We start from the raw sequence: 60,455 nt of genomic DNA on the forward strand, positions 1-60,455 counted from the left end.
CATACCACTGATATACTTCCTCTTTTCTTTCATAACTGAACTGCAACAGCTTCTATTTTTGGTCTTTTATTATTCCAAAGCAACATAAGTGAAATCATGTCATTTCACGATCTGTTGTGCTTGCAGTTCTATAGCTGAAAACTGGAATAAAATATTTATCTTTGGTAACAAGGCCATTTTAATTGCAGGAGTTCTCCCATAAGTTTTCTACATTTGTTTTATTTCATTTTAAGGAGGGTAAAAAAAAACACCACACATTAATACCCTTGAGAGAAGAGAAACTCTGTACATGCTCAGAGGTAAAGTACTCAAACGGTGGCAATCCTATGCAGACGGAAAAAATCTGCATTTTGGTTCGCCTTCCAGACCATTAACGTGCAATGTTTGCAAATGGGAATTACTCGCTTAAGAAAAACAGAACTCAATTAGCTTTGAGCTATATAACACCATCTCCCGCAATTCCGTTCGGCAGTATGCCTCTCCCCACTCCCCTCCTACTCCGCCATATTAGTTGTAGTCCAGGCATTCTCCTTGAGGACCTAGAAGCAAACGATAAAGGCACTGAGAAATACCCAGGCACGGGCCTGGAGGATAGAACTACATTCCCATGATGCCTTTCGCCTCAGCGGCCATCTTAAATGGAGTCCAAACACCTTTCGGAGAACTTGGCTTACACAGGCCTGATCCGATGAGTGAGCAAAACTACTCTTCCCATGAGGCATTGGGGACGAAGCCGCCGCAAGCTGCCATCTTAGCTGTAGTCCAAACACCTCTTCGGGGGCTATAGCGACCAACGGAGCCAAGGAGTCGAGGCGGGGAATAAAACTACAATCCCCACCCGGCATTGCGCGGAGGCATTGGCCGCCATCCCCATTGTAGTCCAAACTTCCCCCAGGTGCCCATAGAGGCGGATGCGTCTGAGGTGGCAGAGAAAACTACTTCTCCCATGAGCCCCCGCGCGTCGAGTGTTCCCTTTTGGCCTTCCCGAGACCGCCATGACGGTTTTGTGTGTGTGTGTTATGCGTTGAGTGAGGTGTGTGTATCAGTATGTGTGAGTGAGTGAATGTGAAAGGGAAGGAGGAAGAGGAGAGGATGAGAGAGGCTGGGGGAGGAGGAGGAGGAGGCGGCTCCACCAGCACCGTGGGGCCTAGCTCTGTCCCTTCCGAGGAGCTGTGGGGGCGAGTGAACCCCACTCCCCGACCTGCCCCTTTGGAGGGGGGTGGGTGGGTTTAAAGGCCCTCCCTTATGTGGGGGGAGGGACAGCTGGGCAGCGCAGAGCCCCCTTGAGGAAAAGGGTGGGGTGGGGGGCACCAGGTTCCCACTCCCCCCTTGGATTGCAGGGCGGGGGGGCTGGCAGTGGGGAGCGCCTAGAGGGCCCCACCCCGTTGCAGGAGCAAGGGTTTTGCAAGGTTAACAACCCCCCCTTCATTGCTTAGGAGGGGGGCAGAAGGCTGCGAGATCGCCAAGGCAGGCACTGGGCCTTTTCCATCTGGGCTCTGTGTGTGAGAGTGAGGCCAGAGCTATGTCCCTGATTTAAAGGGAAAGGCTGATCATCATCATCATCATCAATATCATTTGGGGACTGTTTTCACCTAGCCCCCACCCCCTTTTGATTCCCCCCTCCCCACTGCTCTCCAAAGTGCATGGAGATGTTGTTGGAGTAACAAGCTAAGGGGCAAGTCCCCCTTCTCCTCCTCCTCTTCTCCCACCTCCAGTAAGCCCAAGGAGTGGGGAGTGGGCTTAGAGAGGGGAGTGGTCTGCCTACATTTGAAAAGGGGAGGGTGGGTGTTCTGGCAACTAAGGAAAATCTCAGTGGTGGGCAGAAGAGGAGGAGGAGTCAGGAGGAAGCAAGGAGGGTTGGAGGGGGGGTTACTGGAGGTTGCACCGCGCATAGGCAATGCCCAAGGCTCCATCCAAAATTAGGGGTGCAGGGGGTCCCTGAGTAGATGTGTGCTACAGAGGGAGCTTTCCTTGTTATTTTTTAGATGTTCGGGGGGAAGGGAAGCCTCCTCACACATCATCCCCTTGTTTTCTCCCAAGGGCAAGGAAGGAAACCGTGGAGGGTAGAATAGGAGAGAGGGGGTGAGAGGACTGGGGGAAACTGCTGCTATGAATCTGTAATCGCCTCTTTGGGGAGATCGACCCGCCCCTCCGACTCTTCTCCACCCCCCTATTTTTGTGGGGGGGACTGAGGGAGAGACGCACGCACACACAAATCCTTCAACAACTGGCTGGATCTCTTCTCTCTCCCCCCCCCCTCCACTGCCCACCATGACAACAAACCCAGCATTAGAATCGCCATCCGCCCCATGGCCACACAGCAGGTGAGTAGCCCATCTCTCCTTCGCTCTCCGCTCCCAAACCCTTCATGGATTTTAAAGGGGGGGTCTGCTCCCCATCTCCAATCTCCTCCCATCCTAAGGCACATTTGGCTGGTGCCTGTCTGTGATATGTGAGTGTTTGTGTAGATATGTGTGTGTGTGGTGTGTGTAGCGATTGTAAGACGTACAGCATCTTTTCTCTTTCGGAGGCTGCTGATGGATGAGGAAGAATCTTTGGTGCCTGGATGCGCTTCCCAAAGGTAAGTCCCTCCGCCGCCCCCCATCTCTCTTGGCTTTGCGAAAGAATGCTTTTCCAGGAATAGAGACCCTTGTCCCTTTTTTCCAGAAGCCAACACTTTCTCCCTCCCCCCTCCCCATTCAAAATTTATTCGCTCTCCCTCTCCGACCTCCAACGTGATGCTTTTGAGGAGGACCCTCAGTCGCTTTGCAAAATAACCCCTTTCCCCCCAAATTAGCTGTATATGCAGGGCAGGTCGTGTGAACGCACACAGCATGTGAAAACATCACAACAACTCATATGCAGGGAAGGAGGATTGGGGAGGGGGGGAGTGCTGTTAAGCTACCAGGCGGGTTGCATGAATGTATCTGTTGGAGGTGGGATCTGGAGCTTCTAAGCCTCCCCCTCCCCCGGCCTCCCCTCAAATGCAAGGTACACTATTGTGCTTTCCTCAGTTTCCCCATTCCTTTCGGGATCTCCTTTGTTGTTTTTGTTTTCTTGGGCATTCTCCCTCTTTCCCACCCTTACGTGCTGTCACCTTGGGCTGGATTGTTTTGAGTGGGGGCGGGGGGCGTCGCTATTTATTTATTTATTTAGTACCCAAAAGGAAAGCAAGCGAGCCAGCGAGCCAGCGAGCGGATACTGGGGTGCATCTCTTTTTTTTGGCCGGCTTGCTTTTTTTTTAACTGGGAAGAGGGGGTCCTCTCCTGGGTGGGCAGCAGCATCTGACGGGCACCAGGGGGAAGCGGAGGAGAGGAGCGGAGTGGCTCCGGGGCGCGCGCGCATGTCCTGCGCCTGTGTGTGTGGATGTGTGTGCGCGGGGGCAAGCGTGGAACCAAAGTTTCTCCTCTCCGATTTCCAGGGGAAGGAATTGCCGGTCGTAAAGCGCTCCTGCCTCCCTCTCTCTCTCTCTCTGTGTTTCTCATGTTTTAAGCCCTGGGGGAGGGAGGGGAGGGGAAGGGAAGCGGAGGAGAGGAGGGGATGGGCCGTGTCTGCCGATTTCAGGGGGCCCTGGATCCGGGATGGCTCCGCTCTCCCACCTCGAGGAGCTGCGGGATCCGGAGGGATCTGCCGGAGGAGGCTCGCCCCCGAGAGCTGCCTGGACTTAGAGGCTTTTAAAGGGGCGGCGAGAGCGGAGATGTGTCAAGCAGGTTGCAGATGGCGGAGAGGAGCCGAGGGGAGCCAGCAGCCGGCACCGTGCAGGGCCGGGCTGAGGTGTTCGGGATCCCTTGCCAGGACCGGGCCTGTCAGCTCTGAGGCCATGCTGGGGCGTGATGAGGTATCGCAGCCAAGTTCCCATAGACACCACGGCCCTCTCGACTGCCTGCCTGCCTGCCTCCCTCCCACCTGATCCCACATGCAGGGGGCGGCTGGCGGGCGGGCGGCCTTAGGAAGTCGGGGGTGCTGCTTGTGGGATGTGTTTGGTGACCATTTGCAAGCGGGGGCACTGTGGTATGTGTGTGTGGGGGGGGGAGATGAGTGCAGCAAGATCAAGTGGCTTATTCAGGTTCACCGAGGCCTTCTGCCACCTAACCTGTTCCTCCCCCTTTACCAGCTCATCCCTAATGGCACCCCCTGCCCTAATTTACAAAATATATATCTATCAAAAGATGAAGTGATGGTGTTTTGCAGCAAAGAACATCAAAAGGTTATGGGCATGCCCAGGTCTGTCCCTCCCCCTCCGGTTTGGGGAACTGAAGTGTTCTGCTGTCTATACCGTAAGTTCATTGCAGGCAGAGGCCATTCTGTGTGGTGCCACCACTTTCTCTTCTCTAATTCCTCCTTGGATCTTTTGGTTTGATGCTTTAGGCCTTGCTCCCCAACTGGGACAGATCCTTTCTCTGAAATATGTGTTAACTCCCCTTGATTGTATTTGTCCCCTGTTTCCTTTGCTTTTCCCCGCCATGGGAATTTAGGGCAAAATTGGATGTTACTCGCAAAACAGCACTTGCTCAGAAAACACCAGTTCTGCTTCTGCTTCCCTTCCCCCTCCTCTATGTAATGCCTGGAAGAACTTGCCTCCGCTCTAACAACTCAGTGGCTCTGTCACATCATTCACTGCCAATGGAGGGATGTGGTGACGTCATGGCGCAAGGGAAGTTCAACTGGACATCATGTAGAAAGAGCAGAGAAGTATATCTGAACCAGCTGTGGTTTTGTGGTTTTTAAAACTTTTCTCAGAGGCCTTGGGATCTAAGTAGTGATGGTGGAGGAGACAATGGGGCCTCTGAGTTTGGTCCTTCAGTTGCAAGCACCTCAGGTCAAGGACCTGCTGTTTTTTTGGTTGCATTACTGTGCCATGTACCTGTTGATGGTGTTATATTAACGATTGTCATCTGCAACAGTTGCTAATGATGCAAATGTAGCCCTTTCCTTTTTGGCTTTCCTTTTCTGCTCCTGATATGAAATCTGTTCTCTGAGTTTCCAACCTCCTCTAGCCAACATCCTCCTCCTTTGCCTTCTTTCTCCTGTTCCATCTTTCCCTGCTTCAAGAAAGGCCCTGTGGAAATGGTTGCTCTTAGATTAAGCATGTAGTTTTATTTCAATGGGACTAATAATGTTTTGGGAAGTGCTACCCATAGAAAAGCTTTTTACAGCCTTGCTTTCATTTTCTGTTTATTACTGTGCGATTTCTCTCCTTCTCTGTATCCTACCCCCCCAAAAAAAACTCCACTTCCAATCCATATTGATAAGCAGCTCCTTGTACATTACAGTAGTTCTTCCCTTTGTTTGATGAAGGTAGAACTCAAATATCCTAAGCCCTTGTATCAATTCCACATCTGAGCCGCCAGCTTGGCAAGCAGGCCTCCAGACAGAACTGGGAAATTTCTTTTGAGATACCATGTTGGTTCCCAAGAATTTGACTTGTTCCCCCACCCGCAATCAGTGACTTGTTGGCGTTTCCTTCTTTTCTCTTTTTTTCTAAACCAGATACTGGCTTCTAGAAGCATGAAATATTTTTCATGCCCTGCCTGCAGTATTTCCTCGTGAAGGCTCACCTTTCAGGATAGCGACATGAAACCTGCAAATGCCTCATTCTAAACCAGAGGTGGGCAACCTGTGGCCTTCCAGATGTTGTTGGATTCCAACTTGGCCAATGGCCAGGGATGATGGGAGTTGTAGTCCAGCAGCATCTGGAGGGCCACAGGTCCCCCTTCCTTGTTGTAAACCGCATTAAAGCAGTGCAACCTTGGCAGCCACATGTTAACAAGCAACACAGAGAATCACTCTTTCTTTTTCTTTTTTTTAAAGGTGCTGCCCATAGCTAGGGTGCTTCTGCAGTCCTTCTCATTGCTGATATCCCTGTCTCTTTAGGAGGGGAAACTCACCTGTTTTCTTTCAGCCCTTTCTATAAAACAGTAGTTGGGGGAGAACCTTCACCCCAGCACCATGGGCACCTGTAATTAAAGCAGCTATAAATCACAGTGTCTTTTTTGACTTTGGTGTAAGCAGGCAGAAGAGTGAGAGCAGTGAAGTCCATCCCTTGATTTAACCTAAAAGGTCCCCATTGAGCCACATTATTAGAATCTAGCTTCTTTTTATTCCGCTGCAGCTTTGTCATTAATATTGGGCTTGTAACCTGCACAGAGTTTTTGTGAGGTGGTTCAGTGTTGCTCTTATTTTAGAGAGAGACAGGCCCGTGGTTGAGCCGAAGTGATGCGTCAAAGGATATATGATGAATCTCTGACAGAGGTAGGATCTGAGTCCATCTTTCTTGCCATTGCAGTAGCTCGATCAGCAAGGCATTTCCTTGGATGCCCCTTACTCCTCTGTTGACAGAATAAACTAAGTAGATTTTATCAGCTGGGGACAAGTACATTTTTTCAAGCATTTCAGAAGAGTTACCCTTTTTAAAAAACACACCGTCCAACCGCTGTAAAAAAATAATTAATTGGGCGCTTTTCTTTCAATAACAAAAAGAAACCCACTGCAAAGGTTCTTAGATTTGTTCTTCTTTATTGGCTATTGCTGTATAATTGCATCCAGAGCCATGCGTATTCTTCTGTGATTGTATTGGGCATGTGCAAAAGTTGATGTTTAGACAGTGCAGTCAGCATCAGGACTGCGTTTCTAGGTTTGAAAGCTTGCGACTCAGTGGGGATGAGGGAGCTGTGCTGGATTTTCAGTGATGGGGTGGAGGGGTAGAGAGAGAATCTTAGGGAAATATTTGCTGCCTGTCATGAGCATAAACAGAAGAAATCATGTGGAGAGGGGGGAAACTGCTCAACTTTGCATCATTTACTCTGTTGTCATGCACTTCAGTTTTTATTGGGGATGAAAATGGAAACTTTGGTGCTGGACCTTTTTGTTTTGGAGCACAAATATGCTCAAGGTTGCTTCTTGCAATTTTTGCCCTCCCTGCTGGGTATTTTCCCCTTCCAAACATTGTTGTGGGTTTCTGATATTTTGACTCCCAACCCATTTTTGTGTGATAACTGTTACAGGGGAGGGAAGTTTGTTTGCCTTGAGAACTCTCCGGAGGCAAACCAGAAGACTCTGTTGGATAGGGACCTCTTTTATCACTTAAATTTACTGCCCATATATCCTGCCTTTCTCCCATGGTGGACCTTAAGACAGCTTATAAAAAGGTGTTGCTGCACAGCCTGCTTAGTGTTAGCAAGGTTGCTGCTTCATTGGCCTGAAGATCATGTCTTGGAATAAGTAACCTAGGGAAGGAAATAAATAAACTAGAGCCCTAGCTTTCTTTCTGTATTTATTCATATAGATCAGGGTGCAAACAGACAGAAACAGCAGACCTCTCCCATAGCACCAGCTGCTTTTGAAAGAAAGATAAAGAGGATTCAAAAGTGGCTCCTCTGTGGGATTGGGAGCTTTGTCCAGAAATGCAGGTGTCCCAAAGCCCTTTTAAGCACGTAGAATTATTTGTGTGAAAAGGATCGGGCTTGTTGGCTTTGTTTGTTTTTGGATCCTAGTTGTAGTTTTGCAACTATCAATATTGGGTTTTATTAAGCTTGGTCAGGATGGTAGAAGATTTAAGACTTTTCAAATGCTGGGAAGCAGAGGTTCTAAAATCGTCAATGAATTTATTTTCTCTTTTTAAAACTTCTGTTTCTGAACTTTGCCGCGCAGTTATATTCAGCAAAGGCTGATTTGCTCTGCATTCTTGGTGCTGATATTGTAATCTCGCTTGGTTCCTTACTCCGCTGTGCAATGTTTCTGAGAGAGCTGTAGGGTGTTGTGTCTGTGTGTATGTGCAGTTTGTTCAACAGCAGAGCATTTTTAAAACCTTAGTTTTTGTGGCAGTTGGGGCCTGCAGACACATATACCTTTTCCCCCCTGCTCCAGTAAAGTGGTTTGCTCCTAAGGGGTGTGAAGTGTTCCCCCCCTTCCAGTTCTGTTTCGGACAAAATCTAAAGCCATGGCCATATACACAGGCTTCCTGTTTATAAGAAGAAGCATGTCAAGAGCTCTCTGTCGCGTGTCCGGAGCATTTCCCTGATCTTGGAGAAGAATGAAAATCCTGTGTGTGTGTGTGTGTGTGTGTGTGTGTCACACGCACACACACACACACACACACACACACACACAGCGATAGCAAGGAACGGGCTGCTGTAGGTGAAGTTGAGCAATGCAGTCTGTGGCAAAACGAGAGCTGCAAAATGAGTCTCTTGATTCCTTGCACCAAAGAACCAGGCCTGACTGGAAAGTTCTGCAAGATGTCCGGGTTTGTCGCGTGACCTGTCCTAGCCTAGGCGGCAATGGGATGCACTGCTTTGTGGTTCCACCCTCTGTGGGGCACTAAGGTTCTTCACAGGCTCAGAGTTGTGGGCCCACTGCAGACCCCAAGTTCCCTGAATCTGCCAAACTGCAGGTGCATATTGACGCTGGACCCCTTGTCCCTTCACCCTTCCCAAAACTGGGAGTGGCACCAAGGCGTCCTGATGTAGTGGGTTGCCCCAATTTCACCCCCAATGGGTGCAATATTTCTTGACCTGAACTGTTCATTCCATGATGCCTTGATGATGGGGATGTCTGCTCTCTGCATCTGCCCTGTTGCGCAGGGCTGATCAGCTGTGTCTGCACCCTCCTTTTCATCTGAGCCACATCTTTGCTTGGCCCTTACATGACATCAGTTGTAGGGCAGGTGGCCTTGGTGCGTCCATCATGACCTTGCAGGCCGCATTGGAAATCTTGGCAGTCTTAGCCAGGCCTGTGAGCAAAGGGTTTCCACCGCTCCAGTTTCTTCTTCCAGCGCATTGCCTGTTTAACAGTTTCCTCCCCTTGACGATTATGCCAGGATCTCGGTTCACTTGTTTTTGCGTTTCAGTTTGCCTCTCTCCTCTTCATCTTGGCGGCTGCCACTTTCCTTGCCCACCTGCCTGCCCGCCTTGGAAAGCGGTGGCTCGCTCATCGCTTGCGCGCCTCTCTCTCTCTTTCTCTCCCCTTGCAGCCCAGAGAGTAGCTGAAGCGGGACGTAGCCAATGTCGTCCAGCAAAGGGGCGGGGGCTGGAGCTCGCCGGCGGCGGACGCGGTGCCGGAAGTGCAAAGCTTGCCTGCGGTCGGAGTGTGGGGAGTGCCACTTCTGCAAGGACATGAAGAAGTTTGGGGGGCCTGGGCGCATGAAGCAGTCCTGCCTCCAGCGGCAGTGCACGGCGGTGAGTGGGGAAGCGGCAGGGAGGGTGGTTTGCAGGGTGGGTTTCTGTCCAGGGTTTGGGGCTGCTGGTCCCCTGACTCCAGCACAGCAAATAGAGGGGCAGGTTGGCGCAGATTGGTAAGGGAGGCGTAAAAAAAAACCCCATTGATTTTATTAAAGTTTTCACAGAAAAACTAATAAGCCCAACGGCAAAGTGGTAAGGCACTGGATATCCAATAGGGGCATTCAAAGTGTGTGTCACTAATTGCTCCAAAATGAACTGGACTGCCATGCTGTATGAGAGTCTAGAGTCACCTCTGTTAGCTTATAGGAGAGGACACTAAAGTTCAGTAAAGGTATCCTCTTAGATCAGTGATGGCCAAACTTGGCCCTCCAGCTGTTTTGGGACTACAACTCCCATCATGCCTAGCTAACAGGACCAGTGGTCAGGGATGATGAGAATTGTAGTCCCAAAACACCTGGAGGCCAAGTTTGGCCATCACTGCTCTTAGATGATTCCTCAACAACATCTCTTTTGTTGTGTCAATTTCCCTAAAAGAGCCAAAGACCATACCTTTCATCGCAAACCATCCAACGTGGAATATGAACTGTGTTTCCAATTATGTCCATTTTCTAACTTGCCTGCCCATGAAAGAAACATGACAAGTGATTTCTGGGTTAATTGCTTGAGATGTGCTGTGATTTTAAATTAGCAAAGAAAATTTGAACATGATTTTAAATGCGGCATAAGTTTCTGATCCTTAGGATTGTGAAGGTAAATGCTGTCAAGCCTGCATTGAGGGAGTCTTCATAAACTCTCATGTGTTCCTAGTTCTCTCAAGGGTTGAGGCAGATCATTAAAAATGCCGGCCGCATCTCTTTTCAAAGTCCTCATTCTTGCCGCATGTTCCTGTCTCTTCTGACTTTGCGTGTGACTCTCAGATATGTCAGACGTGTAGAAAAAAAGTGTGGGGTACAGTTCTAACCGGGGTTTAATAATTCAGGATGCAGGTGGGGGGCTTGGCATGGAGGAATTCTCCATGTTTACAAATATATCTGCATCTGTGCAAGACCACACTGCTCCCTACATATAGAAAGCTAGTATGTTAGGAAGGGAGACTTTTGAAAAGTGAAAGTGTCCTGCTTGACATGCTGGCTTAATTACTTTCTGCATGCAGGATTATTATTATTATTATTTCTACATGGGAGGGCTTTCACATATTCAGTTTGCCTCACGTGCTCTGATGTGTCAGCACTGTCCCTCGAGCTATTTTACTGCATGTTGGAACCAGCTGAGCGTTGCATGTAAAACCAGATCACATCATGTGAGCGAGTGAGGAACTTTGCAAAGGAACTCTCTGCATCTAAACAGCTGCCATGTCAGGCAGAAGAGCTGCAGGTTCTTCTTGCAAGCCGGCTTTTGCTTGCAGGGATGGAATATGTTTGTTTGTATATTTGAGCATTCAAAGATGCCTCCGTCTCCCAGTCCTGGAATTGTGCAGCCCAGGAACTGAGTTTATCGCATGATTTGGGTTCCTTTTCTTGTTTCACATGTTTTGGATCTGCTTTCTATCGGCTGCAGGAGACTTGTTTGATTCGAAGCAAAATTAATCTTTGATCTGTTTAGATGCTGCAAGCTGCAGTTATTCTAGGAGCCTCCCATCCGATCATTTCTCCCCAGTCTCATAGAAGGTCCCATAGCAATTGCTGAGTGCTATTGTTTCCCTGAAATATCTGTAGAGTGGCTTGTCTTGTCTTTCAAAGTGTTACATCAGTGATTGCCCCCTTATGAAAGCTCAGGAACCGAGCGCTCTGTGTATGTGTGTGGGGTGTGTGTTCCTTGTGAAAGAATTATAGAATCATAGAATTGCCAAGTTGGAAGGGACCACGAGGGAGCCAACGTGGGGCTTGAATGCTCTACGAACCTCATGCTCTACGAACTGAGCTACCCCAGTTCGCATAGAACACGTTTTAACCAATAGTTCTGATGCAAAGTTTAGAACCGGGCATTGCATTCAGTGGCGGAAAAATGCAGTGCGTTCCCACGAGCAATGGCGCAATGGATTGGGAAATTGCCGAAGATGGGCTTCTTCAGGGATCTCAGTTAGCTGCACAGGAGAGCCGCTGCACGCATCTAATGTACTGTCGATTCGTTGACTTTTCCCGCAGTTCCTCGTTGTAACCTGTTTCTGCGGGGTGGGAAGGAGCCTCACACGAGTGAACCCCCATCCCTGCCCCCGACCCTCCACCCCTGCCCCTCACTTCCCACCCCTCTCTCGTTGCAGCCAGTTCTACCTCACACGGCCGTGTGCCTGGTGTGTGGGGAGGCCGGGAAAGAGGACACAGTGGAGGGCGAAGAGGAGAAGTTCAACCTGTCGCTCATGGAGTGCACCATTTGCAACGAGATTGTGCATCCGGGCTGCTTGAAGGTGAGCTGGAGGGAGTGAACGAGAAAGAGAGAGAGAGAGAGAGAGAGAGAGAGAGAGAGAGAGAAACTGGCCCTTGCAAACAACAACACCACCACCACTCTTTGGGCCTAACAGATGCTGTCACCCCTTTTCTCTTTTGCAGATGGGGAAAGCCGAAGGGGTCATCAACAACGAGATTCCAAACTGTTGGGAATGCCCTAAGTGCAAGAGAGAAGGCAAATCGATGAAAGTACGTCGATGGGTCTGCTGGGCAGTGCGGTGGGGTGATGGAAGACCTTTGCACGGCCAGCCCAGTGTGGGCTGGGGGGCCATCCGTGCCCTGCCAGGCCAGTCTTGCTTTGGGAGGCTCTGTGTGTATGTGCTGGGGAGGGTGGGCGTAATGGAGCCAGGTTTGGGTGTGCATCCTTTCAGTTTGATTTTGCCCTTTGGGCACCTTGCCCTAATTAGCTGCTTCAACATCCAGGTTAGGCTCCCAGCTTCTGTGCTTTTCCCTCACCCCCTCCCAGCCAGCACTGGGGGGGGGGGAGTGATGGATGGTTGTGGGCTCTGGACGCAGGGAATACGCGGCCTGAAATTCCGCACGCCCATTCCTCGGCTAATCCGCTCCTGCTCAGTATTTCCTGTTGTCATGTGGAAATAAACTCTCCTCGAGGCCTGCTGGCCCACCATCCTCAAAGAGAGCGGAGCTGCTTGTTGCCTTGGTAGTCATGCTTCCAGACCTCATGAGGCAAAGCGGGTGCTGAACCACTGGGATTTCTCCCCAGTAAATTGTCACCTGTTTGCAACTGGATCTCTCCTCCCCAACCAGGGTCTTCTCTATCTAGATATGTATTTATAAAATGGCATTCTCCCCAAATGGGGTCCTAACAGCTTGTCTGAAGCTTAAAGTGGAGAGATCCACTCAGATCTCCTGAGGAGGAAGTTACGTACAGCAAAGGCCATGTCCCATTTCGGAGCAAGTTTTATTTTTTCAGCTTCCAAATTCCAAAAATGCTAAAAAGTTGCAACATGACTTGGGAATTCAAAAGTTGTTCTGGTTTAATTATTGTATTTACTCAAAGGTAAGGGTCAAATTACAAATTACAAATGGTCAAATTACATCTTGAAAATTAGGGTGTGCATTAGATTTGATGGCACATTTACACTCACCAGCAAATACTTTTTTGGCTCCAAAGTTTTGAAAATTGAGGTGCGCATTAGATTTGATGGCATGTTAGATTTGCGTAAATATGGCAATATTTATTTTACTTACCAAACAAAACTAAATTGTGTGTAAAATACATAGAAATCATATACTGCAAATGTATTATATATTAATGTTTTATATATTAGTATTGTATATCAATACTATTATTATTATTTATTTTTGTTTTTATTTAGCATTAGCTGACATGTTCAGAAGATAAAATTGAAATTATTTGATTCTCGGAAAGCAACTTATATGCTTCTTCACCAAACATAGACTCCGCAAGCTAAATGTTATCCAGTCACAAAATTAAATAGCAGATTTGAATTCCTCACGCTCAGAAATGTATTAAGACCCCTCACTGAAGAAATCTGCAAAAATTAAGTTTTGTCCCCTAAATTGACACTCCCCTGCGTGTCCCAGCCAACTGTGTACCTCCAGGAGGCAAAAGAATGTTGTGGTTGACGTTTTGCTAATGATAAATATAAAAGGGCACATTTCCCATTTTGGAAACTGCCCATGAGGAGCAACATTTTGAAAAGGCTGTCATGCTTTTCAGGGGAGAATCTGTGTGTGACAGTGGTGATGTCTCCCCTGCCTGCCTTCCACCAGTTCTTTTCTCAGCACAAAAAGATTACAAGAAATCAGGGTGGATTTGATTTAAATCACGATTTAAATCATTAGTAAGACTTGATTTAAATCATTTTCTTACAGAAAGACTCATTCTTGCTGGTATAATCTTAATATTTACAACCAGATGGAGGTTTCGTTTTTGGAATAATAAATTTTCAGAGTACTTTTTACAGTTATATCAAAAATTACTGATTTGGTTATACTATTAGAAACACTTATACAGATAATTATGAAATTATTTTGAGGTTTAATAAGTTAACTGTTTATATTTGGACAGTGTTTTCTGCTGTACTTTATTGGAAGGAGAAAAACAATCATTTTCTTAATAATAATTTAAACAATTTATTTAACTAAAGCAATAACATTATAGCATATGTATACATGTTTGTTAACTGATGCAACTAAACAATTAAAAAAAAAACTTAGACCGAGTTTTAGCACACACGAAAAACTTAAAACAAATGACTATAATGTAATTTAAATAGAAAACTATCTTTAGAAAGATTTTTCCTCCAAAAGCATTTTATTTTTAAAATCCGATTTAAATTTTTAAAAATCTGATTTTAAAAAAACTTTTAAATAAAAAAATCATTGATTTTTATCCACCCTCCAAGAAATGCAAGAACCTTATTCTTCCCGCCTTCCTTTTTTATCCTCCTTTGGAGTCCCTGAGCAAAACCAGTGTCTGGCTCTTTGTCTGCCATCTGGAAAACATGTTTACGTTTGTCCACGCTCAAGGACAACTTGCCGTGTTTAAAATAAAACTTCCCACATGTGTTGAGCCATCTGCAAGTGGCCGCATCCTGCTGCTGTCGGGTCTGTGCCCAGTGCAGGTGATCCCTGTCCTGCTGCTCTTGAGAGTCCTCTCGCTTTTGCCAAAGCCCATCCCACCGTCCCCCTGTTCTCTTCGGGTAGCAGGAAGCGGCTGGCAGGCTGCTTGCCCTCCTTCTTTCCCTTCCCTTGCTCCATCTTGCACTCAGGTGAATTGTGGCTGCCCACTAATTGCCCCTGCCCCTCTCCCCTCCTTGCGCCCGCAGGACTCGGGCGACGGCACGGGGAAGCGGCGTTCCGACAACGGCGAGGACGGCGTCCGGTGGAAGCTGACGGACGAGCCTGCTCAGAACAAGAAGAAGTTGGCGCCGGCACCGCCTTTGCCCCCGCCACCCACGGAGGAAAGCCCGGTTCAGGCCGGGACCCACAAGCGGAAGAAGGAGAAGGAGCTGCCACCCCCAGACACAGGGCCCAAGAAAAAGGTCAGAGGCTGCCGCTCTGTCTGATGGATGTTGCGTGCCTGGCCAGGGACCCAGGGTCCTCTCCTGGGGTCTCCAGTGTGGTTCTGGGCACCACAGCATCCCCTGAGACCCTTCTTCAGTGCCAGCCAATCCCCTCTATCTTCCTGCCCCTTTTTCTTTTTACAATGCCTTTCAGGATCTTTCCCCCCCCCTTTTGGTGGGGGATGGTTTGATTTCAAATCAAGGTGATTTAAATTGGCAAGGTGTCAAAGCGTGCTTTAAATCATGGAGCCGGTTCCTCAGATTTCCAAATGTGTCTCTGAGCCCACTAAATGTGGAGGACCCCTGGCCTCCTAGGATCACCCCGCTAGAAGACTCCAGCTGGATCATACCAATGGTCCACTTTGGCCAAGCATCCCATTTCCTCACAGTGGCAGACAGCTGCTTCCAGAAAGGCCGTGAGCAATGTGCAAAGGCAAAACGCCCTTTTCCCGTTTTGTCTCAGAGCAGCTGAGATTCTGTGCCATACTGCCTCCGAGCGGGGAGGTTCTTTCTAACACGCCTTCTTTCTTTTGACCCAATGGGGTGGTGGCCAGAGGAGGGACAAACGGCTGTTCCCAGTGATCTGAACTGATGGCTTGCAGAGGCTTTTTGAACTTAGGCCTGAGATTGCTTAACATGAGGTTGAGCTCTGTTATTCTTTCCTACTGAGAGTGAGATCAAGGAGCTCCAGTTCCCTCCTGGCACATTGGAGCAGGAATGGAGCACGTGTTTCAGCTCCAGAGCCAGATCAAGAACTGGCCTGCCCTCAGCACCCTGCTTGGGGCAGGTATATGGGGCTGCCCACCTATCAGTCACTGGGCATCGGGTGGCAGCTTCTCAGACCCAATGATTGGTGCTGACAGTCGGCCCTGCTTTGTCCATTTGCAAGTGTGGTTTACATTGGACCCCGCAAATGGGCATTTTTACTCCTCCTTCCTGAGTTGTTGATCAGGCTTATGGTTTTGGTCTTCTGCGCTGACCACACTAAGAGGGATGGGCAGAGGGGAGAGCTAACTCCTTCCTCCAGAACATCCCATTGCACCTTTTTTCTTTGTTTCTTTACACCCAGTAACTTGCTGCACCTGATGGGACAGCCTCCCAGCTTGCCCTCATTCCCAAAGGCTTTCCTTTGCCCTCAAAATCCTTATTGGGTCTTCTGAATTAGAGACACTGCATCCCAGAATTCCAACAGTCTTCTCTTCTCTCTTGCAGTTAAAAGGCACGCGGGAAAAGCATTTGAAGAAGGTGAGTGCTTGTGAGTTTTCTCGCCCAGCTTGATTTTATGGAGCAAGGCCAGGATAAGATAACAGGGGGATAGCGGGGGAACCAGGACACGGAGGCTGTGCGGAGAGAAGTGGAAAGGGAGTGACCTGCTTACCAGCATGTGAGTGCACCTTGTATTTCTCTAGCACATTTGAGCAAGACGTGCGCCTGTTCTGTCCACCAGCATAGCTTTTGCACAACATCAGGTTGCAGAACCTCCATTCCATGCTCCTCCGTACAGTATCAACCCAGGAAGCTGCCTCATGCCAACTCAGACCATTGGCCTGCCTAGTTCAGTCTTAATCTGCACTAACTGGCAGCGGTGCTTTCTAGGATTCGACAAAGGGAGTCTCTCCCAGTCTTACTAGGAGAAGCTGGGACTTTCTGCATGCTAAGCAGATGTCTGACTGCTCAGCTTTAGCTCATCCGCTACCTGGTCTCAAAAACGCCCCCAAGCGAGGAAGAGTCCACCCCCCACCTCCTGGGGCAGTTGTCTTTCTGCTGTCAAACAGCTTGTGCCGTTGAGGAAGTTTCTCCTAACATTTAGCTACAATCAGCTTCCCTGACGTTTCCTTCTCCGTCCTCTAGAGTGGCAGAGGCCGAGCCTGCTGCATTTTGACTGGGCAGAATGCCATCTCCCAGGCCCTGATCCTGTTCATATAAACCCAGGGGGCTGCTGTTGTCAGATTCCAAATGGAGGTTCACACAATTCAGTGCACGTTTTTCTCAAGTCACTTGCATGTCCTAAGACGCATCTCTCTCTCTCTAGCTCACTTGAACTTCTCTCTCTCTCTCTCCCTCTCCCTCTCCCTCTCCTCTGCCCGCACCTTTCCTTTCCAGGCCGCTGAGCAGCAGCCCGATGGGAACAAGTTGCAATCCATGCAGACCTGGAGCCGCATGGGCAGTGGGGACTTTGAGGTGAAGGGCACCATCTCCCACCCCTCCATCCACTTGAATCAGATCACCGCCAGCGACTTAGAGGTGAGAGGTGGGGTTTAGCTGGGGCGTCTGTGTGTGGCTGGCAGCCTTCAGGCACGTAGGAAGAGCCTTGCCCAGTTAGACATAGGGGAGGCCTTTTGGGAGGCCCGAAAAACATGGATGTGAAGACAGTGGGTTTCTGCAATGCCTGGTACCGAGAGAGGCATCTGGCAGAAGCAGTTTCATATGGTGAAAGGAGAAGAACAAGTCCTTGGTTCTGGCTGAGGCAGTAGATAGGAGGTAGCTGGGCAGCAGCAGCCTTCTCCTGTTTCAAGGCTGAATTTTATTTGTTTATTCTATCCCACCTTTTCCCATGGAAACAGATGGCAGCAATACATGGCTCGTCTCCGTTTTTGATCCCCGCAGCAGCCCTTTGACGTAGATTAGGCTGAGAGACGACACCATTCCCAAGGTCATCCAGTGAGCTTCAGGGCTGAGCAGAGACCCTTTTCTCTTTTTTTTCATACAAAATATGTTCTCACTGAGCTACAGTCCCGCAAAGAAAAAAAAATCTGCCTTCAGGAAAAATGGGCTGGGATTCTCTGCTAAGCACATTCTCAGTTTATTCATTGCCTTCATTGGTCTCTCATCCAGGCACTGGCCAGAGCAGGACATGCTGAGCTTCCCAGGTGCCTTCACACTGTAGTCTGATGCTGTCACTAAGTGGCCACTCCACCCCCCCCCCAAATTCTTGCCGGTCCAGCTGGCTTCATGGGCTCCCCAAGTGGGGCATCCTTTTCATGTGTGTCGACAGCAGTCCCACAGACTGCTGCAACGGCTGCCAACTTGGGAGGCTTTAAAAGGGGTTTCGTGGAATGGGTGGAGGATAAGGCTCCGGAATCGGAGGCAGTACGCCTTTGAATACCAGTCGCTGGGGATCAGGAATGAGAGAGTTGCCCTGCTCAGAGAGTCATTTGGTTGGTCAATGTGAGAACAGAACACTCTGGTGTGATTGATCTGATCCAGAAGGACTGCGCTCGTGTTCCCTTTGGCCACTAGGTGGGGCTGCAATCACATGACAGGGAATATTATCCCACCTGACCATTTGGGGAGGGGGGGTATCCTGCGAACGGACAGCTCCCCAAGCTGACACCGGCACCCTCCTAGCAGGATGTCAAATACTCACAAGCGAAGGGTACTGAGATACAGCTGCGAATACAGGCATTTTCGATTTTCACAAACACAACCTGGTTTCTTGATCCTTTACAACTATTTGATTTATAGCCTGTCCATCTCAAAGCCACAAGGCAGGTAACGTCATATTGAAAACACCAAAATGCTCCTTTAAAAAATTACTAACCCTTAACGTCTCTGGCTATTGGTTTTTCCAAACTTGCCCGCTTTGTCCAGAAGACTTGGGCTTTGGTGAGTCTCCAGGCAACTTTGTTGATTAAAAAACAACAACCACGTTTCTGTCTTGTCTTCCAACAACAACGTTCGCCAAAGTGCCCTGCAAGCAACTGTTTGAAACAGTTTTGTTACAGAAACATTCCAAAGCAGGGCATGGCAGAAAAGCAGCGTCCAGTCAAAAACTGCTAAATGCTTGGTCAGAGATGCTGCTATGGCAGCAAAGTAGATTCTTTGCCCATCCCCATGGTTAGATTTGCGGAGAAAGTGGTATCAGCCTCCTGTCTGAAGGGGGGAGCAGCTGGACCTGGAGTTTTCTCTAGAGACCTTAACTATAATCACTCACCTTTGTGGGTGCATTCCCCATCATCTAATCTGGACGTTGCGAAAGCAGCCAGATGACGTAGAGGCCAGACTTAAAGGGCTTGCTCTCCATTGATCTTGGGAGGTAGTTGGGGAGATGGTGGAATGCTTTATTCAGTCCACTTGCATCCCGCCTTGTCTTCTGTTGTGGAATTCCAAGCAGACTGTATGTGGGAGCCCTGAGCCCAGGCTGTGTCTCTTGAGTGTTGAGAGTTGCATTTCATATATATCTAGGGTAGCAGGATGCTGGGATCTTCCCTCCTGGCAAGAATCCCATGTTTTGAAATGAATATGTCAACCCTACCATTGGTCAGCGCCAGGTCTGGATTGACCGTAAAGCAAAATAAGCACATGCTTAGGACATTAAGGGAAGGGGGGGCACCACAGAAATTTTCCATTGCTGGATTTACCATGGGCCAGCAACTTCACTTTTCAGTTCACAAATACTGAGACAAAATCTATCTACATTAATTCAGCTGTAAGATAGTAATTATGGGACGCAGGTGGCGCTGTGGGTTAAAGCCTCAGCGCCTAGGACTTGCCGATCGAAAGGTCGGCGGTTCGAATCCCTGCGGCGGGGTGCGCTCTCGCTGCTCGGTCCCAGCGCCTGCCAACCTAGCAGTTCGAAAGCACCTCCGGGTGCAAGTAAATAAATAGGGACCGCTTACCAGCGGGAAGGTAAACGGCGTTTTCGTGTGCGGCTCTGGCTCGCCAGATGCAGCTTTGTCACGCTGGCCACGTGACCCGGAAGTGTCTCCGGACAGCGCTGGCCCCTGGCCTCTTAAGTGAGATGGGCGCACAACCCCAGAGTCTGTCAAGACTGGCCCGTACGGGCAGGGGTACCTTTACCTTTAAGATAGTAATTAAATTGTGTGTTTCATGGAATAAAGTGGAAGTGTACAAAAAAATAGACATTTCCCATCTTACTGTATGTTTTATTTCATTTCAAACAATAACAATTTAGTACACGGTTTCTATTTTGAGTTAGATATATGTGGGGGTACCAAAATCTTTTAAAGTGCTTAGCTTTAGGGCCTCTAAAGGTCTTAATCCAGTCCTGGTAAATACCCTCTGGAAGGGAGATCCTAGAATCATAGAATTGGGAGGGACCACCAGCGTCATTTAGTCCAATCCCCTGCAATGTAGGAATCTTTTGCCCAACATGGGACTTGAACCCCTAATCCTGTGATTAAGAGTCTCATACCAGCTGAGCTACCCCAGCTTATTTTCAAGACAACATGTGATGAAAAGGTCCAGGCAGGGTGGGATCGTGGTGCCCTCCAGAGAGTGGATTCCCAAAACACATCCACCCCTAGCCAGCATTACCAATGGTCAGGGATGATGGGAGTTGTAGTCCTGCAAGCAGGGAGGTCATCCGGATGAAAGCCAAACCGAGCTAGCAACCCAGGGCACAAACTCTCTTGACTGCCGGTCTTTCCTTTCCCGCCAGAAGCCGAAGGGTCCTCCGGGCCCCCTGGAGCCCTCCACGCAATCGGACAAGTCCCACCAGCGGGAAAAGTTGGAGCGCTTCAAGCAGATGTGCCAGATGTTGGAGCGGGTGAAGAACAGCAGCAGCTCGAGCTCCAGTTCGGACTCTGACTCCGACACGGACTCTCGGGGCTCGGACGGCTCCAGCGGGGGGGTGTCGAGCCGAGCCGCCTCCCCAGCCACCCGCTCCCAGCGCCTGGCCGCCCTGGGCTTCAGCGCCAGCGAGGACGACGAGGAAGAGGACGAGGAGGAAGAGGAGGAGGAGGCGGAGGGCGGGCGGCGCAACGGCAGCTCAGAGACGGCGCGCAACGGCAAGCAGCCGAAAGCTCGGGGGAACTCTCAGGAGAAAGAGAACAATCACCGCCCGACCAGCCGGGGCAGCGAACGGGCCAAGCAGCAGGCGGGCGGGCGCAAGGCGGGCCGGCCCGCCGGGCAGACGGGCCTGCGCATGGTGGCGCGGACTCAGTTCCTCAACTGGCCCCTGGTGCCCTCGCCGCCCAAGCCTCTGCTGCAGCTGGAGCGGCACGTGGTGCGTCCGCCGCCCGACAGCCCCGAGCCCGACTCCCTGCCCTTGGACAGCGGATCCGACCATATCATGCAGCGGGACGTTTGGTTGGCCGTCTTCCAATACCTCAGCTATCGGGAGCTGTGCGTCTGCATGAGGGTGTGCCGGACGTGGAGCCGTTGGTGAGTGGCCAGGGGCTTGCCCGGAGGAGTAGCGCGGGGAGCGCCAGAGAGGTCCTGGGAGCGAGGTGGGGGAACAGGTTTTAGGTTGCGCTTATACAGCTGCTTCCTGCTGCGTTCCCTGAACTGCCTGGAGCCATATTGTTTGGCAGACCCAGGATGGGGGACTGGGCCTATTCAGCAGCTGCGTAACCTGCGAATGGAGATGACGGGGAGACAGGAGTGCGAATGCCACAAGCGCTGATGGTGACACCGACGATCTCAGGATGAGGACTAGAGCTGGGCGATAATCTGGTTGTCAGCATCGTGTTGTATCACCAGCGAAACGTCACAATATGCTGATATCTCACGATGTCTGAAATAAGGATGTAGAGGTATTGGCTGACTTCACGGTTTTTCCTGCATTGTGATTTTTGCCGGCACCTGCTCTTGTGATTCTTGTGAGTTGAGCCACCAGAGATAACGGGGGGTGCAGAAATCGAGAGACTCGTTGGCTGGCTTCACGGTTTCCACCCGCATTGTGATTTTTTGCATAGCACACATACATGCATAACATGCTTTGTGATATATTGCCAGTTCAAAAGTTATGAAACGGATATCACGATACGGACTTCAAAACCGGTTTTGGATGATGTATCGATATATCGCCCAGCCCTAATGGGGACTGCTGTGTCTGGAGGGAAGACTGGTCTGCGTCAGGGGGCCTTGTAATGTTCTGATGGAGTTTCTCTGCCTGAGCTCATGCGTGGGATTTCTCTTGGCGAGAGCTGCCCATGCCAGGAATGGGGGGCTTATTTCTCCTTGCACTAAGCTGTGCATGGCACAGGAATGAACCAAGGGGGGCTCTCAGGGCCACTATATTGGAGATGTCCCTTTCTTGAAATCCTGGACAGCTGCTGCCAGTCAGTGTTGCCAGCACTGAGCTAGATACGCACAGTAGTCCCAGGTTCCCAGGTACAGAGGCCAGCCTCTTGACATGTGTGCTCCTTGTTTCCTGGGTTACGCTCCCTGTTTCTCTTTATTTGCTCAGTATCCTAAGAAGCTCTAATATCCAAGGAGCTCAGGGTGGCTGGTATCATTTATCTTCCTCCCTCTACTGTCACCCTCACGAGAGCGACCGGGCCAAGGTCAGTTACGACCCAGGATCTCACTGCTGGGAAGTCCTCTCCCCCTAGATAGGCAGAGCGTCCTTGCTGGACATGCTTTGTAAAAGCAAGGCAAGCAGCAAAAGGTGACTTGATCTTTGGAAGTTTCAACTGTGGGAAGGAAGAGGCCAAGGTCAACGAGGCAGAAATCAGAACAAACGCAGTGATACGCACTTGAGGTTTCTCTGTACGTGATAATGAAGGCTTCGGGGGTTTAAGAAACTGCCTTATCTTTCTGCTTTCAAGCCCTCTTCATCTTCAAGGCTTCTATGCATATCTATGTCAACCATCTTATTATTATTATTATTATTATCATCATCCATTTTTGGCAAAGCAAGTAGTAAGAAACAGGAGTCAGGGGTGGGGAAGGCAGAACAGTCTTGCACAGGAGGGGTTCAAAACTCTAATCACCAAGGACAGTTCCCACGTTCCTCCCTGTGCTTGGCATCTTAGCCTGCTTTGGTGTCATTTGCCAGCAGCGGCTTGCCATGTGGATTGGTGGCAGGGAGGTGTTTTCTTCATGCCATTACAGAAAATTCCCACCGTCTTGCAGGTCGTCCTGCTGTGCGCAGGCAAATGGAGCGGCTCCTTCTACGTGGCAGACCTCTTCTGTCTGAACATGGGGTCTGAACATGTAGCTGTCAGAACCTAAAAGTGAGCTTAAAACAACCCAAAACACTTCCTTTTTTAAAAAAAACAACAACTTCCACTTTGCTAGTTTCACTTTCCGATGGGCAGGAAACATCTGCCCATCCCCAGCCCATGCAAAACGTATCAGGGCTATGGGGGTGGAGGAAAAGGGGTGGGGTGGGAGCATTCATTTGTATATTCATTGCCTTAGCGCAGAATGTGATGCTCCCTTTTGACTTCTCAAGAGTCGTGTTGGCATAACTTAGGGTTGCAGCTTGTCCTTGGCATGCAGAGGGTCCAGTGTTGAACTCCCAGCATCTCTAGTTAAAAGGATCTCTAGCAACCAGGTTTGGGAATCACGCCTTTTGGAGACTTCGGGTTTAAGACAGAAAGAAAGAAATATTAGCAATGATATCCAAAGATTTCACACCTCAGAGGGGAAGTTTGTATTGGGGAGGTCCAGCTATACTTCTGGAAAGCTAGCCTGCCATTTCTGATGGTTCTCATTGAGGAGCCCCATCTCTCCCAGCAATTTCTGGGTCAAGCTGCAACATTTGATCATTTCAGGGTTGATTGATTACAGACCAATAAAGGCACTTCTATTTAACTGAGCAACACAGAATTTTTTAAAAGTTTTTTCTTAATGCAGTTATGAAAGCAACAAGTGGCAGATGCAATATTCATTCTCACTCTAGGCAGGAGTGGGAAGGCTGTTTTTGCACAGTGTTTGTTGTGAGGGATGTGTTCACCATCAAAGACCAATGGAAGGATGCCTTTCCCCCTCCAGAACTGTTCCCCCCCCCTTCTCGTTGTTGCATGCAGATGTAGGCAATTGACTTGATATGACTGGTCAGTTAAAAACTCATTGGATTGACTTCTGAGACACAGTTTGGAAGCAAATGAATGAAAGCTTTAGCTCAGGAATGAAGACCCTGTGACCTTCCACATGCCTTGTGAATGAGCCCCCCCCCTTAATAGCCTGCAGTGGGTTTTTACTAGCCAGCTAAGAGGCTGGTCTCCTGTGTTTCCATGCTGGAAAACCCCTTTCTTCACAGCCAATGCACAAAGGCAGGATAGTAGCCTTAAATCACCCTCTACCAAACAGGTTGGCAGAGCTGAGAGAGAGGCTTCTCTTCCTTCGCACAGGACAGAAACCAAACGTCCTTGGGAAGGAAGGGAAAGATTTGCCTCTCCACCTCCACCAACCCACTGAATTTTTGGTTGCCTGCGGCTACTAGCCAAATTAGGATCAGTGTTTGTCTGAATGTCAGTTTGCTGGGAATCCCAATTGGGAAGAGTTGCTGTGGCACTCGGGTCCTGCCTGCCACCTTCCAGTAGGCACCTGCTTGGCCACTGTGAGAGCAGAGTGCTGGACTTGGGCCTGATGCAGCAGGACTCCTCCTACATTAAGTACAATCCCGGATGCAGGTGGCGCTGTGGTCTAAACCACTAGGCCTCTTAGGCTTGCTGATTGGAAGATCAGCGGTTTAAATCCCTGTGATGGGGTGAGCTCCTGTTGCTCTGTCCCAGCTTCTGGCAACCTAGCATTTCGAAAGCATGCCAGTGCAAGTAGATAAATAGGTACCATTGCGGCGGGAAGGTAAACGGCGTTTCCGTGTGCTCTGGTTTCCGTCATGGTGTTCCATTGTGCCAGAAGCATTTTAGTCATGCTGGCCACAGGACTGGAAAGCTGTCTGCAGACAAGCACTGACTCTCTCGGCCTGAAAGCGAGATGAGCGCTGCTACCCCATAGTCGCCTTTGACTGGTCTTAACAGGCCAGGGGTCCTTTACCTTTTTTATATATACAATCCTGGATCAACCCACCAATTCTAAACCTTTTAGCCCTGCTAATGAATGATCGCTCACAGATGTGTTTTTGCACCCCCGCCATCTCCTGGGCTGAGTTCTCCCCTTCTGCCGCTCTTCCCCTTGCCCCAGGTGCTGTGACAAGCGGCTATGGACGCACATTGACCTGAGCCGTCGGAAATCCATCACTCCCTCCATGCTGAGCGGCATCATCCGCCGGCAGCCGGCCAGCCTTGACCTTAGCTGGACCAACATCTCCAAGAAGCAGCTAATGTGGCTTCTCAACAGGTTGCAAGGTATTGTGGGTGTTTTGTGGGGTGTGTGTGGAGGAGCACTTACACCCCCTTTGCTAATCAAAAGTCTCAAGGTGGCGCACAATGATTTGAAGTTAGGCAGTGGTTTCTAGTGAGCGGCAAAAGCGGCTATATGAGCACACAGCCCAGTTGCAATGCTGCTGCTGGATCTCTGGGCCATGGCAGGTCTTGGCAGAGATCACCCCAGCCTGCAAACACCTGATGTAACAGCAGCTGGATGTTGTGGCTCCGAGGGAGTGTCTCTTTCAGCTTCCGTTTCCCAGCAGCCAGAGGCTCTGGAAGGAGCAAAAGTGCTTACAGACCTACACAGCCCGCCCTGGTCTTCAGATATTCCAGTTACTGTTGTTATCTGAATAAGTATCTCAGTTGGTTAGAGTGTGGTGCTGATAACGCCAAGATTGCAGGCTCAATCCCCATAAGGGACAGCTGCATATTCCTGCATCGCAAGGAGTTGGACGAGATGATCCTCCGGGTCCCTTCCAACTCTATGATTCCATGGTTATTATTTATTAAATAATCACAGGGAACCAGGCAGAGGGGCTTCTCAGTAGTGGCACCCACCCTGTGGAATGCCCTCCCATCAGATGCCAAGGAAATAAACAACTATCTGACTTTTAGAAGACATCTGAAGGCAGTCTTGTTTAGGGAAGTTTTTAATGTTTGATGTTTTATTGTGTTTTTAATATTCTGTTGGGAGCCACCCCAAGTGGCTGGGGAAACCCAGCTAAATGGGCAGGGTATAACTAACTAACTAACTAACTAACTAACTAACTCACTCACTCCCAGGGCAGTTCACACACACACACAAAACATAAAGAAAATGAGAACAGGAAATACATAATACATAAACAAAAACCAACTAATAACACCCCCCTCCCACAAGCACATTTAAAAGGCCATAGAATGTTTGATCAGCCAAAGGCCTGGTTATAAAGAAAATATTTTGCCTGGCACCTAAAAGGCAAGGCAAACCTCCCTGGAAAGAGCATTCCACAAATGGGGAGATACCACAGAAAAGGCCCGTTCTCGTGTTGCCACCCTCCGGACCTCTCATGTAGGGGACACACGAAGAAGTGGCTCCCTGTCACTAACTATCTGGGCCTCAGCAAAGTCATTGAGAAAGTAAGCCCAGCCGGAAGTAGACTTGAGTTGTCAGGGTTTGGCATATGGCTTTCAGGACTGAGTAGTAAAGAAGTTTTGGGGGCCTTGTTTGTTAGGAGGTGGGAGATAAGTGGCTAAAGGGAATGTCTGGTGTCCAGAAGGAGGACTGTGCCTAGGCTGTGCCACCTTATTTTACTTCTTTAAGGCATTTGCATCCTGTTGCACAGCACAGAGAGGCTTTCAAGGGGCCTTACAAAAATTATCACAGTCAAAATGATAGCCGTGTTTGGTATCGGGATCCGAAACGTCCCCATGGCGACAGGGTTGTCCAGGTGGCATTTCCTGCCTTCGGCCTTGGTTTCCTTGGCGATGTCTTGGGAGGGCGGCCTGATTGATTCAGGGGCAGACACTTCCGATAGAGGCGGGACCAACCTGTGTGGTCATGAAATTGGGATGAAAAGAAGATAAGAAGTGAGTGGGGATGTTTTGGAGATAGATAGATAGATAGATAGATAGATAGATAGATAGATAGATAGATGATAGATAGGTAGGTGTGTGTGTGTGTGTGTGTGTGTATATGAGAAAAACTGCATGACCAGGAAAGGGGTTCCCTCTTAATCTTCTCCTTGACACCTTCATGCCCCCCCAAATGTACTTTGTTTTGAGCAAAGGCACCCATTGGATGGGGCGGGGGGAGTCCCCACACCCTGGAATGAACCATGGTGTCAAATCCCTGGGTTTTTTTATAATTATTTTTTAAAGAGTAAGTTTCTAGCATTTGAAGAACCTGCGATACAAGACAAAATATTTCCCTGCTTTTTCAAAATGAGAAATGAGCCTGCTTCCTCTTTCAGCATCTTACTTTACAAACAGGTGCCCCAGGAAAAAAATTCTGCTTCTGGAGAGGAGCACTGAATCAGGAGAGCCAACCCTCTCCCCCCACACTCTGAGTCTCACATGGAACAGCCCAGCCACAGGTGTCCCACTTCAGTGAGCCACTCTGCCTTGAAGCAGGAGGTGGTTTGGTTGGGTGGGCAGCAGGTGGAGGAGATGGGGAGCCAGGGTCACGACCCAGGAGCAATTCCATACACAGGTGCAAGTCTCCTACACTCTAGCCTCTGCTCTCTGGGTGCGCAGAAGTCAGTGCCCCCCCAGTCCTTTGCCCTCCAGGCTTCCTGCCCTCCTGATGGTGAGGGTGAGGGTATATTTTTTTAGTGGGGGGAGACCCTGAGCTACCAGGCAGCACTTGTCACTTCTCAAAGGAAGTGGGGGCAGGACCAGCTGAAGGTGCAGAGGAGAACCTCAGTGACAAAGTGTCATCTCCTCATCCCCCCCCCCCAGGCCTCAAGGAACTCATCCTGACAGGCTGCTCTTGGTGCTCCGTGTCGGCGCTCAGCACAGCCAACTTCCCCTCCCTGCGGCTCCTGGATTTGCGTTGGATCGAGGACGTCAAGGACTCTCACCTCCGCGAACTGCTGTTGCCTGCCCCAGATGCCAAGCCGGGTAAAAGGGGGCGCGCAATGGGGTGGGGGTGGAGAGGCCCTTTGGGGAAGGGCCCGCAGCCGACTCTGTTCCTTTCCTTCCTCAAACTGCAGGCGTAAAATAATGGATTGTGTTCCTTGCTCTCCCGGCAAAATTCTTCCAGGACATTAGACATCATTAACTGTGTATTACTGACCTGCACCTTTCAAACAATTGCTTAAAATTTGCAACCAATCACGTTCCATCCTGATTAGTTTTTTAGGTACCAGGGAATTTTTTGCTTCATGCCGTATAGACAACAGTCCTAGCTAGCTTCCTCTGGAAATACTTGCTAAGAGAAGGGGATTTGTCTGTACTTAAGGTGATCCGTAAAAGTGGGCACCTTGCTCATCAACCTGGAATCTTATTTCTTTATTTTAAAAAAATACCACACCGTCCATTGCCTTGTTTCTGGGGGGTGGGTGCTTCTGTTTCAGGGGCAGCCAAGGCGACGCCCCCCGAAACTGGACTACAACTCCCATCAACCCTTGCCATTGGCTCAGCCAGCTGGAACCGATGGGAGTTGGAGTGCAGCAGCTTCTGGAGGGCTTCCTCGGATACAAAATCTGCAAATGCCGTTGGACAAACCTAAAACTGCCACCCTTTAACAGCAGCTTGAGCCGTCCGCCTCCAAAAGGGATTGTGCCCTCTGGCCCGGCTGCCCCCGCCCCTGCCTAACTCGTTTGCTTCCTTCCCCCTGCAACCGCCAGGCCAGACCGACAGTCGGGGTCGGCTCCAGAATGTTTCTGAGCTGCGGCTCTCTGGGCTGGACATCACGGACTCCTCGCTGCGCTTGGTGATCCGGCACACGCCCCAGCTTGCCAAACTGGACCTGAGCCACTGCAACCACGTGGGCGACCAGTCTGTTAACCTGCTGACTGCTGCTAACTCCCCACTCCGAGAGACCCTTGCCGAGCTCAACCTCGCCGGTGAGTGTCGGGGATTTCCTTCCTCTCCCCGAATGTCGTTCCTCAGTCTTCTCTCTTACCAATTTTGGTTGGTCTCATTTATATTCCACCTTTCCTCCAAAGAGCTCAAGGTGGCAAACGTGGTTCTCCCCCAACCCATTTTGATCCTCACAACAGCCCTGCGAGGCTGGTTAGGTTTTTGGATTTTGGATTTAATATCCCGCTTTAGACCTGAAGGAGTCTCAAAGCAGCTAACAATCTCCTTTCCCTTCCTCTCCCACAACAAACACTCTGTGAGGTGAGTGAGGCTGAGAAACCTCAGAGAAGTGTGACTGGCCCAAGGTCACCCAGCAGCTGCATGTGGAGGAGTGGGGAATTGAACCCGGTTCACCAGATTACACTCACCAGATTACACTCGGTTCACCAGATTACCCGGTTCACCAGATTACACTCACTACACCATGTTGACTCTCTCCTGGTTGCTCTGGTACCAATCCTTTCCTGCTCTTTAGGCAAGTCTTATTGTAGGTCTACACCACTTAGGACGTCCCTACTGACCCCTTTTGGGTCTTGTGCTGCCTATGCAAGCCTCAGTCGTCTGCCCCCTTCTCTTTCCCTAGCCAGATCTGAATGTTGCAGGGAATGGTTGTCCTTAAACAACAACAACACCACCACAGATGTAATTTTTATTGTTACCTTCACCTAGTCCCAAGCACAGCCTCAGAACTTCCAAGTGTGGCTCCAGAAAGAGACAAGAATGACTGTTTCTCATCAGGAGGCAACACAAAGAGCAGCTAGACAACTGCACAGGGCATATCAGCCTTATAAGTGTGTGCTGGTTTTACAACTTCTTAAACTATCATGGCTCCCAGCTATCCCCCCAAATCCTGGGAATTGTAGTATGTTCATTCTATGCTGAGAATCTAATTAGAAAGACCAGTTCCCATAGTTCCCTCAGCCGATGAAATTACTATTAGGCCTGTTAAATATGTAGTGAAGATATGCCTTCCACCCTTAGAATAAGTGAACTTAGATACCGTATTTTTCGCTCTATAAGACGCACCAGACCACAAGATGCACCTAGTTTTTGGAGGAGGAAAACAAGAAAAAAAATATTCTGAATCCCAGAAACCAGAACAGCAAGAGGGATCGCTGCGCAGTGAAAGCAGCAATCCCTCTTGCTGTTCTGGCTTCTGTGATAGCTGTGCAGCCTGCATTCGCTCCATAAGACGCACACACATTTCCCCTTACTTTTTAGGAGGGAAAAAGTGAGTCCTATAGAGCAAAAAATACGGTATTTCCTATGCATGCCACCTAAACCCCACCAAAAAACTTACATGCGACAGGCATGTTCGATCAGTCTTTGGCTTGAAAAACTCCATCCCGAGACCTGATTTTTTGCATCCCCACTTTCAAATTTCCCTGGATTCCAGCGAGCTGCAAATTTAGCGTATGGTTTGTTTCTCCATGCTGAGATAGTAATCTTGCCTTTTTGGAGGGCGGAGGCCTGGTCCCTGTTCCTTTGAGAAGGAACCTGCTTTCCCCACACCAGGGGAGTTCTGAAGCAAAACCTTTATTCCTGACATTTGACCTGCCTGTTCACTCTTTCCCTACCCCTTCTCCGCAGGGTGCAACCGGCTGACGGATCAGTGTCTGCCCCTTTTCCGCCGCTGCCCGCGCCTCTCCCGCATCGACCTGCGCACCTGCCACCACGTCACGCCCGAGGCCTGCGCCCGCTTTGCCGAGGACTCTGTCTCCAACAGCACCTCCGTCCCCCCGGCCCCTGGCTCGGCGCCTCCCGGGCCTCCTTTCCGTTGCCCCGAGGAGAAATTGCTGCTGAAGGACAGCTAATACCCGCCCTGGGGTGGAGGCGCAAAGGAGACTCTGCCTCGCCAGTCGGACAAACCGGACGCGGACTCTGAGAGAACCTTTTTACTTAAAGCCATGCACTGAACCGGAGTGGCGTCTCCACCCCCCTCGACGTGCGCAGCTAAAGAAGAGGGGTGGAGGGTTGTGCTCCCCCCACCCCACCCCACTCCCCTCCCCTGCCAGGGTGGGGGTCGGCCGCCTCTTGCTCCACCCCCCCCCTCGTTCCAGGACAGAGCCACGGAGTAAGTGGGGCCTGGGGTAGCCTTGTTGCTTTACAATGCTGGGAAAAGGCGTTTTCCTCCTCCTCCCATCATGCACTGCGTCGTACTCTCCGCCCCCCCAACCCCAACCTGTCTGTGCCGCAGTCGGTACCATGGTCTCTTTCTCTCGGGGTGAGGGGGGTTGACACACAGCCTTGAAATGCTGGCTCAGGAGGAAGGCAGCTTATTTTATGGTGTCAGGTTATTTTTCTCACTCCGGCCCCCTCCCCGATGCATATGTGCACTCCAACCTCCTCCATCCCGCCCCCCACATGCTGCCTTTATGATTTTGAAAGTGTGCGTGCCTGCCTTCCTGCCTGCCTGTCTTACCCCCCATCCCTCCCTCCCCAAGCACTCATTTTTTCAGTGCGGTTTTTACAAAGGGTGGGGCGGGGGAGCCAGGCAGCTGATACTTCGATCCCTCCTGCCCCCCTCACTACACACCCACTGAAATTCCGTCCGCCCCACTTCCACTGGGAGGGCACAGGCCGTGGGTCGCCACGCATACGCGGGGGCTGAATGTGCAGGCGGTCTCCCGCGGCCCAGATCTGGGCCCCGTATTCCTGGCCCTGCAAGCCAAAATGATAACATCCCCCCCCCACATGTGCGCACATGGCAATCCGTACACATGCTGTCTCCGCTGCTGTATTGTTTACACACGCACACACAAACGACATAACACTCATGCGCGCACAAGCTGTGTGCGTGGAGAGACTCCCCGAAGAACGCCCGTCCCACAACACTTGCCTCCCCGTCTTTAGTCCCCAGCCGCCACCCCCAGTTCACTGGTAGACCATGCAAAAACTCAGAAGCTTGGGATATCCTTCCCAGAAATGCTTCGGATCCACCTCGTACGTCCCTGTGCGAAAACGCACACCAGAAGGCCGCAAGGGAGCACGCAAGGCCAAGTGTGACGTGAAATGTCCTGTGTCTCTCAGTGCTACCCTTGCGCATGTAAGGAGGGTGCACCTTGAAAGTGCCACGGCCCTTCACATGTGCGCATGCAGGCACGGCGCCTCTCCTGCTGCCCTCTGTCTGCATAGCGCAGCTCCTAAGGCCTCCCCCTCAGGACACCATTCCATACCGCAAAGGTAATGTTGGAGGAGCCACGTTGATAAATTAACACGAGGAACATCCTCCCTCTGCCTCCAGTCAGACAACTTTGGGGGTGTCGCTACCAGGAGCACCATAAAAAGGTGGCTGCTTGCACCAGTACATGTGAACCACACACCAAATCTCCACCCTCACCCCCCCCAGTACATATATCTGTTAATCCAAACAGCCCTGCCTGCTGTCACCCCCCCCCCTTGTGTATTCCTCTTCCATCCCATCCTGGCACCTCCGCCTACCATTCCACTCCAGCAGTATTTCCAACTTGGAAGTCATGATCCTGCCTTTCTATCTGCCCCCCCCCCCTTCTCGGCCAGTAATGTGTGTCTGTGTCAGCCCCTGGGGGGGTGGGGGGCAAGCAAGATGAACGGCTTGAGCCTGCTGTCTTGCTGTGCTTGATTTTTACTTTTGAAAACCCCTCCCGGGAGAGGAGAGGCCGCTGTCTGCCCTGACCCCCCCTTCTCTGCCAGCCCCTCCAACCCTTGTCCCACCCCACTTTCCTTCTTTGGTCCATAAGCTTTAATAACCACTTTTAAGGGAGGGGGGAAAGCAGAGAGCTGCGTTTTCTTTCCCACAGCACCACGCATGTTGGGCTTGGGTAGCCTTGTCTTAATTCTGGTCGCCCTCCTCTCGGCCGCGGAGTTGTCAAACTTGAACACACACGTTTCCCCCTTCCCCCACCTTGGTTGCATTTTCTTCCCACCCCCCCATGGTCGTTCTTTCCCTTTTCTGAAGAGCGTGGTGGCAGGAGGAGGAGCGGGGGGCAAATACTGTAGAAAAAGGCACGAAAAAGAATGTTCCGGACCGAAGACGTGCCTGTTTGTCGGCCATTTCTTGGCTCCCTTCTGCAGCGGAGGTGGGATTGATGCGGCGAACGGGAGCTCCTCTTCCCTTCCGCCACGCTGGCCCATCCCGGAAAGGGAGGCTGGTTGCAGCCGTCCAAGGTGCCCAGCTCTGCTCACTGAGCCATTTTTGCTTCTTTTGGTTTCCTCCAACGGGGATGGGACTCGGCTGGGTTTCGGGAGGGAGAGGTGGTCAGTCACCAGTGGGGGGCATCATCGCAGGTCAACCGGATTCCCACAGCTGGGGGGGGCCTCCCTGCCGCTGCCACCCCCCCAACCCAACTTTCTCGTTACAAAGATTTCCCGGAGCCCCTTCTCTTCCTCGGCCCCCTTCCCCTCCACCTCCGCCTGGGTCCTCAGAGGGGAGGAAGAGGAGAAATGGCTTGAGGCTGGGTTGGGTGGTGGTTTTTCTTATTTTATTTTATTTTTGGTCAAATCGGTAACCATAACTACTTCTTTTTTTGTTTTTTTTTTGTTGATATATACTTGAACGTTCATTTATTACTAAAGCATTACTTGAAAAAACACACGCAGCGATAGGTTGTGGAATCGGAGGCGAGGTTTTCGGTGTCTTTTTGTTTGTTTTTTAAGGTTCTGTTGGGTGCTTTTATATTGTTTTAAGAAAATCGGTTTTCGTCATTGCTTTTTTAAAATTTTCATTTGTCCGTGGTGGTTTTTTTTGTTTTGTTTTGTTTTTGTTATTACTAAAATCCTTCCCTCTCACTTGATTAGCCAAAGAGGGCCAAGGTATCTTACTTTCTCCCCATGCCCTGCTCCCTTCTTTTCTGGATTTCCACTTCCCCATAGAAGAATTTACCTACTTCCACAGTCGTCTCTTAGAAGCTCCTAAAACAAAAAGAGTATTAAAGATGGTGAGGAGCTGTGGGGAGGGAGGGGGGCTAGGATACAACGGAGGCAAGTGTGGGGCAAGGGAGGGAGGTCAGTATTGTGCATTTATGGGGGGGGGGAGAAGATCAAACAGTCCTCTCTCCCCCCCCCAAACATCCTCAAAAAAACGCTAACTCCCCTTTGGACACAGCATAAATGCGTCCTACTTGATTCCGGGGCTCACCCTCCTTGGCGCAAATGAGGCCTGCTCTCGCCACAACAGCCTTTGCTTGTTCCTTGTCTCCTCAGTCTCAATTCCTCCTCCGACCAAAGGAGACCCGTACACTAAGAAATGGCAATTTATGGGTCAGGGTTTCACTGTGTGCTTTATGGATTGTGGAGGATGGGGAGAGGCAAAAACACGTAATGTAAAAGGAGTGGGGGGGTCACACTCCCTGTGCCATGCAGTGACCCCCACCCCAACCCCTCGGATTCCCTTGTCCAAACGAGGGGGGCGGAGGTGCTGTTTTCAGACATATCGTTTAGGGTTTTTTGTTGTTTTTTTAAGAAAAGAAAATATTTGTTTTTAATGGATGTTTTAACTAAGAAAAGAAAAATACCTCAGGTTTTAAAAGAAACGGTGAAGAGAGCGAGCGAGAGAGAGAAAAGCGAGAATTATCATCTAAGGGTGCGCTACTATGCTACAGACTGCTGCTTTGGGCGGGGGGCTGCGAGGGGTGGGAAGTCAGATGAACCCCAGAGAGGGGCAAAAATGCTCCCTTTGGACAGGGAGAGGGGCTGCAGGTGATAAGCCCACCCCTCCGCTCCCCCTTCCCCAACCACCCGTATTTTCTCCCACCCGCAATCACTTGAAAGGCAAATGAGCATTAATATACAGGCAGCTGTCTCTCAAGCCTAAACGGTTTGCTCCTGGAATGATAGAAGAATAGGGGGGATGCATTTGCTATCACACCCCTCCTGCAAAATCAAACGAAAAACCCTTTCCTCCCACCCCACAGATGTAGCCTCCCACAAAATGTTCCAAGGGATTTGCCCCCCAAGAGGTATAATACGGAACGTTTTCCGGTCACTGGTGTATTGCATACATGAAACCCCTTCCCCCAGTTTAGCGGACCAAAGCTATATTCCAGCTCCTCCTCGTTCCCTCCAAGGCGATTTTCTCCATCTTTGGCTACAACTTTTAAACCGCACACACAGCCACGTTTTTTCTCCTCCTCCTCCTCACCTGTATCCACCGAGACAAAGATAAGCCCCAGGGAGGGGAGGTGGAGGGGAGATGGGAGAGAAAGAAAGAAAAAGTGAAAACTTTAAAGAATCCACTTTGGAGCAATGTGTCTTTCGCAATGTTTGACCTGCACATCTCTGTCCCAGACCCCCCCACCCTTTGGGAACTGCTCGGATGCCGGGGAGGGGCGGGCGCGAGACCAGGTTCCAATCTGAATTTCAGGGGTTCTATTATTGTACAATAACTGTTTGCTATATAAACGAAAACTGAAAAAAAATCAAAAAAAGGAAGTATGTTTTGGTCTTAAAAAGCCTGTTTTTCATTATTTTCCCCCTCCCCTGGTTTTATTTTCCTTCCGAAAGAAATGTTGCGAATAAAAAAATGTTGGGGTTTTTAATTAATTTTTATTATTATTATTATTTTCATTGGGTTCTGTTTTATGGTTTCTGGAAATATTTTTTTATAAACTCTCCTTTTGTTTTTTTTAAAAGGTTTTAATTTGTTTTTATTTTGCGTTGGTCCGATAGCCGAGTGTTCTGGTTTTTTTTGGAGGGGTGTGTGTTTGTCAGTGGAGAGAAGGGGATTTGCATTGTACAGTGTCTTAATAGATGGATGCATATCTGACACCTCGAGATGCCATTTTCCAGGACTGAAACTGGTGGCACCTTTCAGCTTTGAGTCAGAAACTATTTCATTTTAGAGTGTGTGACTGCGAACTTCGGATGAGCTCACCTGTTGTGTTTCTGTGTGAATCACTGTTCTGAACGTGCCCCTGCCTGATGGTCAACAGGCCTTTGTCTCTATACCTGCAGCAAAATTAGGTGCTAGAAAGTCTGTACAAGGTGAGATGGGGGGTCGAGAGTAGCAATTCTGAATGCACTCATTTTTTTTAAAAAAAGAATTCTCTGCAAGTGGAAAAACTGGCAGGGAAAGGAGCTCCCTTCCTGAGATGCTAGTTCTTTACTTGCAGGGATTGATTTAATGCAAGGAACATTAGAAAAACAGTGGTTCAGTCCATCCGACCACCTCTCTCTTGCTGCATGTGTAGTTTGGCACAGAGAGGCTCGAAAAGGCACCCAAGATGCTCCTCATTGTTTCTTTCCCCTTAGTAGATGACTCCTAATTCTGTCTGGTCTCTCCACACTGAGGGCGATTCTGCTTTGGTTCAGTCCCTTGGGAAGTTTCAAAGGGGGAGGGTGCACAGTTTGGACTGTGACTCATTGAAAGATGCAGTGGGCAGCTTCCGGGGGGCGGGAAGCGTAATTTGGGTTCACAGGTAGTTTAAATTTCCCAAGGTCACCCACTGATCTTCGGGGTTAAGTAGAGATTTTAGCTTGGATCCAGCATTCGAACCCAGTACTGGCCAGGGCCTTTGGGAATTGCAGGCCAATTCATCTGGAGAGCAGCTTGTTGATAAAGGTTGCTATAACCGCCAAACCACACCAGTTCTTGTTATTTATGTAATCAATTGATTTATATACCACTTAATGCGAAAACAGGCTTCAACCCAGTATAAAAACCCGCTATAAAAACATATAAACATCTTTAAAATACACAATAAAGCAATACCATTTGTTTTATTGAAACAGGAGTCTCTGGTCGAGAAATTCCTGTATAAACCTATGGTGCATAGGTATATCAAACCTATAAAACATGTGTTTATTTTGCAGACAGGCTTTATTTTGTCATTGAATCACTCACATACATAAATAAAATATTTAAGCATACGGCCCAAACAGATGATCAGGATCCCAAAAGGAAAATCCTAATGAAATGATTCCTTTCTAATCTTGTAGGCCAGCTAACTTCTTCCACCCACCCCCAAGTCTTATCGCAAATGCTGTGTTTGAAACCCCCCTGTTTCCAAAACAGTTTGTTACACAGCTGAAGGGGGAAGGCACTGGTTATGGTTGAGAACAAGGTTTGAACGTTATGGCTGGCACAAACACTCCTGAAGACCCGGTTTCAATCCCCGATACTTTTGATAAATAGGAAGGAGAAAGTAAGTTGTGTGTGAGTCTGACGGGACCAGGGTTTCGCTCCATCTTTCTTGATGCTGTTCTGCATTATTTTTTAGCTCCCTCAGGTCGCCATAGCTAGGGTTGCCATATTTCAAAAAGTAAAAAACCTGGACATCCCGAAAGTTGTTGGAGGTTGAGCCGGAAATACGGCAGCCCTACCACAGACATAACCCAGGGCACAAGACTAGGTGTGTGAAGATGGTCTGACGGTAACCTCGAGTTTCTTTGTTCTGACCTGGAAGCTTTTAGCCAGGTACCTTCTCCACCTGACCTGCTCTAAGGTTATTGATGAAAAGAGATTCCTTTTCTCCACTGAATTCACTGCAGTTCCGGCTTTCAACCACTGCTGGGCAGTGGCACACAGGGCCGATTTCCCCACATTCGATTCCCTCCTTCCACTGGTTTGAATCCTCTCGCTGCTCAATATCCCTTCCCTTCAAGGGGTTTTGTCTGTAACGCCCTCGATGGATCTCATTCCGTTCCATGTTTCTTCCCCTTTCAGTTTTTTCTCCTCTTTTATTACAGTGGTACCTTGGTTCTCAAACTTAATCCGTTCCAGAAGTGTGTTCCAAAACCAAAGCGTGCTTTCCCATAGAAAGTAATGCAAAATGGATTAATCTGTTCCAGACTCTTAAAAAAAATATCCCTAAAACAGCAATTTAACATGAATTTTACTGTCTAACGAGACCATTGATCCATAAAATGAAAGCAATAAACAGTGTACTGCAGTCACACAATCAATCCATCGGTAGCTGAACTGGGATCCACACAATCACAAAAACGAAACAAAAAGAGCCGCAAAAACAAAAACGCAAAATAAATAGCAAAAACAGACAGACCTCAGCGTAACACTCAAAACGGAAGTGTGGCACTCAAAACGGAACATGTTTGGCTTCCAAAAAAGTTTGCAAACTGGGTTCCAAGTCTTTTGAGTACTAAGGTGTTTGAGAACCAAGGTACCACTGTATTTGTAAAATTAAAATTGAAAGTTCTCCATGGGTGTTTGTAAGGGTGTTGAAAATTATATCTGTGAGATGTAAATTACAGTTCCCGTTATTTTAAATGCAGTGGCGTGCATGCAGCCTCATGGGTGGAGAAAATATTCTGATGAAGCTGCTGCTGTGTGTGGCCAGCCCATCTGGCGGTCCCCAGGAAAAGTCTGGCCGGTGGCCTGGTCTCCATATCTAGTAAAAATAGCACTGCCCAACTTCCCCTTGATGGGATGACGTCCATACAATTGTCTCAGGATTTTGCCATCTCCTTCTGCCCCACACCCTCCCTTCGCTGTGGGGCAGAGATGTAGAGCGGGCCTTTGCAGCATCTCCCAACTGAACCCCTTGGCCTTTCCACCTGCTTTGTGCCCCATCCAAAATGACTGTGCATGAGGGAGGCTTGTGACTGGCCGCAGATCAGCCTTGCCAGCTTGCAGTAGGCCTGACGCAGCACATCTGTGGTCAGATCTCTCGGTTTTAAGACCAAACAATGCGACTTTAAAGCAAAAGTTGGCAACTCTGATTTTTAATTGGGACAGCAGTGCTGGGAGTGGGGGTGGTTGACAGACAGACAGAGAAAATAATAAATTTATCCCAATAGCAATCTCTGTGTGCTTAGGTATAAAAATCAGGGTAATTATTGTTTTTTGAAACCACTTGTACAACAAGCGTACAAACATTGACTCAAATGCTAATCTAATCATAGGAAATTATCTGAGTAATGTATAAATACGACATCGTACTGCCATAAAAGTACAATGCTCATAATAAAAAACCAATAGTCTGTCCCTGTGACATTAAAAGCAATAGCTTAGCATTTCGGTGTACCTGTTTCGGAGCAAATATTTTGCTTGGCATTTGGGTGACAAACAGTGTTTGTAACACAGCCAACGGGGAGCCCCAAAATATGGAAAAACGGTTAAGTTTAAGGCTGAACTCCTATACAGTGGTACCTCAGGTTACATACGCTTCAGGATACAGACTCTGCTAACCCAGAAATATTACCTCGGTTTAAGAACTTTGCTTCAGGATGAGAACAGAAATTGTGCTCTGGTGGCACGGTGGCAGCAGGAGGCCCCATTAGCTAAAGTGGTGCTTCAGGTTAAGAACAGTTTCAGGTTAAGTACGGACCTCCAGAACAAATTAAGTACTTAACCTGACGTACCACTGTATGCCAGTTTTTCCCAGCCTGGTGCCCACAAATATTTTGACTGGCAGCCATTCCTCAGCAAGTGAGTCAAATCATGAAAAGATTTGGTTCAGTTCCTGTTTAAGGTTCAGCTGCAAATGAAGTTCTTCCAGGCCAGTTAATGTTCAGCAACTCCTTCAAGCACACTTGACCATCCTGTTCAGGTCAGGTTCACCTGCTCAAATGTAAATATAAGGCATGTTATTTATAATTATATATTTTTTGGCACAGTGATAAAAACCAAACATGCCCTGTGTTGCTGGTGTGGCAATTGCTGCGTCGCCTCACGTATGTGTTGTATGTTGACCACACCTCTGCCCTAAATGAGAAGCCAGCCTCCTGCTCAAGTCTCTGTTTAATGCTTCCCCTCCCAGAGAACTGGTTTCATCTGACGTGCCTTTTCTGGTGGAGCCAAGGAGCGTCCCCCATAGAATCATAGTTGGATGGGACCCTGAGGATCAACTAATGCAGGCATAAGCAAACTCGGCACTCTAGATGTTTTGGGACTACAACTCCCATCATCCCTAGCTAACAGGACCAGTGGTCAGGGATGGTGGGAATTGTAGTCCCAAAACATCTGGAGGGCTGAATTTGCCTATGCCTGACCTAATGCAACCCTATGCAGAATAGGCAGCTGTCCCATCCGGGGATCAAACCTGCAACCTCAGCACTCTACCCATCTGGGCTATCCAGGCTGCTCATATACATCAGGTGCTTTTATTATTATTTGTTAGATTTATATACTGCCCTTCATCAAAAGATCTCAGGGTGGGTATGAGGGGGTTTTCTCAGGGTGTGAAGATGAAGAAGCAAAGCTCTGGGCAAGATTCACTTCTCTGCACGCGGCTTGAAAATTAAAATATAATGGAGATACACAACTTTGTGCTTTATTATATTATCTCTCTTTTTTATTCTCTTTTTTTCTCCTGTCTTTCCCCCCTCATTCCCTCATTTATTTTTCTTCTTCTGTATTTTTAATTATAATTTTATTTAGTTTGGTTTTTATTGTATCGCACGTTGAAAACTCTTAATGAAACTGATTAGCAGAAAGATCTCAGGGCAGTTCACGAGATAAAAAAAATACAAGATAAAAGCACGAACAGTTAAAACAGAAACAACAAAACAATAACCCACCCAAACACATTTAAAATGCTGTAGTAGAATATTAATCGGCCAAAGGTTGTACTCTCACATTCTGAATCAGAAAACTCTTTTCTTTCATACTTTCCCTGGTTTGTTATGTTCATATCGCAACCTTCCTCCCAAAGGGGCCCAAGGTAGCAAACAACATGTGATAAAACATCTTAAAAGGTATTTTTAAGTTCCAATACAGACGCAGCTGGATCTGGAAGGTCTGTGGGAGCGGACTGTCAGCCTGTGGATCCCGGCTTGGGCAGATTCCCCGGCTCCCTTTTACTCCCCGCCTGCCCCTTCAGAGAAGCCAGTTGCACGAAGCTCCAAGGGCTTACTTCTGAGTAATCCTGCCCAGGGCCTGCGCCGTGGCCATCTCCGCCCCGGACGCTCCCGCTTCCTGCAGACCAGGCTCCGCTTCGCAATGCTGAGTCTCGCTGCGGTTCTCCTACCTCGCAGGACGATTGGGAGGGTGAAATCGAGCCACGTTCGCGAAAGGGAAACGGATCTTTGCCGCGTCGCTACTTCCCCTTTAAACGCCGCCCGCGGCCAGAGCAAACTCCTCTGTTTCTCTTTCTGCCTCCCTCCCTCTCTCTCCCCGCCCTCCTTCCCTCCCTCTCTCCCTCCCTCCTTCCTTCCCGCCCGCCCGCCTTCTCTCGCCCAGCCCCACTGCCCGAGCGAAGCGCAACTTTCTTCGCCCCGGCGCGGCGTCGGATCCGCGCGCTCTCCCGCCAACGGGGCTTCCCCTCCTCTGCTCCTCGACGCCCCCTTTTCCGCCCTCCTTCCCACCCACCCCACCTCCTCCCCGCCTCCTCCTTTTAATCTTCGCGGGTCTCGCCGCGCTCCCGCTGCCCCCTCTCCCCAGTTTGTGGAGGGAGCCTCCCCCACAACACTTTTCTCTCCGGGCGCCCCCTCCAACCTATGACCGGCTAAACACCTGGCGGCTACTTTCTCCCCGCTTATCCTATCTCCTCCGGGGGTTCCGCCCCCCATCCCTATTGCGCCCCCTCTATTCCCTCCTCGCAGCCCCTCGGAGTTTGCCCGCCCCTTCCAGCCCCCCAACTTCTGCCCCCTCGGCTGCTGCTGCTGCTGCTGCCGCTTGCCCCTCCGCGCCCGGCCCCGCTGCCCTCCTCCTCCGGGACTGATGAAGGCGGCCGGCGGCTCCGAGGGGGCGGACGGCGACGGGGCGGACGGCGAGCGGGAGCCGTTGAACCCCGAGGCCTCGGAGACGCTGGGCGTCTCGGCCACGTACCGCGAGTTCGTCCGTCGGAGCTACCTGGAGCTCATGAGCGCCAACCAGCACTCGCTGCATGCGCTCAACTGGCGCCGCCTCTACCTCAGCCGGGCCAAGCTCAAGGCGTCCAGCCGCACCTCGGCGCTGCTCTCCGGCTTCGCCATGGTAAGGAGAGACCCCGCGGTTTGGGAAGGATGGAGCCCCACCGGGGGGTTCCCGCCCAGCCTCCGCCAGCCACCCGGGGCGCCCTCCTTCTACACACACGAGGTTTTGGTCTCGCAGTTCCCGTCCCGTCCAGGGCTGGTGGGAGCCGCAGTCCTGAGTGCATGGAGGGCGCCAGGTTGGCGAAGGCTACTCTGACATTCCTTGACGCGGGTTGGACTAGATGACCCTCGGGGTTCCCTTCCAACTCTACACTGATGTGATTCTAACCCCAAACTTGGCTGTGTTTTAGACTATGACTCCCGCCATCCCTAGTCAGCAGGATCTGTGGTCAGGGATGATGGGAATTGTAGTCCCCAAACAGCTGGAGACTCAGGTTTGGGAAACTGCTGTAACTGTGCTTCCCCACTCCAGCCAAGAAATAACCCAGACCTGCTAATCTCCTGGCCATACAATGCTTCCTAACTGGGTGCATCCCTCACATTGCCCAGAGAACACAGAAGCAACAGCTCTTGTTCCAGGGATGTAACCACTAGGCACTGTGCTCACTTTCCAAAGAACCTAGGGCCCTGCTTCCTTTTCACACCCTGCTAAGCCTGCTTACGGTTTTCTCCTCCAAGGAGAACCTGGACATCTCACTGCACTAACCACTGGCCATTGCTTTCCTTGTCCCTAGTACACTAACTATTGCAGACTTTGACCTCCTGTCTGACTCCCTGGCTTGTGGTTCAAGGAGTGAGGTGCTTCCCAGAGTTATGAAAAGAGCCCAGGAGTTTTGACCAAAATCTACTCTCTTTGTAAAACAGGATCAGGTCTTTCTAGAGCGGTTCCATGCAGGACACTTGAGGGCTGGCATGGGAGTTGGTGGGTTGGTTCTCACCTAAGCAGAGAAGTTAGGTGTGGTCCCCCCATTATGGTAGATTCCTCTTTCTCTCTCTCATCCTCACAAAATAGGGTGGACAGCTTGAGGTGGTTTCAGCCTAGTGGCCCTTCTGTGCGGCTGTTGTTCAGCTGCAGTGAGCATGTAGGGACAGGGCCCGATCCTTGCAAGAGAAGACAGATTCCGGAGTGCTGACTTGCTGCTGAGCTAAAAAACTAAGCCACCAGCAGGAGAAAGGATGTTGATTTGGAGAAAGACCTCAAATCCCTCCCGCCTTTTCTTCTTCCAAACAGATCTGCAAACAACCCCAAAGAGTCTTGTGGCATTTTGAAGGCCAGAGCTTTTGTTATGGCACATGTTTCTGTGGACCAGTAGTCCCTCCAAATATTGGGTTGGTTTTTTTGATTTTTTGTTTGCAAGTGCAAATATGCCATGGATGCAATGATAGCACATTAGTGATGGGTTTAAACTGTAATGCCCACGCTTCTTCCTGTTTCATTATTGCCATCTGGAGGTGCATTTCTGATGCTATAATACAAAAAATCCACCCCAGAACATTTTTGGAATAAAAAAAAGAAAATACAGGATTTCATCAGGAAGTTGTGGGACATTTACTGACTTGAAGCAGTATGTCTGCCCCGAAATGCACCCCGAATGTTTGAAGGAGCCCTAAGTGTATCTGATTATGTCCCCAAAAGCTTATGCCACAATAAGGCTGTCTTTTGAAGTGCTTAAGAAGTTGGTGTGTGCTGTAATGTGACTGGAATTCAGATCCTGGGTGTCTTGGAAAGGGATCTGTCTTTCCCACATAGTTTGAAAATACTCTCTGGACTTAGATTTATGTTCCTTGTCATGTGACTTTGCATTTTGGAGCCATCTCAAACCTCCCTCTCTCAGTTCTTTTCCACAACTCTCTTTGCTCATAGGGCTTAACCTTAGAACGCCAGGGATTCTGCCACACATCAGAAGTAGAGAGGGTGTCTGAGCATGCACAGAGAACCCCTCAATCCAAGTTAACCACTAAATTGTGGCTCCCCTGTATTTTATTTGAATGCTTAGAATTGCCACCTTTGACCCCAGCATATCGTGTAAAATAATTCCCATTACAGTGGTAGCTCGGTTTTCGAATGTCTTTGTTGACGAACATTTCGGAACTTGAATGGTCTTCCGGAACGGATTATGTTCGAAAACCGAGGTACCACTGTACTTAAAAAAATATAATAAAATACACATCCCACATTTTCTTCCAAGAGCCTGAGCTAGGATGCAGGGTTTCCTTCCCAACCCGTTTTATGTTCACAACAACCCTATGAGGTGGTTTAGGCTTTGAGAGAGTGACTGGCTCAGAGTCACCCTGCAGGACTGAGTGGGGAATTGAACCCTGCTCTCCTAAGAAGAGCCCTGTGGCAGAATCAGGCCAGAGGCCCATCTAAATCCAGCATCCTGTTCACACAGTGGCCAACCAGACATTGCCTATGTGAAACCCACAAGCAGGAGACATGACTCCAATTCTCAGGCCGGCCCTACCATTAGGCAGAGTAAAGCAGCTGATTTTTGGGTGCTGTGGAAGGTTTCTTGTTACTGTATTTTGCAGCCAAGAAAGAAGAGAACCACTTGTGGGCTTTTCTATCTCCGACGATAAGCCTGACCAGCTGTGTGCCTGAATCTGTGTGAGGTTGCCACCCTACATCAAACTCTTTTGGGCCCATAGCCTGCTTGCCAGTCCACATTGCCAGTGCCTCAAAAATCAGATGCAGAGCTGGGTTCAAAACCTGCTCTGCAATTCCTAATGGTCATTATACAGCCCTTGTTGTTTTTATTATTTATAAGCACCTATGGGCATATGCAGTGAATTCAGTGAATTGGAGTGTGGAGTGCTGTGCATTGCATTTTCTCAAAGCATCCTTCTTTGATTTTTTTTTAACCTTGCCCCTGCTCCCCTCCCGCCACCACCAGAATAATATAGATATATGTTTAACAAATGTCTTACTAATTCCAGACAGAACTCCCAGATACGAAAAATGCACAACTGGTTGAAGACAGCCTGGGGATATTTGCTTACAGGCAAATGAGTACCTTGGCCAATATTTCAGCCTGTTGATTGCCAAAAGCATCTAGAAAAGAGGCAGGCAAGGTTAGTGGGAGAGGGAAATGGGACAGGAAATTAAAATTAAATTATACAGATGGACAACTATTTGGGGGCGGGCGGACATCTAAAGGAAGATGCCCATGTACGGTAATTTGGCGCCTCTGGTTTTAAAATGTGCAAGTTCAGGCTGCTCTTTGCAACCCAAACACTTACAGAGGTTTTTTTTTTACTTTCTGGTGACCCAAAACTCTCGTTTGCTTCCCCTTTTCTCCCTTTCACATGGCTTCTCCTGGAATTAAGCATCTCAAATGCGGTTTAAACTTCCACTTTGGGTTGTTTCGTAAGTGGGGCATACAGCACCACCATTTGGATAGAGTTTAACATTCTGGTTTTACCACAAAGAAGGATGCAAAGTTGGACAAAATATTGTGTGTGTGTGTGTGTGTGTGTGTATTTAGTGTTTGTGTTTAAAAAACAAAAACAGCATGCAGTTTAAAGATCCTCCTTTCATTGATATGCTGCCCTTATGAAAATAATTGCTTCTGGTCAGAAGGGAACTACACTGTGCATATACTTAGAAGCAATGTGTTTTTAGGTCCCTTAGAGGGGAATATGCAACAACAACCTTCTTAAACTCCTTTTCCAAAGGAAACGCACTCTGTACATGCTCATGGACGTGTTGCCTTGAGGTATTTTGCAGGGTGAGAGAAAGGCATTCTACCCACGACTGGAAGTGCTTGGCTTAAGATGCCGCCATTCTTCAGTAGTTGTAAATACAGTCCGTATAGTTGGGGACTCGCAACAAAATGTTGCAGCGTGAAGTGCTCCTGCTCCAAAGCCACTTGCACACAGTTAGCATTCTGTATCTACTTGGCATGGTCAGCCTCTCAAGCTCCCCACCCCAACTGATTTTCTTAGAAAGCTGCTGATGTCTGGCTCTTGTGGCTGGGTGGAGAAGCAGTGACACACACAGCCTGAACATCAGAAATAGAAGGACTGAAAACAGGATGGTGGTGAAATGGGGATGATTACACACACATGCGCTGTATCTGATTGAAGTTTCCGCTCTTAAAACCATGCTGTTGGCATTAGCGGTTCTTGCATGGACCCAGCCTTTAGTTCCGGGCTCCGGACGATTTTCCTCTGCTTCCTTTTCTTCCTGTGATCCCGGGCCGCCCATCCCATCCAGCAGATTCTGGCTTTCTCCCACCTTAGGTAAACTTACTTTCAAGAGCGCCACACCCTATATCCTGTAGGCTCCTGCTTGCAATTCAAAACCCAGCAGCATCTGCAAAAAAAGGGGGGCGATGAACTAGTTCCTTTTAAATAAATCATCACTAGAACATCAATGCACAAAATGCATATGTATCTGTGCTTGAAGGTGTGTCTTTATTCATTCCTTGTCCTTCCGTTTTCAACCCGGGGTCCCTGTGTGACCATCAGTCCTTTCAACTATCACCAAATATTTCCTCCCCCAGCAGAGCTCCCTATCTCTTGCCTTTTTCAGTTGTCGTTAATAATAATAATAATAATAATAATAATAATAATAATAATAATAATAATTTATTTATACATACATACCCCGCCCATCTGGCTGGGTTTCCCCAGCCACTCTGGGCGGCTTCCAACAAAATATTTAAATACAATAGTCCATCCAAAATTAAAAGCTTCCCTAAACAAGGCTGCCTTCAGATGTCTTCTAAAAGTCTGGTAGTAGTTGTTTTCTTTGACATCTGGTGGGAGGGTGTTCCACAGGGCGGGTGCCACTACCGAGAAGGCCCTCAGCACTGGACCTCAGTGTCTGAGCAGAACAACAGGGGTGGAGACGCTCCTTCAGGTATAAGGCTATTGCACATACGGAGCACATCGTGTGTACTTTCTCCTTTACAACAACCCTGTGAGGTGGCAGGGCAGCATGATGGTAACTGTGTAAATATCCCCACAAAAGTCTGTTGCTTTGGGAGTGGGGGGAGAAGCCATGGCTGAGAGGCAGGGCCTCTTCCTCTGCATGCAGAACCTCCAGCATCTCCAGGGAGCTTCCTTATGCCGGCCCATCTGCCTCAGTGCTGTCTACACTGACTGGCAGCTTCTCTCCAGGGATTCTGGCTGACGTTTTCCCCAGTCCTGTCTGGAGGAGCCAGGGATTGAACCCAGTGCCTCCTTGCATGCTCTACCACTGAGCTGCAGTCCTACTGCTTCGCTATATGGCTGTAATATGACCCCCATATTTCGCCTGAATGAATGGGCATGTCGCACAGATGGCTTGAACTGAGGTAGTTAACTGATGCCCACGACGAAATTGGCTGCATGGATTTTTAACGCAGCCGGATCCTAGGCGTGTCTACTTGGAAATACAATCCTGAGTCCCGTGGGGTTTATTTTCCCATTGCAAACGTAGATGTGAAGGCTGCTCCTATGTTTCCTCCATCTGTTCCTTCCTATTGTGGTTGCCCTCGCTCATTGTCCTTTGCCCTGGCCCCAAATTGGCCCGTTTTAAAAGGCGCTTTCTCTACCTGCGTTAAGGTGCCGGACTTTATAAACTGCGGAGGTTTGGACTTTTCTAATCCCCACTTAGGCACAAAGCTGACCTCCAGATGGTCGTTCCAGGCCCAACCCACCTCGCAGGGTTGTCGCAGGAGTATAGCAGCAGGGGTGTGGGGCCTGCGGACCCGAGCCTGCCCAGGTTCCCTTGAAAGGAGGGTGGGCTTGAAAGGGAGAATGCGCAGCGCAGGCCTGGCGCATTTAGATTCCCTGCCTCTTTGGCCAGCCAGGTCCCAAGGCAAGACTGCATTCCGCACGGCGTGATCTCATTTGCTTGTAACCAAAGCAACAGGGGGAGCTTAGTCAGGGAAGGGAGACCGGCTGCAAGGCCTATTTCAGGCCCAGTTTTTTGGGGTGGGGGAGCTTGTGAAACGCAACGCGAAGAAGGCTCTTCTCTGACGGGAGCGCCATTTGGTTTGGGGGTGGCGGCGTGGGGTGGGCAGATTGGAAATGGAAGGCTGGTGGCTAAGATGCCTGGGCTTTGAGGTGGAGAAGTCTTGAGTTCGAATCTCGCCTCTGCTTAGGCAAGCTGCCACAGTCCCTCACCACCTGCCCTCTAATATGATTGGCCGGGGGGAGAGCGGGGAAGGTCACCGGCTTACCTAGCAAGGTTGCTGTAAGGTTCCCTGTGAGGCCCTCTGAGTGCACCCAGAGCTGCTTCTGTCCCGCTTTGTTTATGAACGGGGACTTTCTCCCATAGGGGGCTGAATCGCCAGTTTAAGGTCACCTGGAAATTGTGGGTCACGGCAGAACCAACTTCCCACATACTTCCGGGCATGCCTGTGGCCTGCACCTCTCATTTTTTGAAGCTATTTGAGGGCCTTCTAGCCTAGTCTTGCTTGGGAGACGATGTATGGCCCTGGTGAGTGTGCCTTGCACACATAATTTGCCTCAGAGGTGCACAAACACTTTTGGCTTTGGCTTCCCAGGAATGATGGCAAGGCAAATGTGCATTGGGGGCTCTTTGCTTTTTTGCTTCTGAGTTTCCTAGAGCTTGTGAACAGGGCGGCTGCTGGCAGGAGGCCCTCGCTGGGCTGCAGGAGCCAAGAGTTGAACGCTTGGTCAAAATCCCTCAGTGACCCTGTGTGCCTGACTGAGCCGATATTCTGGGTTTCTCGGCCAGTCGCTCTCAAAAGGGACCTCCCAACGAGGCTCAGAGCGGGTGTGGGGAACTCTGGCCTTGAGCTTTGTCCTTTGGATCACTCTTAAAGCAGGAAATCCTGGGAGCCAAAGGGCAGCAGGAGTGTGGTGTAGTGGTTAGAGCAGGGAGCTGCGTGAGGGAGCCTCCTTTCCTCCCCTCCAAGCAATGCACAACATTTGCTGCAGATCCAGCCGTAGCTTTCTTCTGGGTAGCCCATGGAGTTGGACTACAATACCCATCACCCCCCGACTTTGTGCGTATGGGAGTTGGGCAAGGGCCCAATGACATCTGGAGGTTGCCATGTTGGCTATCCCTTAGCCATACCTCTCCTGTCCGTCTTCCTCACTCTGCACGTGGGAGGCACTCTGCATATGCTCAGAGGCACTTGTTAGGGTCCAAGGTTGCGTAGGCTACAGCTGCTGCCACCTAGCCAGCAGTCCTGCCCCCGAAGCTAACAAGCAGCTATCAGGGTTTTCTCAGGTTTGCAGCTGTTAATATTCAATTATTAAAACATCGTAATGTGTTTCCAGTGGGTGTGGAGAGGCGTTTAGATGAGGGTAGCAAGTGCGGGGGGGAAGATTCAAGGACAATCAAAGAAACATTTCAGTGCAGTATAGTATCTATCTATCATCTATCTATCTATCTATCTATCATCTATCTATCTATCTATCTATCTATCTATCTATCTATCTATCTATCATCTATCATCCATCTATCTATCTATCTATCTATCTATCTATCTATCTATCTATCTATCTATCTATCATCTATATCTGTCTATCTATCTATATTTTGCGGGGGGGGGGATATACAGTCGTACCTTGGATCCCGAACTCCCTGGAACTTGGATATTTTGGCTCCCAAAGTGATTGTTCCAGTTTGTGCATGTTCTCTTGGAAGCCGAACGTCTGACGGGACTTCGATGGCTTCTGATTGGCTGCAGGAGCTTCCTGCAGCCAATCAGAAGCCACGATTTGGTTTTCGAACGTTTTGGAAGTCGAACGGATTTCTGGAATGGATTCCGTTTGACTTCCAAGGTACGACTGTACAACCAGAAACTACCCACGCGCCTCTTCAAGAGAAATTGGCTATTCTTCCACAGTTCTCCGCTGCATATTGCTGTGAACAGGGATTTTCAAGTCTGACAAATATGAAAGATCACAAAAGAGAAAGGCTTCTTTGTGTTGATGAGGAAACGAGAATGGGAGTCTCATATTAGACCTAACATAAATGAGATTACCCGGCAAAAGCAAGCTCACACCTCTCACTGAGCTTGTATACATACTTAAAGTACCTATGTAAGAGGCTCGTTCATAATTATATTTTGGCAGTGATTCGTGTTCTTATGTAGCAGCCTCGTTTTATACTTTATGATCATATTATAAAGTAGCTGTGTTCTCTGTTGAGTCCAAGCACTGCTAGGAGTTGCTTCTTTTTGTTTTCCAATGCCTTTCTTATTAATAAAAAAAAATCAGGGCAGTGTCAGCCCCTTTTTATTCCGAATGTGGCCCAGAGGGGGGAGGGAATGAGAACCACCGCCGCAGAAATAAAATTCATGCTCTGCACATGCTCTTGAGTCACTGCAGCTTTTGGGGGGCCAGGATGTTTGAGAAGAAAATAGAGAAATAGAGCCTGGTCGTTGGAGGGCCAGGCCTTGCAGTAGCAGACTGCAATGGGGGGGCATTTGAACCCTGCCTGTGGGTCCCCCATCCCTTTCCCCCTGACTTTCCAATTCCTCCCATTCATTCCCTGTCACCTCCAGCTGAGTCTGTGGCACGTGCTGCCTCGTAGGGCCCTTGCCAGCCAGCTGTCATCACTCGGTTTAATGTGGCCCACTTTCTGAAAATAAGCCCTCGGCCGCCACCGCCTCCCTTTCAACGTAACTTGACTCAGGGCTTCGAGGTCGGAGGGGGTTAGTTTGCGGTGACGCAGCAGCCCCTCTTCGGGTTACTTTGGGGAGGTTTTTTAAGGCCACGCTTCAGTTTGTTTGGAGGGGCTCCCCCATATCTGGGGGGGGGCTCCTTAAACCTCTTGCTCCTCCTTTGCTTCCCAGGCTGTGGAAAACTCTCTTGCTGTGGGTTAAATCCTTCCTTCCTCTGCCATTCCCTCCCTCTCTCTTTCCTCTGCCCCCCAAACCAATCCCCATTCTCTGGGGAAACTGCCAAGGCCCTGGGATCCTAGCCAGAGCTGGAAATGTGAACAAATGGGAATATGGGACACTCTCTCCCCCCCCCCCCCGGCCATCCCTGCAAAGGGTCCCACTGCCAAGTTGGAGTTTAGCAGGAATGCCGCTTCTAAGGGCAGCTATGATGGCTCTCTGCCTCAGCCGCTGAATTGTGTGTGTGTGTTGCCGTGGGGAATGGCACCAAAGGCAGATTGTACAGAACCCTCATTTTCCAGTTGTTTTCTGCCTTTCCTCCCAGAAGCTCAAGGCTGTGTAGGTGGCCCTCCTGCAAGCCACTTCTTTGTTTCCTCATAAGGCTCCCGTGAGGGAGAGCTGCCAACATGCCTACCCAGTGAGCTATGTGGGGATTTGAATTCTGGTCTCCCAGATCCTAGTCCCTAGTTCAGCTGCTACACCACACTGGCTCTCTTTGAAAGCAGCATGAGGGAGCTGCAGAGATATTGGAGGAGCTGCTCCACCCGCTCCCCAGATATCTGTGGGGCAAGCCATATTAGTCCCATATCAAGTCACTGCCCCAAACAGCCACGTTCAGTTGAAAACTAGCACTGATTGTGGGGCCACAACTCCTTGGCCTGTCTGCCCACATTGGGATAATAATGCTGGAATTAGGAGGCTGTAGTTCTGAGAATTACTAAGCTATCTCTTTGGAAGTGCTTTGTACATGCACAGAAACACTATAGCGGCATATATTTCAGCTGTAGTTCTTGCCTCAAGTTGACAAACAACCCTTTATGTCCCTGCCATGACTCTGGCTGTTTCTGGACTGGGCAACCAGTAAGTGTGTGGAAACCGCAGACAGATTGGTAGAAAGCGGAGAGTTTATTTCAGGGGTTAACTGGAAATCGGGGTGCAGCCTCTGGGTGGGGTGCTTTGCAAATTCCTCTCAGAATGTGACACAGGAGTGGCTGGATTTGCTGCGTGCTTTAGGAGTGCCTGTTCCTCTTCACTCGTGCTCTGTTTTATTTTGGTAACTAATAAACTAACATACGAAGACGCTGCAGCTTAGATGCTCCCTCATCCCAAAGAAACTCAGGCTGCCATCCGAAACACAAGACCAAGTCCCTTTGAACTCAGCAGGGCTTAATTTCTGAGCAAACCTGCCGGGTCTTTCTGGGCCTAAGCCAGGGGTCAGCAAACTTTTTCAGCAGGGGCCGGTCCACTGTCCCTCAGACCTTGTGGGGGGCTGGACTATATTTTGAAGGGGGAAAAATTAACGAATTCCCATGCCCCACAAATAACCCAGAGATGCATTTTAAATAAAAGGACACATTCTAATCATGTAAAAACACGCTGATTTCTGGACCGTCCGTGGGCTGGATTGAGAAGGTGATTGGACCAGATCTGGCCCCCGGGCCTTAGTTTGCCTACCCATGACCTAAGCCAACATGCGGACTGCTTAGCACAGGGGTAGCCAACATGGGGCTCTCGGACTCCCATCAGCCCCAATTGTGATAACAGCAACTTCTTTTTCTTCCTCTTCTGAATATATATAACACCCTATACCTGGAGGTCTCTGTATGGTTCACAGAAAAGATAACAATATATAAAATCAAAATGAAAACAATAATGCACTAACACCCCCCACAAAAGAGCCGCATTTTAAAAGGGTCAACCAAAGGCCTGGTTAAAAAGGAACATTTTTGCCTGTGGCCTAAAGGTGTGTAATGAAGGTGCTAGGCGAACTCTCCTTGGAAGAGCATTCCACAGACTGGGAGCCACTGCAGAGAAGGCCTGTTCTTGTGTTGCCACCCTCCGGACCTCTCAAGGAGGAGGCACACAAAGGAGGGCCTCGGAAGGTGATCTCAGAGTCTGGTTAGGTCCATATGGAAAGATGCGGTCCTTGAGGTACTGTATTGCGGTCCTGAGCCATTTCAGGCTTTATAGGACAAAACCAGCACTTTAAATTGGGCCCGGAAACTAATTGGTAGCCAGTGCAGTCGGACCAGGATCGGTGTAATATGCTCAAACCGTCTTGCTCCGGTGAGCAACCTGGCCTCTGAATTCTGCACTAGTTGAAGTTCCCAAACCATCTTCAAGGCAGCCCTGCGTATAACCTTGAGGATAACAAAGCATAGACAATGGTAGTTAGGCTATCCCTGTCCAGATAGGGGCGTAGCTGGGCCACCTGCCAAAGCTGATGGAAGGCACTCAGGGCCACTGAGGCCACCTGAGCCTCAAGCGACTGCAAAGGATCCAAGCTACCTCCAAGCTACGGACCTGCTCCTTCAGTGGAAGTGTTTTTTAAGGTGCCATATGGCAATTAGCTTATATAGCGGAGTTTCTAACACTGCTCTGAGCGTGACTGGCATTGGCACTAGCCTATTTGGTATCGGATCCTAATTCTGCATGTATCCCCCCAGGTCGCCATGGTTGAGGTGCAACTGGAGGATTACGACTACCCCCGGGAGCTGCTGGTGGCGTTCAGCGCCTGCACGACGGTGCTGGTGGCTGTCCACCTCTTCGCCCTCATGGTCAGCACCTGCATCCTGCCCAACATCGAGGCCGTCAGCAATATCCACAACCTCAACTCGGTCAACGAGTCCCCCCACGAGCGCATGCACCGCTACATCGAGCTGGCCTGGGGATTCTCCACAGCCCTGGGGATCTTTCTCTTCCTCACCGAGGTGGTGCTGATTTGCTGGGTCAAGTTCCTGCCCGTCGGAAGCGCCTCCTCCGCTCGGAAGTGCTGCGTCCCCGCCCCGGCCCCTTCCGGCGGCAACGCCACCGCCCCGGCCCCGACTTCGGCCTCTCCGGACAACTCCGGGTGGAACGCCGCCATGGCTTCCACCATCATTATGGTCCCGGTGGGCGTGGTCTTCATCATCTTCGCTTTGCATTTCTACCGCTCGCTAGTGGGACACAAAACGGACCGGCACCAGCAGGAGCTGGAGGAACTCAACCAGATCAAGTACCAGCTCGATGGAGAAGCCACGGCGCTGCAGGTGGTGTGAAGCTTGTTGGTTGTTATTTCCAGGAGAGGAGGGACTGCCTTGCAGACGTCCTGATTACCGGCTTGGTTGTGGGGACTGCAAAGTCGCTGGAACTTTATCAAAAGTGGCTGTGACCTCTCCTCTTTCTATTTTTATTTTTTTTATTTTTGCTTTTTTGGAAGGTGTTCGTTCCGCCCGCAACCTTTATAACAAAATTATTTCGTGTCCCCTGGAAAAAATAAAAAAGAACAGGGTATATGAACACAGAAGGATTTATTGAAATGGAAAAGGAGCCGCAAACTTGAATTCCCTACCCAAATTCCCGCTGCCCGATGGAGTTTCTGGGATGCACTGAAATGTTTACCGAATGTGGCCTTTGAATAAAGAGGCCATAAGGGGCCACTTGCCCCTTGGGAGAAGGGTGGCAGCTTTGCTTATTTGGTTGCGATTTGTTTTCTTGTGGCTTTGTTCGCTCTTGCCGTCCCTTGCAAAACCAGAGAGAGAGAAAGGTGTCACTCAAACGAGCTGGGATTTAAAAAAAATGGGTAGGTGGGTCTGAATGAGTCAACCTGTCTTGCCATTTGTCTTCCTCCTCATAGAGGAATACCTCTATGGCAGGGATGGAGAACCTCTGGCCCTGGGTTCAATTCCAGGCCTCTCTTTCTGGCCCCCGGGGGGCTCTCTGTAGGCCACTCCCCCTGTTCCCAGGCCACATTCCTCATTGGTCCTGCTTCCCGTCTTCCTTGAGTGTTTTTGCCTGGCTGGAATGTGCCCTTGAAATCGGACGACGATTCTTCCTTTCCTGGGCAGAGAGGGCTTAATGTAAGTGCATGGACAGGCATCGGCCTACTTTATGAAGGTAGAAAATCACAGTTTGCCCACTTTTGCCCCACATACTACTACCATGTAGGCCCCAGAAAGTTGGCTAGATGGGAATGCAACGGCACAAACAGTGAAATTATTTTAGCCCACTAGTTGCTTATATTCCCTCTAAGACCTCTAAACTTAAGTAACCAACCTCTGACTGTTGGCCATGCTGGCTGGCAGTCCTTATAAGAGTTAGGAACCCAATAACATTGGGGCAGTCACATGTTTTCCAGCCCTGGCCGGACTGTTGGTTGCCACTGCTACCCGTCCTGTTGTTTTCCATCAGCACCACCGCAGGCTGTGTGCCTCTGAACTGGCTGGCCAAGGGCTGGACCAACTCTGGAAGTGGGGGTTGCTAAGCAACGGCAACATCTTCCCTTCCTCCCAGTGCTGGCAAGGAAGCTAGGTGGGGGATACAGCCTAATGGCAGCAGTGAGGGCTCCTGAGGTAAGAGAAAGGATGTGGCCAGTTTTAGCAGAGTGGTGTGTGTTTTGTGCGCACATGAGAAACACACACACACACTCCCCACACATAAAGGCACACGCTGTCCCTGGTCCCAGGCAGCAGTTTCTAGAGAAACCCTGTCTTCCCAGATATCGAGCAAGGGAATGTTTTCAAGATGACTCATTCCCTTGGGTGGTGTTGAAGACTGGTTCTTTTTCTCTATAGAAGGACAGTTCATCCTCAGCTGCTGGGCTTGAAGGGAAATGGTATATTTTTGTTGGACAAGGAGGAAGCGGACGACTTGAAGGAATATCTGAAGCTGAACCACCCACAGCTGCTGGTGTTCTTTTTTCCGCTTCTTCTTTTTTGGGGAGGGGGTTCTCCGTTCTGTTCCTACAAAACACCCCTTGCGTACAAGCAGACAGATCAGCGCTTTGTGCATGAAGTGTTCGTCACGAGACCCCCACAGCAAATTATTTATGTGGCCCCGAATCACAAAGTTATCTGAATCCTTGCGATGGGAGCTTGTGGCCAAGGTGTTGAGCAATCTCCTTTTCCCACCGACATCCTGCTCCACCCAGCCTAGCCTGCGATCTTCAGAGGCCTGCTATTATAATTTGGGGTGGTAGTTAAAACCTGACCTTGGTGACCCCAGTGTCAGGAGCAGGGGGTGAATTTGGCCCAGCTTTGCAACTTGGCCCAGCAAATTTTGAAAAACTTGGTGGCAGCCCCTGAGTTGGCCCACATCTGCCTTGAGTTCTCTTTGCTGGACCAGGCTAGAGGTTAGGTCTCCAACGTGGTGCCCTCATACACCCCCTTTGCCCAAGACCTGCCTTTCCCAAGTTTTAAAATGCGGATTTTGGGGAGGCCTTTTTTATTGCTATTTGGTTGTGGGGGTGGCTTTTTTCAAATCTGTTTTATTTGTCGTGTGTATGAGGGGAGGTCAGTGTTTTGCCTGTTGTTTCCGTGTGTGTGTGTGTATTTCTGATCACCAGATCAGATTTCTGATTTTTTATCTGTGAAATGGGTGAGTATGTGTGTGTGTATTTGGCACCCATGACATTTTCTTAATTATCCCCAGCCCAATGAGGTCTGATAACCCTGCACTAGATTAGGACGCAACTTGTTTTCCTAGGCGGGATATTTAAAGGGAGACGTCGCCTGATATGCATTCTTAAAAACAAACAAGGAAGTAAAGCAGCTGCAAGTCGCTTCTGGTTCAGCTAAGGAACTGCTGCTTCCTCCTCGGATGTTCATCTGCTCAAAATCAGTCTTCCTGCCATCTGCTCCCCTCCCCTCACAATGACTTAAAGAAAGGTACAGGGACCTACAGGAAAAGTAGCTTTTGTGAGTGGGGGAGAGTCAAGAGTTTTTGAATGGGCAAAGGAGGACTTTTCTAAACACCCTTTCCTCCTGTGTTCTCTACTCACCGTTGCAGATGTTTTATTTGCTTAATAAAATGCCCTTTGGGTGCGAGGGTGGGGGCACACATTGCTAGTTAAAAGCCGATTCGCATTTCTAGTGAGCCGCTAAAGTTGTCGCTGATGACTTAGCAAAGGAGAAAAGGACTGATGGCAGTCCAGGATGTTGCTGATCATTTCCTGGCGCACAATGTTAATTTTATTTATGTATTTATTTTACAAGGCTTATACACCGCTTGACTGTAATAAGACCTCAAAGCAGTTTGCAAGAAAGAATAAAACATGATTAGCCAACAGCGGTTAAAAACGACTATTAAAGCATTCGAAAATAATAAGCAATTAACAGGAAGCTAAAAAGCAGATTAAAACACATGCCAATATTACTACATGTCTGGAGAGACTTGCCTAATCAGAAATGCCCAATATTCAGCACAGTAATGAGTGTTAATAATAGGCTATTTGGGGGGACGGGCAGACTGACTGTATAAACCCTGGCTGGCCAATGCGGTCCCCTCTTTCTCAGACTCCAGCTCCCATCAGCCCCAGCCAACATGCCTAATGGTCAGGAATTGATGGGAATTGGAGTCCCAATAACCATAGCCGGTGTTAAAAGCTTACTATGAGCCACACCAGTTCAGTAGCTTGTATGCCTCAAGACAGGCATTGCCTTGGCTTTTAAGCATCGTTTTCCCTATAAGGAGCAATTGTTTAATTTGCATACTTAGCCACATGAGGCTGGGTTCACACATGGGGACAGAACACACTGTATGTCTCAGTCTGCACTTGACCATGTATTTCTGTTCTGCTCTCTCCTTGGTGGAGCAAGGGAGACCAATTTCTGGCACTTTTTATTCTGTATATTTTAAAAATGAAAAATAAATCTTTTTTATGGGGGGGAAAAAGCAAAAGTTGTCCAAGTTAATGGGAACTATAGATTGTGAGCCACAATTGGCCATTTTTAATTTTCTTCGTTTGTATATATGTCTGTGTGTGTTGTTCTTCTAAGGAGGCACCATATATGTACTATTTCAGAAGGCAGAAATGTGTAAATATTCTTTCCCCCAAAATAACATATATACAAGAACATAACCCTGCAGGTTGAAAGCTAAGACAGAAAGGGATTTCCCAACCTAGCCTTCAGCCTGGCCTTCTATATGCAGGGATTTTTGTTACCTGTGGGAGCATTTGCCTGGCAAGTTGGCCCAATGGCTCTGTTGAGCTGAGATACCAACTTAATGTTCAACCTCAGTGACACTTCTACTCACAAAACAGCCACTAATTGGAGGCATAAAATGCTTGTTCAGCCCTGCTGGTGCTACTCAAAGTTGAGTAGCACAGTGGTACCTCGGATTACATACGCTTCAGGTTACAGACTCTGCTCACCCAGAAATAGGACCTCGGGTGAAGAACTTTGCTTCAGGATGAGAACAGAAATCGTGGCGTGGTGGCGGCAGCGGGAAGCCCAATTAGCTAAAGTGGTGCTTCAGGTTAAGAACAGTTTCAGGTTAAGAACGGACCTCCAGAACGAATTAAGTACTTAACCCGAGGTACCACTGTACTAAAATTACTGCTTGCAACGAACAACTGTTGTTCTTAAGGTAGGTGCAAGCACACCCGTGGTAGGAATGCTCCCTGCCGAGTTTTGCTCGGAGCAGGTTCTGGACTCTGTTTTTAGAGTTTGTTATCCAATTGTGTATTTGCTCAAATGGTTTTTGGACCAGTTTTCTGTTTGGCATAGTGAATGCTAGCATTATGCTCAAAACAGGTCTAATCATATCTGATCAGGAGCTGTGTGCAACTCAGATACTTGCATATCTAAATATTTACCTGCGGCATGTGTGCAAACCGTTGTTCTTAAGAAATCAACAAAATTTTAAAATACCGCTATATGGTTTCCTCTCTCTCAGCTGCCTTCTTGAAGTATGTGTTAAGCTAACCAGTGGTTGTCTGACTTTCCATTTATTTTTTTGAACCTAAGTTCTCTCTTCTTCTTCTTTTATTTGCTCAAAGTGCTGTGTAATGCTGTGTGGCTTTGTTTTTTTAAAAAAATATATGTCCGGATCTGTTAATGTTTTCCCCACGTTTCCTGCCATTGCCGTTCCAGCCCACTTCTCCTTTCTCTTAACGTTTTGACTCTCTTCTACAGAAATCACTCCGGATCTGTACAGAACAGCAGAATTAGGTGGCAGAATGTGGAGCTGACAGAATGGACTTGCACTACGGCAGACTGCAAGCGTGGAATTGGCATTTACCCTGCCGGTCTAGTATCCCACAGGTCTCATGAGGCTCATTTGAGTGTATATAGCCTTGTGTCTCCTGCAAGAGACTCTGCCAATCCAAACACCTCCCCAGCAGCTGAGCATTGGTGGTCTGTCACCCGACCTAACACAGGATTAGCAAACTGATTTGAGGACCTCTGCATATCTTGATGGTGTCTCAGAGGAAGCCGTGGTTGCATGGATGGAGAAAAGATATTCTCCCTCCCTCTCCAGAGTCTGAGAACCTAGGGTGACCTAGCAAAGGTGAATATTTGTGGAGATTCAGCAGAGGCAACAGGAAGTACTTTCCAGAGGCGAATGATGGGCTTTGCTGCTGGAGCCAGGATGGTTTCAGATTGGATGGGCGACTGTGTTGAGATTCTTGCATTGCAGGGGGGTGAACTAGATGGGGAGGGTTGCTACTGAGCTCAGGTTTTGCTTGCAATCTTCTCGTAGGCCAGCGGTTCTCAACCTGTGGGTCCCCAGATGTTGTTGGACTACAATTCCCATCATCCCTGAACTCTGGCCTTGCTAGCTAGGGGTGATGGGAGTTGTAGTCCAACAATATCTGGGGACCCACAGGTTGAGAAAGGCTGCCGTAGACAATGCGATTACGGTGCTGAGTGAGATGGGCCTCTGAGCTGCCCTTAGGTTCCCCATCTACTAGAAAGTAACTGTTCCCAAAAACCTAAGTACTTGAAATGATTGCAGGAGCATACATTTATTATTGCATTTATATTCTGCCCTTTCTTCCGAGGAGCTAACTCAGGGCAGTGTCTATGGTTCTTTTATCCTCACAACAACCCTGTGAAGTGAGTTAGGCCGAGAGTGGCCCAAAATCATCCAAGGAGGGGATTTAAACCTGGGCATCCCTAGTCCTGCCCTGAGGACACAGCCACACCAGACATGTCAAGCGCCTTTAGGTCACTTTTAACAGTCATGGCTTCCCCCAAAGTACAGTGGTACCTCGGTTTAAGAACAGTCCGGTTTAGGAACGATTTGGTTTACAAAGTCTGCAAAATCGGACATAGTGTCTTGGTTTGAGAACTTTACCTCAGTCTAAGAACAAAATCCGAATGGTGGAAGGGCACTGGCGATGGGAGGCCTCATTAGGGAAAGCGCGCCTCAGTTTAAGAACAGTTTTGGTTTAAGAACAGACTTCCGGAATGGATTAAGTTCGTAAACTGAGGTACCACTGTATCATGGAAACTAGTTTGTGGCTGTGGGGAGTTGTTAGGAGACTCCTGTTCCCTTCTCAGAACTAGAATTCCCAGAGTTCCCTTGGAAAGGAAGGCTTGTTTGTTAAACCACTCTGGGGATTGGTGTGCCTTTTCAAGCTGCAGAAATGCTTCCACAGCTGGCTCTCTTTTGCCTCTCCTCATTCTGTTCCTTGTTTTGGAACATTTGTCTCTCCCACCCCCCCACCCCTGGGCTTTGACAACTCTTGATCTCGCAAGGCCCTCCCGTTCCCTCCCTTCTGGACAAGAGCTGAACTATATATATAATCCCTTTCGAACCCTGGCTGTGCTCCCAGGTTGGTGAAATGTTTATGCTGTCTGGGAATACTCCTGGTCCCAGCTGGGAAGAAGCCAAGAAGGCCTGAGAAACAGAGAGAGAAGGTCAAAAGCAACAGTGGGCTGAGACAGAGTCTCATTAATGTTCCAGGCTGGATGATGGGAGCAAGAACACTGGATGGCTGGGATACACACACACACACACACACACACACACACACACACACACACACAGTATTTATGTACCCTCCAAGGTTTGGAAGAGAAAACTAGGCAAGCTTTGGGCTTCCATGCAGGTTCCAAAGTACACACTTTCACGTGTGTGGATGTAGCCAGAGGAGTATCAGGCCTAAGTAAACACCCATCCCAGAATCTTCACCGCATTATCCTGGGACAGTGAACGTCAACGATGATGATGATTAATTACTTATACCCCACCCATCTGGCTGGGTCAGCTTCATAACAAAACATCAAACATTAAAAACCTCCCAGTACAGGACTGCCTTCAGGTGTTTTCTAAAAGTTATGTAGTTCTTTATCTCCTTGACATCTGAAGGGAGGTTGTTCCGCAGGGCGGGTGCCACTACCGAGAAGGCCCTCTGCCTGGTTCCCTGTAACCTCACTTCTCGCAGGGAGGGAACTGCCAGAAGGCCCTCGGAGCTGGACCTCAGTGTCCGGGCTGAACAATCGCTCCTTCAGGAATACTGAGCCGAGGCTCTTTATCAACACCAAACACCATTGACAGTGGTCAGGAACAACTGACAACTGGGGTGGTGGTGGAGCACAGTTTCCCTAGCCTTCTGAACTCTGGGTGCGTTAGGATTTGCTGTGGTTACTCCTTAGGGAGAGGAAAAGGACATTCAACAAAGCCTGGAAACATGCTCCTTTGCTGCAGTTGCAACCTTTGGGTGTGGGCAAACGGACGTTCTGGCAAATAAGTGTCAGAAGGGATGTAGCTGATCTGGCGTTCTTCCAATGTGGACTACAATTCCCAGCATCCATGGCCCCTGTAGTCCAATTACATCTGATGGGTGCCCTGTTTGCTACCCCTTGGCTAGATAGTGACTCTTGCCATT

The 60,455-nt window shown here is 49.2% G+C and overlaps 2 protein-coding genes and 2 long non-coding RNA genes across 6 annotated transcripts; 3 read left to right on the top strand and 1 right to left on the bottom strand.

The window, feature by feature from the left end:
- Window positions 1-882: 882 nt before the first annotated feature.
- On the top strand, window positions 883-31,303 carry FBXL19 (F-box and leucine rich repeat protein 19). 3 transcript variants are annotated; one of them, XM_081883622.1, is made up of 13 exons: window positions 883-2,324; window positions 2,531-2,581; window positions 8,972-9,176; window positions 11,440-11,583; window positions 11,726-11,812; window positions 14,440-14,655; window positions 15,889-15,921; window positions 16,780-16,920; window positions 20,078-20,802; window positions 24,514-24,677; window positions 27,138-27,299; window positions 28,028-28,246; window positions 29,853-31,303. In XM_081883622.1, exons 3-13 carry the CDS (start codon window positions 9,003-9,005, stop codon window positions 30,074-30,076), a joined length of 2,289 nt encoding a protein of 762 aa, XP_081739748.1. In that variant the 5' UTR covers window positions 883-2,324; window positions 2,531-2,581; window positions 8,972-9,002; the 3' UTR covers window positions 30,077-31,303. The 3 variants fall into 3 exon arrangements, with proteins under 3 accessions (XP_081739748.1, XP_081739750.1, XP_081739749.1); XM_081883624.1 differs by lacking the exon at window positions 2,531-2,581; XM_081883623.1 differs by lacking the exons at window positions 883-2,324; window positions 2,531-2,581 and adding an exon at window positions 3,472-3,838.
- A 9,039-nt stretch (window positions 31,304-40,342) lies between these two features.
- Window positions 40,343-52,900, top strand: ORAI3 (ORAI calcium release-activated calcium modulator 3). The gene is made up of 2 exons (XM_081883680.1): window positions 40,343-41,112; window positions 52,306-52,900. Exons 1-2 carry the CDS (start codon window positions 40,858-40,860, stop codon window positions 52,894-52,896), a joined length of 846 nt encoding a protein of 281 aa, XP_081739806.1. The 5' UTR covers window positions 40,343-40,857; the 3' UTR covers window positions 52,897-52,900.
- On the bottom strand, window positions 44,567-47,360 carry LOC309354034. The gene is made up of 2 exons (XR_014162161.1): window positions 46,697-47,360; window positions 44,567-45,366 (listed from the first exon to the last, which is right to left on the bottom strand). It is a non-coding gene; the product is annotated as an uncharacterized lncRNA (long non-coding RNA).
- A 10-nt stretch (window positions 52,901-52,910) lies between the features above and the next one.
- Window positions 52,911-56,515, top strand: LOC309354030. The gene is made up of 2 exons (XR_014162157.1): window positions 52,911-55,156; window positions 55,219-56,515. It is a non-coding gene; the product is annotated as an uncharacterized lncRNA (long non-coding RNA).
- Window positions 56,516-60,455: the final 3,940 nt, after the last annotated feature.

The sequence above is a fragment of the Podarcis melisellensis genome (genome assembly GCF_964234715.1).
Source record: "Podarcis melisellensis genome assembly, chromosome: 13".
Lineage (NCBI taxonomy): Eukaryota > Metazoa > Chordata > Lepidosauria > Squamata > Lacertidae > Podarcis > Podarcis melisellensis.

Coding starts and splice junctions, on each gene's coding strand:
- FBXL19 (XM_081883622.1), top strand. CDS start 9,003: ATGTCGTCCAGCAAAGGGGCGGGGGCTGGAGCTCGCCGGCGGCGGACG. Junction 9,177..11,439: donor TCCAGCGGCAGTGCACGGCG/GTGAGTGGGGAA, acceptor CTCTCGTTGCAG/CCAGTTCTACCTCACACGGC. Junction 16,921..20,077: donor TCACCGCCAGCGACTTAGAG/GTGAGAGGTGGG, acceptor CTTTCCCGCCAG/AAGCCGAAGGGTCCTCCGGG.
- ORAI3 (XM_081883680.1), top strand. CDS start 40,858: ATGAAGGCGGCCGGCGGCTCCGAGGGGGCGGACGGCGACGGGGCGGAC. Junction 41,113..52,305: donor TGCTCTCCGGCTTCGCCATG/GTAAGGAGAGAC, acceptor GTATCCCCCCAG/GTCGCCATGGTTGAGGTGCA.